At 37.8% G+C, this 72,089-nt stretch overlaps 6 protein-coding genes across 6 annotated transcripts in view; 3 read left to right on the top strand and 3 right to left on the bottom strand.

Annotated features, from left to right (window-relative positions):
• LOC130836209 (WASH complex subunit 1-like) overlaps positions 1-189 on the bottom strand; it is a 1,762-nt gene extending 1,573 nt beyond the window's left edge. The window contains 1 exon segment of the mRNA XM_057708282.1: positions 1-189. This exon segment is cut by the window's left edge and continues 1,573 nt beyond it. Coding sequence (XP_057564265.1) covers positions 1-176 — 176 coding nt within the window. The 5' untranslated portion in view covers positions 177-189.
• A 6,695-nt stretch (positions 190-6,884) lies between these two features.
• LOC130836208 (putative gustatory receptor clone PTE01) lies at positions 6,885-7,859 on the bottom strand. Its single transcript, XM_057708281.1, has one exon. It carries the CDS (start codon positions 7,857-7,859, stop codon positions 6,885-6,887), a length of 975 nt encoding a protein of 324 aa, XP_057564264.1.
• A 26,870-nt stretch (positions 7,860-34,729) lies between these two features.
• Positions 34,730-35,668, top strand: LOC130836207 (olfactory receptor 7D4-like). The gene has a single exon (XM_057708280.1). The coding sequence runs from the start codon at positions 34,730-34,732 to the stop codon at positions 35,666-35,668; it is 939 nt and encodes a 312-aa protein (XP_057564263.1).
• Positions 35,669-41,953: 6,285 nt separating this feature from the next.
• LOC130836832 (olfactory receptor 18-like) lies at positions 41,954-42,883 on the bottom strand. Its single transcript, XM_057709419.1, has one exon. It carries the CDS (start codon positions 42,881-42,883, stop codon positions 41,954-41,956), a length of 930 nt encoding a protein of 309 aa, XP_057565402.1.
• A 9,502-nt stretch (positions 42,884-52,385) lies between these two features.
• Positions 52,386-53,342, top strand: LOC130836847 (olfactory receptor 7G2-like). The gene has a single exon (XM_057709453.1). It carries the CDS (start codon positions 52,404-52,406, stop codon positions 53,340-53,342), a length of 939 nt encoding a protein of 312 aa, XP_057565436.1. The 5' UTR covers positions 52,386-52,403.
• Positions 53,343-58,263: 4,921 nt separating this feature from the next.
• On the top strand, positions 58,264-70,411 carry LOC130836206 (olfactory receptor 7G1-like). Its single transcript, XM_057708278.1, has 2 exons — positions 58,264-58,322; positions 69,460-70,411. The coding sequence occupies exons 1-2, from the start codon at positions 58,264-58,266 to the stop codon at positions 70,409-70,411; spliced, it is 1,011 nt and encodes a 336-aa protein (XP_057564261.1).
• The last annotated feature ends 1,678 nt before the right edge of the window (positions 70,412-72,089 follow it).

Genomic DNA, 72,089 nt, shown 5'->3' with positions numbered 1-72,089 from the left:
CGGCTGAGCTCCACTCGCTGGGAGATCCTGCTAAAGATGTCTCCGGAGACCTTCTGTAGGTATTGCAGGGCATCCGCCACCTGCGGGATGGCCTCCTCTTGCTGCAGGTCTGGCTGTATGAGGGGCACTGCATAGGTCTGGCTGGCCAACGAATGCTGGGTCCCTGTGGGGGTCATGGTACCTGCGCGACTCCCGACCCTTCTGCTCCACCTCCCCAGCGCTTAGGGCCCTGAGCTCCGGCTCCGCCTCTAGCCACCAGTTCCACCCGCTGCTCGCAGCCTCTCAGGGCCCCAAAGTGACCGGCCCTCGTCACCTCAGGCCTAAGCATGCCGCCCACCCCTACACTGGCATATTGACGTGGTGAGTGTGATAGTATATTCTATCCTTGTTCTAATAACTACTTTTGGTTAACTTGTCTCAACAACCTTCTCAGGTAAGAACGTTTTTTTAATCAGTCTTCTACAGATGAGGAAGTTAAACAGAAAGATATTTTATACCATCCTCCAGATCACAGTTTCTCATATCAGGTAATTCATGAATTATGGGATTTTCACTTACAATTAAATGCATTGTCAGGAGGAGATGGCGGCATAGGAGGACCCTGAGCTCAACTCCCCCAATGGATCCATCAAAAATGCATCTACATGTAGAGTGATTCTCACTGATAACACACTGGAAACTCTCAAAAAGATGCTTCCACAAACAAGACTGTAAAAATTTCTGCTTGGAGTTGGCGAGGTAGGGGTGGGGGGCGGGGAGTGAGCAGGTCAAGATCCATGCCCTGGAAGGAGACATAGAAAAGAACAGGGCATATCATATGCTAGGATATCCTCCCTGGGGAGTGAGGGGTTCCAACCAAATATTGGGGATCCAGGCCTCAGGTCTGACACCAGGAAGACAAGTCCTTATCTCATACCTGTTAGACTGGCTATTATCAGAAAGAGAAGAGAGAATGCTGGCAAGGACGTGTAGAAAAGGGAATCCAGAAGCACTATTGATGGGAATGTATTGCCACCATGGACATAGCATACGAGTTCCTCAGATATTTTAAATAGAACTGCCACATGATACAGCAAGCCCACCTCTGGGTACGTGTCCAAAGGGGACAACATATCTACCTCAAGGGGATATCATTATTGCCATATTCATTGCAGCATCATCCACAACAGCAAGAGATGGAGACAATGTAGTGTCCATTGATGAATGAATGGATACAGAAATGTGATTCCTAATAGTTCATAGAGTGGAATATTATTCAGCCACTTGAAAGAAGGATATCTGCCATTGCCTACAATTCAGATGAAATGTGCTTATAATATGCTTATTGAAATTAGTCAGACAAAGACAACTAATATACAATGTACCTTGTATGTGGAATGTTGAAATACTGAACTCGTAGAAGCAGAGTAGAATGATGGTTGCCTGGAGCTGACAGCTGATAGAAATGAGGAGATGTTGGTTAGAGTTACAAGATGAATAAGTTCCAGTGATGTAATACACATCATGGTGACAATAGTCAATGCTTCTGTGTTAGGTATAATACGCTTCAGTCCTGCAGTGAATTATGATCTAGAGAGGATCCAAGAAACCCACCAGTCCCATTAAAGAAACATAAAAAGAAGCAATATTCAGGTTCTAAGCAAGGAGGGAAGTGACGGCCATAGACCTACAAAAATAATGTGGTGAGAGAGGGAGAATTTTCAGGTCTACAGGAATGGATTTACTGCATTTTTCAACCTACTCTCCAAATGGATGCCCCAGGTGCTGAGATTAGTTCGTTTTGCTGAGGAGACAACACATGGCCCTTTTGATGACCTTGTTCCTCAGACTGAAGATGAAGTGGTTCAGAATGGGGGTGACCACTGTGTACACCACTGAATCCACTTTATCCTTCCTGCGAGAACATGAGAGAGCTGAGCTGAGGTACACAAAAAGGCCTGTTCCATAAAATAAGCAAACAGCTGACAGGTGGGAGCCACAGGTAGAGACAGGTTTATATTTACCACCTGATGTGGGGACCCTAAGAAAATAATTTTGTAGTAAGAGAAAAAGATCCCAGAGAGAGGAAGAAAACCAGAGATGGCAAAAACAACATACACGACTATGTTACTGGTGAAAGTGTCAGAACAGGCAACTGTGAGGAGTTGAGAAGGGTCACAGAAGAAACTAAAAACATCTACATCCTTGAAGCAGGTAAGTTATAAAACAATCAAATTCTGCACCTGGGAGTCCAAAAAGATAACAAAAGATGACACCAAATCTAAGGAGCAACAGAGACGTGAGTTCATGACAACTGGGTAGTGCAGTGGGTGACAGATGGCAATGAACATGTCATAGGCCATCACTGTCAGAAGCATATGATCCATACACACAAAAAGGATAAAAATAGACACCTGAGTCAGGCAACCAGCATAGAAGATGACTCTGCTATGAGTTTGGATGTCCACAATAATCTTGAGGATGGTGGTGGGGATGAAGCCAATGTCATCCAAGGACAGGTTGGAGAGGAAGATGTGCATGGGGGTGTGGAGGTGGGGGTCAGAAGTGACATCCAGGATGATGAGCAGGTTCCCAAACATGGTGACTAGGTACATGGACAGGAACAGGATAAAGAGCACAGGCTGCAGTTCTGGGTCATCTGAGAGGCCCATGAAAAAGAATTCTGAGACACTCGTCACGTTTCCAGTTCTGTGTAGCTTGGACACCTTTAGAAAAAGAAAAGAGGCTGAGTCACAATGAGGTATCACTTCACATCAGGCAAAATTTCTATCATCAAAACTATAGAAACAATAAATGCTGGAGAGGGTGTGGAGAAAAGGGAACTCTCCTGCACTGTTGGTGGGAATGTAAGTTTGTACAGCCACTATGGAAAACAGTATGGAGGTTCCATAAAAAACTAAAAATAGAACTACCATATGACCCAGCAGTTACACTACTGAGCATAAATCCTGAGAAAACCATAATCCAAAAAGAAACACGTACCATAATGTTCATTGCAGCACTATTTACAATAGCCAGGACATGGAAGCAACCTAAATGTCCATCAGCAGATGAATGGATAAAGAAGATGTGGCACGTATATACAATGGAATATTACACAGCCATAAAAAGGAATGAAATTGAGTTATTTTTAGGGCAGAGAGTGCCTGGTGCTGATGGCTGCCATGTGGCCAAACTTCCCAGCCTTAAATGCAAGGCAGACAGGGCTGCCAACACATGCCCTGTCTAGCAAATGAAACTCAGGCTTTAGCAGATGGACCCGGGGTGAGGACTCAGTCCAGCTGTTTGGAAACAGCCTGAAGGGCCTGGAGTGTGATTCTAGGCCACCATTATTAGCAAGCACAGCTCTGCCATAAGAGTCACATTGTCATTGTACTCACAGGGGTCACAGCTCCAGCATAGAATTGGGCTTGTGAGCTCACACATAGCAGAGACAGGACTGACATTGAAGCCTATTATCACAGTGGAGGCAGGTCTGGGGCGGGTCCAAGAGGAGCAGGCTTTGTTGGTACACACCAGGTGGCTGGAGCATCACAGAATCACAGGTCCATGTCCTTTGAAGATAGTGCAGGGGAAGAATGCATAGTGGTTTCCAGTCCTACCAACCTCACACTGCAGCTTAGATCCAGATCTGGTGTGGTCGGGCCCTGGAAAAGCCCTGTAATACAAGCAGCTCAGGTCTCAGGGTTCAGTAAAAGCAACACAATTCTTGCAGCTACAACTCCCTGGCCCACAGTGCCAGCCTAGAACTAGTTCTGGGACAAATACAATGGAGAAAGAAACATGATCATGAGCTGCTTCTGGGCAGAAAGAAAAATGCCTGCGTGGGGCAGGTGCATAGATTTGCTGTGACCACTCAGGCCTCAGTTACTTCACTTCTCACCTCCTTGGGGACACAGCACACACTTCAGAGCAATGAAGTGTTATCAAAGCCAACCCTCAGGGCTTCTTCTTTAACAACTGGGAAGAAAATCCTCACCACAACAGGCAGCCACAGAGCAAATATACGGCCCCACCCAACATCCAGTGCAAGCTCTGGTCACAACACCAATCACACTATTTATCAAAGGGATAACAGCACACTCTGAATAAGACATGGCAGGCATCCATACCAAAAACTGCTCTTGAACCAAAAATACTGAACTCCCACAGTCTATACAGAAACATTCCCATGTAAAAATGGTGTCTCAAGACCATAGTAGATAATGGTTTCTTCTACATGCATAGAGACAGAGGGATTTAAATAAAATGAAAAATAAGAGGAATTATTCCCAATTGGAAGAAAAAGAAAAATCCCTGGAAAGAACAATAAAACAGACATCACTAGTTCATAAGACCCCAAGTTCAAACACACTGTAACAAGGAACTAGAAACTAAAAATGGAACCAATCAAAATCAGACAACTCAATTGCTGAGATAAAAACCAAGCTAAAAGCAATGAATAGAATAATAATTAATGCAGAAGAATTGATAAGTGGTCTGGAAGATAGAATAATGGAAATTGCTCAATCAGAACAGTAGACCGAAAGACAAATGACAAAAGAAAAAAAAAATGAAAACAATTGTGAGGTCTATGGGGTAATATAAAACTTGCCAACCTATGCATTCCAGGTGTTTCAGAAGGAGAAGATAGGGAAAAGAGGATAAAAAAATGTATTTGAAAATATTATGGCTGAAATCTTCCCAAACCTAACGAAGGAAACATATAACCAGGTACAGGAAGCTCAGAGGGTTCTAACAAGATGAACTTAAAGAGGACCACACGAACACATAATTAAAATGGGAAAAATTTAAGGTAAAGAGAAGATTCTAAAGTTAGCAAGAGAGAAACAAAGAGTCAGCTACAAGGAAACCTCCAAAAGGCTACCAGCTGATTTCTCACCAGAAACTTTGCAGGCCAGAAGGGAGTGGCATGAGGTATTCAAAGCCCTGAAAGGGAAAAACATGCAATCTAAGATACTCTACCCAGCAATATTATCATTTAGAAAAGAAGGAAAAACTAAGAATTTCTCAGACAAGCAAAAACTGAAAGAGTACAGCAATACTAACGTAACCGAGAAAAAATATTGAAATATTGAAAGGTCTTCTCTGAATAGAAGAGAAGAATCTATAGAAAAGAAAAAAAGAACACTGTTAGAAAAGCAAATACATGAAAGAATTAACAATCACTTAAAGAATCCAGTACATACATTAAAAAAAAATAAAATATTTGTAAAGTAGTTATAATTGCGGAAAAAGGATAAACATGAAGATGTAAAATACATCATGAAAATTACAAAATAAGGGGTAGGGGAGTAAAAAATGTGATCTTTTAGAATACGTTTGAATTTATATGTCTAAAGAAAGTACATATAATTATATGTTGACATACTTGAAAATCAGGGTAACCACAAATCAAACACAAGCAATTGATTCACAAAAACCAAAAAGGAAGGAACTCAAGCATAATACAAAAGAAAGAAACCATCAAAACATGAAAGGCTAAAGAAAAAGAAGAGTGGAACAAAGAAGAACTGCAAAACCAACTGGGAAACAAGCTTTAAAATAGCAATAAATACATATTTATCAGTAATCACTTTAAATGTCAACTGCTCCAATAAAAGACAGAGAGTGGCAGATTGGATTAAAAATTAAGAACCTAGATATTGCTGCCTAAAGAGACACACAATAGTGGAAAAGACACCCATAGATTGAACATGAGTGGACAGAAAAAGAGATTTCATGCAAATGGAAAAGACAAGAAAGTGGGGGTAACAATACTCATGTCAGACAAAATGGGCTTTAAAACAAAGTCCACAAAGAAAGACATTATACAATGATCAATACAAGAAGAGGATATTACACTCATTAACTTATAGGCACCCAATACTATGTATACATAGTATTTTCAATATATATAATATAGATAACTAATGAGAACCTACTGTACAGCTCAGGGAACTCTACTTTGTGCTCTGTGTTGACCTAAATGGGAAGGAAGTCCAAAAAAATGGGATACATGTTTACATATAGCTGATTCACTTTGCTGTAATCTAGAAAGTAACACTACATTGTAATACAACTACACTCAATAAAAATTAATAATAAAACATAAAATAAAAGCTAACATACATAAAGGGAGAAATTGAGAGGAATACAATACTACTAGGAGATTGTAATGCCTGACGGACATCAAATAACAGGTCTCCCAGAAAGAAAATCTCTATGGCAGCAAGATTTAAAAAAACACAATAGATTGTTTGGACTTAATTGATATCTACAGAACACTACACTTTGAAAAAAGTACACATTCTTTTTAACCACATATGGAACATTCTGTACAATTGACAATATACTAGGACACAAGCAATAATGTCAGTCAGGTATCCAACATAAAGCACTAATGGTGTTTAATTCATTTATTGGGCATATACCCACCTCAGAGTAAATGAAAAGAAGGAAATCTCCATTTACTGCTTTCTTATCATGTGCATACATTATCTGTTTACTCCTAGAATGCTTAAAGTCCTATGTGATTAGAAATGAAGAATTAGAATGGATGGGAGTTAAAAAAACACTGGTCCACAAACCTAAAAATACACAACAGTTGTGAAAAAGATTTACATTTTAAATATATTAAAAAGAGTTTTTCATCTTCCAGGATCCTTGGGCTATCAATGATAAGCTATAATATCCCAATTTACAAGGTAAGATTTACTCATGCAGAGATTAAGATGTACAAAGTATCCTTGAACTATTGCCTAGTCCCATTAAAGAAATACCAGAGAAGAAATATTCAGTTGTTATGCAAGGAGAGGTGTGAAGGGCATAAGAGCTACAAAAACAATGTGATGCAAGAGGTTGGAATTCATGTTTAAATGTTTAGTTTTGCTGCATTTTCCAACCTACAGTCCAGATGTGTGGCACAGATATGAAGATGAGATTGTTTTGCTAAGGACACTCCACATGGCCCTTTTCATATCTCTGTTCCTCAGACTGTAGATGAAGGGGTTCAGCATGGGCATGATCACAGTGTACATCACTGAGGCCACTGCATCATTCGTGGGAGATTGTGAGACAGTTGAACTCAGGTACACACCAAGGCATGTTCCATAAGATAAGCAAACAACTGACAGGTGAGAGCCACAGGTGGAGAAGGCTTTATGCTTCCCATCTGATGAGGGGCCTCTGAGAATGGAGGAAAGAATTTTATAGTAAGAGGAAAAGATCACTGAGAAAGGGAGAAAACCAAAGATGGTACCAACAAAGTACATGACTATGTTATTGTTGAAAGTTTCAGAACAAGCAAGTTTGAGGAGCAGAGAAGAGTCACAGAAGAAATTAGAAATGTTCACATCCTTGAAGCAGGTAAATTGTAACACAATCAAATTATGCACCTGGGAGTCCAAAAGGCTAACCAAAAAAGACACCAAAACTAAACAGCAACAGAGGCGTGGGTTCATGATGACCTGGTAGTTCAGTGGGTGACAGATGGCCACAAACCTGTCATAGGCCATCACAGTCAGAAGCATATCATCCATTATTCCAAAAAGAATAAAAAGAGACATCTGTGTCAGGCAGCTGCCATAGGAGATGACTCTGCTTTGAGTTTGGATGTTCACAATCATCTTGGGGACAGTGGTGGAGATGAAACCAATGTCAGCCAAGGACAGGTTGCAGAGGAAGAAGTACATGGGGGTGTGGAGGTGGGCATCAGAGGCGACAGCCAGGATGATGAGCAGGTTTCCCAACATGGTGACCAGGTACATGGACAGGAACAGGCTAAAGAGCACAGGCTGCAATTCTGCATCATCTGAGAGGCCCAGGAGGAAGAATTCTGAGACCCTTGTTAGATTTCCAGTTCTGTGTAGTTTGGACATCTTTGCAAATGGAAAATAGTGCTGGAAACAAAGCATAAAAGTAAATGAACATTCAGCACTGTGTCCATATTTTGGAATTAAAGTAATTCATTTCTATTATTATACACTGCAAGTCTTTCAGCAGTATTTCTCAGTGTGACAAATTCTATCTTAGAACTTTTTCTTCATTGGTTTCTGTGTTATTCACCTCTGTCTATTCATTCTTACTGTATAAAATTTCACTGAAAAATGAAAGGGAACAAGATCATTAGAGGTAATAGATCCATGATTTCAGTTAAATATAACCTAATTTATTTTAGAAATAACACAGTATGAGACTTTCCCTTCTCCCTTTAAGAAAAAATATAACCCAAAATGTAAAGAAATTATGCCTTAGATATATAAATCCTATTTTATTCAAATGCAATTCTAGATATGTCCTTCACTGAGAATATTTATAAATCTCTAAGAAATGCAGGACTGTGTCATGTGTACTCTAAACTTAGAATGAATGTTCATAATCAGAACATATTTTTATATGATATGCAGACTTTTATCATTCTTTGTTTTTATCATAAATCGGTGTTGAATTTTGCCAAAAGCTTTTTCTGCATCTAATGAGATGATCATATGGTTTTTATTCTTCAATTTTTTAATATACTGTATCACATTGAGTGATTTGCATATATTGAAGAATCCCTGCATTCCTGGGATAAATCCCACTCGATTATGGTTCATGGTCCTTTTAAAGTGTTGTTGGACTCTCTTTCCTGGTATATTGTTGAGGATTTTTGCATCTATATTCACCAGTGGTATTAGTCTATAATTTTCTTTTTTTGTAGTATGTTTGTCTGGTTTTGGCATCAGGGTGATGGTGGCCTCATAGAATGAGTTTGGGAGTATTCCTTCCTCTGTTAGTTTTTGAAAGAGTTGGGTGTTAGCTCTTCTCTAAATATTTGATAGTATTCACCTGTGAAGCCATTTGGTCCTAGACTTTTGTTTGTTGGAAGACTTTAAATCACAGTTTCAATTTCATTACTTGTGATTGGTCTGTTTGTATTTTCCATTTCTTTCTGATTCAGTATTGGAAGGGTATATCTTTCTAGTAATTTTCCATTTCTTCCAGGTTGTCCATTTTGTTGATATATAGTTGCTTGTAGTAGTCTATTATGATGCTTTGTATTTGTGCAGTGTCCATTGTTACATCATCCTTTTCATTTCTAATTTTTTTTTTCTGGTATATTTTTGTCATTTCAGTTATTGTAGTGCTCACCTCCATTTGTTGGTGTTTTTAATAATTCTAGGTCTTTGTTAAACATCTCTTGCATCTTCTTGATCTTTCCTTCCATTCTTTTTCTGAGGTCCTGGGTCATCCTCACTGTCATTATTCTAAATTCTTTTTCTGGAAGATTGCCTATCTCCATTTCATTTAGTTGTTTTTCTGGAGTTTTATCATGTTTCTTCATCTGGTAAATAGTCTTCTGCCTTTTCATTTTGTCTATATCTTTGTGATTGTGGTTTTTGTTCTGCAGGCTGCAGGATTGTAGTTCTTCTTTCTTCTGCTCTCTGCCAACCACTTTACTTTTTTTGAATCTATTCTCTAGTGTCAGGACAGTACTACTTCATTCTTTTTCTTTTCTTTTCTTTTTTTGTTTCTGTTCATTGAAGGGATTGAGAAAATTGCATATATTTGCGTTGTGCTATGTGAAGTTTTTTAATGATGTAAAAATGATGATTTAATACACATAGACATTGGGAATGGTTACCATAGTCAAGTTAATTAACATATCTGTCATCTCACATAGTTTCTTTGTGTGTGTGTGTGTGTTTCTATGTAGTAACAATTAAGAAGACCTCTCTTAGCAGATTTCAAAATCACAAAACAAAATTATTAGCTGTAGTCACCAAGCATATATTAGATTCTTAGAACTTACTCATTTTATCTGAAAATTGTACCCTTTGACCAACATCCCTTTGTACCTCACTTTCTCCACCACCTACTCCTCACAACTACAGTTCTGATCTATGGTTCTAAGAGTTTGATCTTCTTAGCTTCCATACAGAAGTGGGATCATATGCTATTTGACTTTCTATGTCTGGTGTATGTATTTCAATATGTGTAATATTCTCCAGGTCCATCTATGTTGTTGCAAATGACAGGATTTCCTTCTTTTTATGGCTGAATTATATCCCATTATTTGTATATATACACCAAATTTTCTTCACTTCTTCATCTGTCAACTGACACATCTATATTTTCACTATTTCAAATAATATCACAATGATCTGGGAGTGCAGATCTCTTCAAAGTTGTGATTTCATTTCTTTGGCATATAGCCTGAAGTGGGGTGGCTGGATCCTAGGTAGTTATATTTCAATTCATTGCAGCTTTTAATTTTTTTTAGGAACCTCCATTAAGTTTTCTATAATGACTGTATGAATATTTAGTCCCACCAACCAAATACAAAGGTTCCCTTACCCCCACATTCTCACAAACATTTTTTTGTGTTTTTTTTTCCCTTTATTATAGCCAACCTATCAGATGTGAGGTGATATTTGATTTAGGTTTGGACTTGCATTTCCTTATGTAAACTGATGTTGAGTGTGTTTTCATATATCTGATGGTCTTGTTCGCCTCATCATAAAAACTCTTATTTACAGTTGAGGAGTTTAGCACAAGAGAAGGTCCCAGGGCCAGGTCAGGACCCACCCATTTATGTCTAGTTAACAGATTTTCATGTCAATCCTTCCTGATACAGGGATTACTATTATAACGTACTATATTTAAAGGTAATTTGGTTCATTCTTTTGGCATTTCAAACTATGACTTATTTGTGAGAAAAATCATGACAGAATAATGCAAATATACCTGGGTGGGACCTTATCTATGAAATTATGTTAATAATTTAACCTAGCTAATAGAAATACCCAAGAAAGATTTTAAGTGATTAATATTACTTATACTAGTGGCTTTCAATTCCAATTGATTATTTACATGTGCTTATTTTAAATTACACAGCAACCACAGTCTCATCCTAGAACCAATATCAGGACCTCTACATGGGAGTTTCTTGGTCTCCCTTCATTGAAGCTGGGCTTGATAAACACGGCCCTAAAATATTGCCCAAAACTTATAAAAAGCTCAATGCATATTATATATTAATACTATCATGAATACCCCACTTATTTTATTTATTTTTATTTTTTATTTTTTAAAGTGTATATTTTGGTATATATTTTTTCTTATTAGTAATGTATATATGGCAATCACAATCTTCCAATTCATCCCACCTCAACCTTCCCCACTTTCCCGACTTGGTGTCCCTATATTTGTTCTCTACATCTCTGTCTCTGTTAATGCCTTGCAAACTTGTTGATTACTATACAATATTTGTTTTTCTCTTTCTGACTCACTTCACTCTGTATGACAGTCTCTAGGTCCATCCATGTCTCTACAAATTTCCTAATTTTGTTCCTTTTTACAGCTGAGTAATATTCTATAGTATATATGTACCACATTTTCTTTATCCATTCATTTGTTGATGGACATTGAGGTTGCTTCCATGAACTGGCTGTTGTAAATAGTGCTGCAACGTACACAGGGATACATGTGTCTTTTTGAATTATGATTTTCTCTGTGTATATGCCCAGTACTGGGATTCCTAGGTCATATGGCAATTCTATTTTTAGTTTTTCAAGGAACCTCCATATGGTTCTCCTTAGTACCTGTATGAATTTACATTCCCACCAACAGTGCAAGCGGGTTCACTTTTCTCCACACCCTTTTCAGCATTTATTGCTTGCAGATTTTCTGATGATACCCATTAGAGCAGGTGTGAGGTGGTACCTCCTTGTAGTTTGGACTTGCATTTCTCTAATAATTAGTGATGTTGAGCAGCTTTTCATGTGCCTCTTGGCCATCTGTATGTCTTATGTGGAGAAATGACTCTTTAGGTCTTCTGCCCATTTTTTGATTGGGTTGTTTGTTTGTTTGTTTGTTTTTTGTTTTTTTGCTATTCACCTACATGAACTGTTTATATTTTTGGTGATTAATCCTTTGTTGATTCATTGGCAAATATTTTCGCCCATTCTGAGAGTTGTCTTTTCATCTTGCTTATAGTTTCCTTTGCTGTGCAAAAGCTTTTAAGTTTCATTAGATCCCATTTGTTTATTTCTGTTTTTACTTCCTTTACTATAGGAGGTGGGTCAAAAAACATCTTGCTGTGATTTATGTCAAAGAGTGTTCTTCCTATGTTTTCTTCTAAGAGATTTATAGTGTCTGGCCTTACATTTAGGTCTTTAATCCATTTTAAGTTTATTTTTGTGCAGGGTGTTGGAGAGTGTTCTAGTTTCATTCTTTTACATGTCGCTGTCCAGTTTTCCCAGCATCAGTTATTGAAGAGGCTGTCTTTTTTCCACTGTATATCCTTGCCTCCTTTGTCGTAGATTAATTGACCATAGTTTATCTCTGGTCTTTCTCCCTTGTTCCCTTGATCAATATTTCTGTGTTTGTGCCAGTACCACATTGTCTTGAGTACTGTAGCTTTGTTGTATAGTTTGAAGGCAGGGAGTCTGATTCCTCTAGCTCTGTTTTTTTCCCTCAAGATTGCTTTGGCTATTCAGGGTCTTTTGTGTCCCCATACAAATTTAAGGATTTTTTTGTTCTAGTTCTGTGAAAAATGTCTTTGGTAATTTGATAGGGACTGCATTAAATCTGTAGATTCCTTTGGGTAGTATAGTCATTTCCACAATGCTGATTCTTCCAGTGCAAGAACATGGCATATCTTCCCATCTGTTTGTGTCATCTTTGATTTCTTTCATTACTGTCTTATAGTTTTCTGAGTACAGGTCTTTTACCTCCTTATTTAGGATTACTCATGGATATTTTGTTCTTTTTGTTGCAATGGTGAATGAGATTGCTTCCTTAATTTCTCTTTCTAATTTTTCATTGTTAGTGTATAGGAATGTAAGCGATTTCTGTGCATTAATTCTATATCCAACAACTTTACCAAATTCATTGATTACCTCAAGTAGTTATCTGGTGGCATCTTTAGGATTTTCTATGTATACTATCATGTCATCTGCAAGCAGTGACAGTTTTACTTCTTCCTTTCCAGGTTGGATTCCTTTGATTTCTTTCTCTTCTCTGATTGCTGTGGCAAGGACTTCCAAAACTATTTTGAATAGTAGTGGTGAGAGTGGACATCCTTGTCTTGTTTCGGATCTTAGAGAGAATGCTGTCAGGTTTTTTACCATTGAGAAGAAGGTTTGCTGTGGGTTTGTCACATATGGGCTTTGTTATGTTCAGGTAGATTCCCTCTATGCCTACCTTCTGGAGAGTTTTTATCACAAATGGGTGTTGAATTTTATTAAAGTTTTTTCTGCATCCGTTGAGGTGATCATGTGGTTCTTATCCTTCAATTTGTTAATATGATGTATCACATTGATTGATTTGCATATATTGAAGAATCCTTACATTCCAGGGATATACCCCACTTGATCATGGTGCATGATCCTTTTAATGTGTTGTTGGATTCTATTTGCTAGTATTTGGTTGAGAATTTTTGTATCTAAATTCATCAGTGATATTGGTCTGTAATTTTCTTTTATTTTGTAGTATCTTTGTCTGGTTTTGGTATCAGGATGATGGTAGCCTCGTAGAATGAGTTTGGGAGTGTTCCTTCCTCTGCAATTTTTTTGGAAGAATTTTTGAAGGATGGGTGTTAATTCTTCTCTAAATATTTGATAGAATTCACCTGTGAAGCCATCTTGTCCTAGACTTTTGTTTGTTGGAAAATTTATAATCACAGTTTCAATTTCATTACTTGTGATTGGTCTGTTCATATTTTCTATTTCTTCCTGATTCAGTCTTGGAAGATTATACTTTTCTAAGCATTTGTCCATTTCTTCCAGGTTGTCCATTATATTGGCATATAGTTGCTTGTAGTAACCTCTTATGATGCTTTTTTATTTCTGCTACCCCACCTATTTTTAAAATGCAAACATTTAATAATATCTGCTTCACATCTTATATTTTATAGAGATTTGAAACACTAATGATAAAATTTAACTTTTCTTGGTATCTCAGCTCAATCTCATTCCTCTGCATGCATGTCCCCAAAAGCAAGTAGTATCATGAAATTGATGGGTATGTTTTCTTTTAAATGTTTCCATAATGTCAAAACTCATTTTTGCATCCATAGCCAGCTTTTAAAAATCTATGCTGAACAGAATACTATCCATATTGCTTCTCAATGCTCTTATTTACCACAATATTTTGGGTAAGTCTCATTTTGAATTATGTAGAACTATTGATACTTCAAACATTTTCTTGATGCACAAGATTACATCAGGAAGGACAAAGTTTTCTTCAGTTCACACATTTCTACTTGTATTAATTTATTTCAATTTAACAAATTTAAAATGTATCTTTCACATATGTTTTAAATGCAATAATGTACAATTTCATAAATTTCATTATACCGTAAATAAATATTTAATTTACATTACATATACTATTATATATTTTTATTTATACCAGGTTCTGCTTAAAACAACCCTATGAAAATTCTTGTACCTCTCTTTGTATCATACAAATGGGAATTTGTATAGAATATGTGAGTGGCAATTAGTTATGTTCAAGTTCGAACAATTGGTGCATAATCAGTTTTACTAATATTAATTGCCCATATTTGTGTCAATGCAAAAATCATTTTCAGTCAACTACATCCTCTTTTTTGAAGGTATATTTTGCAAAGAGCCTTGAAGTCTGTCTTGTGATAATTTCATAATAGCTACACATGACATGTTCATCTAATACATAAAATCTTTTCATTCTTAGTTTTCTAAAGTAAACTACAAAATGCAAGACTATCCTTTAAAAACCCTATAATTCTCCATGTTAAAGACACTATGGCCCTTGTAAACTGTGCCTCAGTCCCATAATTCACAGATACACTCACTGAACTAAGAGAGGATGAGGTAATTCCTCTATCTTCCTTTCACTTATGAGACCAAAGTAAGTGTGAAAAGAAATACTTATTAGCCATAGTGGAGGTGATAGAGAACTGGTGCAGGAACAAGCAGATCAACAATTGAGTCCTGGGTCTTTCACCCTCTATAAGTGGAGTGTGTGCAAATCTCTCAAACTCACTGTGCTTCTGTTCTTTCTTGGAAATAAAGAGTCTAACATCTCCCTCTAGAACATATGAGGCACTTAAGGGAAATGTGGAAGTTAATAAATATTTGGTCATTTTTATAAAGAATTTCAGTCATTTTCAATAGTATGTTTATTAATAAAATACAATTCATCCAAACTTAATGACCTTTCATGGACTATATGGCAGAGAGATCAGAGCCTTTCCTGTCTCAGAGCTGGAACAGGGATGACATGAAATCCTAAAATGTATCTCTACCCATGCATTAAGGTGTGCCACTCCCTTCTTTCCTAACTCTCCTTTTACCCATATTTATGAACATTTCTGCAATGGCTTTTCAATGATTGAATCCTGAAGGTGCTATTAAATGGAAAATAATAAGTCCCATAGAAAATCCATGACATAGACAGAAACAAGCACTATTTTATCTTATCTGTGTTGCTATGGAATAATCTGAATAGGATGAAAACACTGGCATGAGCAGTCCGCTGTGTGGAAACCATATTGCCCACACTTTGTTTGTATGAGATGTGGAAGGTTTTATTCAACTGTTAACTGGTTGATTTCCACCTTTGTGCCTTCTCTGTCCTGTCAGAGATGTAAGAAAACCATAACATCAGAGTACAGACATTTAAATCTGATAACATGAGGATTAGCCTTATCATTATTGGTAACTAAATATCAAAATGTATTTTGCCCTTTCTTTATGCATCCATCACATAGTTATTGCATACAGGGCAACCACTATTTGTTTAGTACTAATTTGGTGGGTTTATATCAATGAGGAATCACATCAATTGACAATCCTTTTCTAAGAAATTGCCCCATAACACACTAAGAATTAATGGAGCATACATGATTCAAAATTAAGTTTTTCTTCTAAGAATGTCATGCGCTAAATATCACTGTTTTCAGACTTTCTGAAAGTTTTAAGCAGAGGTGCAGTGGTCTAACCACAGATGCATCTCAGGTAGATTTTTTTTTACCTGTTTTCAGTTTCCTGAGTAGCAATGGACACCAAGACTCTGATTTTATGTTTCCTTTCTGATTGAGTCAGCTGATCATAAGTGCAGAGGAGAAAATGGACTGGTGAAGTGAAATTGAGGGACAGGGTCAACAGGGAGATTTACTCTGAAATATCAGGTGCCTATTATTACTACGGCCTCACCTGTGATCTCAGACATGCTTCCTATAGTTGATGCAGCAAGTGCTACTTACTTCCACCCACTGTGTCCTCCATAAAACTCCAAAGGGAAGAGCACAGTGAGCAGGAGTCTCTGCCAGGACTGACAGGGAGGTGACATAACTGTTTGGGTGGCAGGGAGAGCACTGCCCAGATGCTCTGTGTCTGCAGTCAGTCTGCCGAAACTGACTGACTTCAACACTTTCTAACTCATGACCTGATACATGTGACATAAAATGCTCTGCTTCTTTCCTCTTATTAAGATAATTATAATGTGTCTAATTACAGTCTGGGTGAGATTATGCAGATGTAAATATAAAAAAAAATAGGACAGATACCTCCGAGCCTGACAGTTAGGAAGCTTTAATAACAGCACATGAAGTTATAGGTAATGTCATCCGTCTCATCCACCTCATTACCACATTCATGGTTGTTTGAGGTGCTTCGGGGGACATTTACAGAGACCCATTTGCTGCTATGTTGGGAGGGATGTCAGCCAGAGCCAGAACCAGAATGAGAGATCTCATACCCCAAACAGAACGAAGAACATAAAGTTCAAAAGATTTGGCTTTATTCCAAAACTGTGTATATTCATGCCTTCCCCTTTCTTTGACAAGTATCATGTTTGTCCTCTTGAGAAGGAAATCCAAACCAGAACCTAGAGCAGAAATGTCATAGGGCTCTAATCTGAAATTTGTGTTTTGGTGGCCACTCATCTTTCTATCTGAAGTGTTATGTTTGTCTTGTTGAAGAAAAATCATGCTCCCAACCCTCCCCTCATCCCTCACTGTCTCCCTCAGCACTTACTGGGCTGGGCTGCATAGTTGCTGGATCATGACCAAGGAGCACAGAATCACTACTCCTCTCCTTTCTTGTGTGTGATAAAGTCTCTGTGTCCATCTTCAGGACTGGCAGGAAAGCAGACTCAGGCTGGACCTTCTGATGCAGGTTCCTACAGAGGACAGAGACACACATGTGGAGCCCAATATTAGAACTGGCAAATTAATGAGCTGGAGCCACTGGCCAATTATTTACAATGGCATGACTTAGGGCTCAATGCCCAAAGCTCATAATTAGCCAGTTGGTCCATGTTGTCCCAATCTCTGGGGACTTGCTAGTATTAACAGAACAGGAAAAGGAGCAAAGTGAATGTCCTGGGACAGGTCTGTGTCCCTCTTCTCCTCAGGAGGATGTTCTCCTGTACTCTTTGCTTCTTACTTCCAAGTTGCAAGATGTTAACATAAAATTCAGACTTTTTTTTCTCAATTTAACCACCCAATGTGGGATTTTGATATCTGTAAGTCTGTTTTGTTAATCGTGAAATCTATGCATATTTAGGTCTTCTATACCAAGTATGTGATACACTTTCCATTTTCTCAGTTAATATTTGTGTCTAAGAATAACATCTTATTTTCATTGCCTTAGTCCTTGCTTTGGATGGCATTTTACATTTTGGAAATTTACAGGGTTATTTTTGTTTGTTTTATTTTTTCTAATTTGAATGAGTCTTCACTTGTAAGTTTTTCTCTAGTGGCATTACATTACCATATTAGGAAACTCTTGATTTTTACTTATCATTTGGTAGCTGATATTTTGCTGAAGTGTTTCAGAGAGCCTCCCAGAAGGTTGAAATCAGGGTGCTGGTCAGTGCTGCAGGCATCTGAAGGCTTGATGAGCAGGGGATCACTTTCAAGCTCACTCATGGGGCTGTTGGGGGGATTCACATGTACCCAGGATATTATCCAGAGAATTCCCAAAGTTCCTTGACACACAGGTCCTGGGTGGAGCAGTGAACAACATGGAACTTGGATTCTATCAACCAAGAGAGAAAGAGAGAGGCAGCAAGAAGAAAGCCTAATTTTTTTTTTTTTTTTTTGGTCTTTCCTGAAGTGACTTCCCAACTTCTCTTCCATATTCTCATTGTTGTGATTGAGTCACGATCTATATATTTTAATCCGTATATGAGGCGTGAGAAGCAGGAGTAGGTATCATTGGGAGCATCTGAGATCCTGCCCTTCAAACAGGCCTCATCCTCTATAAGGACTCTGTACTCCAAACACTTCAAGACTCAGGCCTTGTTCATCTGTTTCCAGCATAGTCCTAAACTGATCTTGACACGATGATCTCAATAAAATATCGTGATTAAAATCTCACAAATGAGTAGAACTTCCCCTCCAGTGGGTATGTCTGCAGACCCCACTCTCCTGCTCTGGTTGTGCAGTCTCAAGTAGACCCCTGGTTTCTGATGCACTAGGAGAACCCCTCCCTCAACATCTGGACAGCCTGCAGCCATTCCATGGACAAATGTAACATATGTCCCCAAGTAAATCTGATTTCTGGTAACTAGAGAGGAACCCACTTAGTACAGAGGGTATTTTCTTTAGATTTCTTTATGTTCTCAGCTCTCAGCTCTCGAAGGCTTTAATAAAATGTGGTTTAGGCTTAATGTTTTTTTTCTGTATAAATTATGATATAGGCACAAAGTGGAGTGAGGTGACCTTCTAAATTCTATCCATGCAGCCTTCCTGACTCCAAGATCTCTCCAGTGAGGCATGTGGAGATTGGTGTTCATTAAGTGATATGAAGAAAATTTTAATTTATATAAAAATCAAATTGGAAATGTAAGGAAGGATGTTATTTCGTTGTGTGTGGCTAACTGACAGCAGGTATTTTTATGGGAGAGCACATGGCGGATATCTACAGTTGAACATGAGAGGGAGAGACCGAGTGTTGAGGCATTTATTTTTTTATTTATTTACTTATTTATTTTTCAGATCTTTATTGGAGTATAATTGCTTTATACTGTTGTGCTAGTTTCCGCTGTACAACAAAGTGAGTCATCTGTATTTATACATATATCCCTATATCCCCTCCCTCTTAAGCCTCCCTCCCTCCTCCCCTCCCTATCCCCCCCTCTAGGTCATCAACAATCATTAAGTTAATCTCCCTGTGTTATGCAGTTGCTTCCCCCTAGCTATCTATTTTACATTTGGTAGTGTATATATGTCATTGTTACTCTCTCACTTTGTCCCAGCTTCTCCTTCACTGCCCCCCCCCCACGTCCTCAAGTCTGTTCTCTACATTTGCATCTTTTTTCTTCCCCTGCCACTGAGTGCATCAGTACCATTTTTTCCTTTTTAGATTCCATATACATATGTGTGTGTGTGTGTGTGTGTGTGTGTGTGTGTGTGTGTGTGTAGCATAAGGTATTTGTTTTTCTCTTTCTGATTTACTTCACTCTGTATGACAGACTCTAGGTCCATTCACCTCACTACAAATAATGCCATTCCTTTCTTCTAGCTGAGAAATATTCCATTGTATGTATGTGAGACATTTATAATAATAAATTTAAAGCAAAAATATATTAAACAAGTTATTTCATAGTGAATAGAAGGAATAAGATACAATGGTCAGTGACACATAATTTCTAGGACATGGAATATGAAAACCAATGGTGGCCATGTGTATGCTGTAAACTGTGAAATATGGTTTGTTCTTTTCCCAACTCCCAATTCCCACAATGACTGTCCTTTACTAAGTGGAAAGTGTGGAGAGGTGGATTGGAGAAAAGTGGAGGTGAGTGTTGGGATCCTTTAAAATATTTGGACATTAACAAAAATAATATTTAACCAAGCCATGGCAGATTATGTAGAGGGAATTTGATATTAGGGTCATGCCAAAGGTGAGTGTACAGAACATGTTATACGAAAAACACAAATGTTGATGTGTATGTAGTAAAATTATGTTTAGCTTGTCCCACTTCCTCCTATATGATGAATATCTGTGAAGGAAATAGGAATATTTTCCCATTCACTGTTTGATTTGTAATTGAGAAAATTCTATGCTCATTTTTTTATCCTTTTATTATTCATAGAACTTTCCAAACCCCACCCTTTATTCCATGAGTCAATTTATGATTACTGTTAGAGGATAATAGATCCCATTGATTGTTCTACAGATAAACATGAGCAAACAATACATTTGTTTCTCTCTCGGGAGTTCTTAGAGATGTCTACAGAAGGCAAGGTTTACAGGGAAGAGGAAAATACTGGATGAATAAATGTTACATTTTCTTCACTTTTCCTTATAATATAGTGAATAATGTATTCAGTGTTACACAAAGTAGAGCTGTGCAAACCTCTACCTGCACTGTGCTGCCTTCTACTATATAAATGACTCATATCCAGTCCCTGCCCTTGACCTGGTCAAGGTCTCCTTGTGTAAATGAAACACGTCAGAGCCAGTCAGGCATCCAGGATAAACTAATGGTATTCAATAGTTAACTTGAAATATGTCAACCTCAGAGTAGATGACAGGAAGGATACTGACATTAATTTATTTCTTACCATGTGCATATATTACCACTTTAACCCTAGAGTGTGTTAAGCTCTGTATTATTAAAAAGTAAGAATTAGAATGCATGAGAGTAAAAAAAGTACTGTTCCACAAGGTTAAAAATTTATAAAACCTGATGCGAATGTAAAATATTCTGCCTAAAAAGCACATTTGTTGAAACAGTACACTGGCCTATGAGCATGGTGAATATGATAGTGTACAATTACTGATCCATTACTGTGTCCTAACATGTTCTAATAAGTTCTTTGGTTACCTCCTCTCCACCACCCACTCAGTTAAGAATTTTGTTAACACTATTCTACAGCTGAGGAAGTTAAACAGAAAGATATTCTGTATTATACTCAAGGTCACAGTTTGCGACATCAGGTAACTTATGGATTATGAATGCTCACTTAAAATTAACTTCATTATGAGGAAGAGATCAAGATGGTAGAGCAAGAGGAGGCTGAAGGCAGCTCCCCTCATGAACACATCAAAAATACGTCTGCATGTACAGATATTCTCACTGAAAACAAACTGGAAACTGTCAGAAACAGTCTTCTGCAAACAACAGTAGCAACAACTGTAGAGAAAGATGCACACGAGAGTTGGGTAGGAAGGGAGGGGAAGTGATTTGGTCAGGACCTATGCCCCTAGGACGGGACACACAAGAGGAGGGGATATATCACAGGCTGGGGTAATCTCCCTAGGCAGGGAGGGATTGAAACCACATATTAGGCACCTCGGTGTGGTATCTGACACCTTGAAGACAATTCCCCCACCTTACACCTGTTAGACTGGCTATTATCAAAAAGACAAGAGAAAATCAATGCTGGCAAGGATGTATAGAAAGGGAAATCCAGAGGCAATGTTGATAGGAATGTATTGTCACCATGGGCACCCCTATGGATGTTCCTCAAACATTTTATTTATTTATTTATTTTTATTTTAAACTTTTTTTCTTTTTTTTTTTTTTTTAAGTTCTTTATTGGAATATAATTGCTTCACACTCTTGTGCCAGTTTTTCAGGTACACCAAAGTGAATCAGCTGCATTTTTACATATATCCCCATATCCCCTCCCTCCCATGACTCCCTCCCACCCTCCCTATCCCACCCCTCTAAGTCATCACCCATCATTGAGTTGATCTCCCTATGTTATACAGCAAATTCCCACTAGCTATCTATTTTATATTTGGTACTGCATATATGTCAACATTGCTCTCTCACTTCATCCTAGCTTCCCCTTTGCCCCAACCCCATCCTGTGTCCTCAAGTTTGTTCTCTACATCTGCATCTTTATTCTTGTCCTGTCACTGGTTTCATCAGTACCACTTTTTTAGATTCCATATGTATGAGTTATCATATGGTATTTGTTTTTCTCTTTCTGGCTTACTTCACTCTGTATGACAATCTCTAGGTCTATCCACCTCATTACAAATAACTTAGTTTCATTCCTTTTTATGGCTGAGTAATATTCCATTGTATATATGTGTCACATCTTCTGTATCCATTCATTTGTTGATGGGCATTTAGGTTGCTTCCATGTCCTGGCTATTGTAAATATTGCTTCAGTGAATATTATGGTACATATTTCTTTTTGGTTTATGGTTTTCTCTGGGTATATGCCCAGTAGTGGGATTGCTGGGTCATATGGTAGCTCCATTTTTAGTTTATTAAGGAAACTCCATAATGTTTTCCATGGCGGCTGTACCAACTTACATTCCCACCAACAGTGCAGAAGGGTTCCCTTTTCTCCACACCCTCTCCAGCATTTATTGTTTGTAGATTTTTTGATGATGACCATTCTGACTGGTGTGATGTCATACCTAATTGTGGCTTTGACTTGCATTTCTCTAATGATAAGTGATATTGAGCAACTTTTCATGTGTTTGTTGGCCATGTGCACTTCTTCTTTGGAGAAATGTCTATTTAAGTCTTCTGCCCATTTGTGGATTGGGTTATTTTCTTTTTTGGTATTAAGCTGCATGAGTTGCTTTTATATTTTGGAGATTAATCCTTTGTCCGTTGCTTCGTTGACAAATATTTTCTCCCATTATGAGAGTTGTCTTCTTGTCTTGTTTATGGTTTCTTTGCTGTGCAAAAGGTTTGAAGTTTCATTAGATCCCATTTCTTTATTTTTTATTTTATTTTCATTATTCTAGGAGGTGGGTCAAAAAGGATCATGCTTTGACTTATGTCACAGAGTATTCTTCCTATATTTTCCTGTAGCAGTTTTATAGTGTCTGCCCTTACATTAAGGTCTGTAATCCATTTTGAGTTTATTTTTGTGTATGGTGTTAGAAAGTGTTCTAATTTCATTCTTTTACATGTGGCTGTCCAATTTTCCCAGCACGACTTATTGAAGAGGCTGTCTTTTTTCCATTGTATATTCTTGCCTCCTTTGTCAAAGATAAGGTGCCCATATGTGCTTGGGTTTACCTATGGGCTCTCTATTCTGTTCCATTGATCTACATTTCTGTTTTCGTGCCAGTAGCATGCCGTCTTGATCACTGTAGCCTTGTAGTATAGTTTGAAGTCAGGAAGCCTGATTCCACCAACTCCGTCTTTCCTCCTCACGTTTGCTTTGGCTATTCAGGGTCTTTTGCATTTCCATACAAATCATAAGATTTCTTGTTCTAGTTCTGTGAAAAATGCTGTTGGTAATTTGATAGGGATTGTATTGAATCTGTAATTTGCTTTGGGTAGTATTGTCATTTTCACAATGTTACTTATTCCAATCCAAGAACATGGTATGTCTCTCCATCTGTTTGTATCGTCTTTGATTTCTCTCATCAGTGCCTTATAGTTTTCTGCATATAGGTCTTTTGTCTCCTAAGGCAGGTTTATTCCTAGGTATTTTATTATTTTTGTTGCAATGGTAAATGAAAGTTTCCTTAATTTCTCTTTCTGCTCTTTTGTTGTTAGTGTATAGGAATGCAAGAGATTTCTGTGCATTAATTTTGTATCCCACTACTTTACTAAGTTCCTTGATTAGTGCTAGCAGTTTTCTGATATAATCTTTAGGGTTTTCTATATATAATATCATGTCATCTGCAAAGAGTGATAATTTTACTTCTTCTTTTCCAATTTCAATTCCTTTTATTTCATTTTCTTCTATGAATGCTGTGACTAAGGCTTCCAAAACTATGTTGAAAAATAATGGTGAGAGTGGGCACCCTTGTCTTGTTCCTGTTCTTAGAGGGAATGCTTTCAGTTTTTCACTATTTAGAATGATATTGGCTGTTGGTTTGTAATATATGGCTTTTATTATGCTGAGGTAATTTCCTTCTATGCCCATTTTCTGGAGAGTTGTTTTTTTTTTTTTTTAACATAAATGAATGTTGAATTTTGTCAAAAGCTTTTTCTGCATTTATTGAGATTATCATATAGATTTTACCCTTTAATTTGTTAGTATGATGTATCATATTGATTGCTTTGCATATATTGAATAATCCTTGCATTCCAGGGATAAACTCCACTTGATCATGGTGTATGATTTTTTTAATGTGCTGTTGGATTCTGTTAGCTAGTATTTTGTTGAGGATTTTTGCATCTATATTCATCAGTGATATTGGCTTGTAATGTTCTTTTTTTGTGACATCTTTGCCTGGTTTTGGTATCAGGGTGATGGTGGTCTCTTAGAATGAGTTTAGGAGTATTCTTGCTTCTGCTATATTTTGGAAGAGTTTAAGAAGCATAGGTGTTAGCTCTTCTCTAAATGCTTGATAGAATTTGCATGTGAAGTTGGCCCTGGGCTTTTGTTTTTTGGGAGATTTTTAATCACAGTCTCAATTTCAACACTTGTGATTGGTCTGTTCATATTTACTGTTTCTTCCTGATTCAGTCTTGGAAGATTGTACTTTTCTAAGAATTTATCCATTTCTTCCAGGCTATCCAATTTGTTGCCATATAATTACTTGCAGTGGTCTCTTATGATCATTAGTATTTCTGTGGTGTCAGTTGTTACTTCTTTTTCCTTTCTAATTCTGTTGATATGCATCTTCTCCCTTTTTTTCCTGCTGAGTCTGCCTAATGGTTTATCAATTTTGTTTATCTTCTCAAGGAACTAGCTTTCAGTTTTATTGATCTTTGCTATTGTTTCCTTCATCCTCAAACATTTTAAATAGAACTGACACATGATACAGCAATTCCACTCCTGGGTTGGTGTCCAGAAGAGTTGATATAACTATTTCAAAGAGATAACTTCATTGCCATGATCATTGCAGCATCATCCACAACAGAAAAAGATGGCAACAACCCAGTGTCCATTGATGAATGAAGGGATAAAGAAATGTGATATACTACTAGTACTTATGATGGAATAGTATTCAGCCATGATAAAGAAGGAAATTCTGCCATTTACTACAATGCGGACAAAACTTGAAGATGTTATACTAAATGACATAATTTAGAGAGACCAACACTCTGGGATCTCTCTTATATGTGGAATCTAAAAATACTGAACTTACAGAAACAGAGAGTGGATAGAAGTTGCCTGGGGCTGAGGGGTGATGGGAATGCAGAGAGCTCGGTTGGAGTTTTAAGATGAAATAAATTCCAGTGATGTAATGTCCATCATGGTGACAATAGGTAACATTATGGTGTTGTGTCCTTAAAAATTCCTGTGGAAGTAAATTTAGTGTTCAGCTCCTAGCAAAAACAACAAAATGCTAGTTATGTGAGGTGAAGTATGTGGTAACTGCCTTATTTTGGTAAACATGTTATAACATATACATATATCAAACATCATATTGTACACCTTAAAGTTACACAATATTGTATGTCAATTATGTCTTAATAACACTGGAAACAATGCTCTATTTTGGCGGGGAATCAGGTGCGTCTACCTCAGGAAAAATATCTGTTGTTCTGTTCACCACTGTCCTAGAAGAATTGATCGAATGAAATTGCAGCCAGAAAAGAGGACAATGAAAAGTTTTGGAGAGAAAAAGCTGTCTTGAATGACAAAGTGAAATCTAAATCTAAATAATCCCATTTGCTAGCCATTTGGGAACATTTTTAAGCTAAAATATTTTCATTGTTTTTCAATCCTTCGATTTTACCCAGTCTTGTCTTGCAAGTGTATTTACTCCCATTTTACCAATAGTGAACACTATGGAAAGACATTTCATGGATGTTGTAGAAAATCTGATGAATACTCAGGTGTGTATATTCTATTTTAATATTTTCAGATTTAAAAATTCCTATATTAATTTATCTTCAGAATTTTAAGATGGAGCAATGTGAAAATAGGAGCTAGTAGATTTAATGGATCATACAAGAAAATAAACCATGCACACACAAAAAACAACATTCCTTTGGCCCTTTCCAAGTTTCCTTGGCTATCATTTCAGCTGGCATAAATGGATGAAAATTTAATATTTTAGAAATATTAATAATGTAATGAACAATATATTTTCCCACTAAATAATATGAATTAATTTCTGTCACATGAATTCCCTTCTTTAATATCTAAGATTCTCATCAATGCAGTTGATAGTTGTTTATCTTTAATTGGAAAATGAAAAGCAAATTAAACCAGTTATGGACAGCTTTCAGAAACCCAAGGTAACTACCAGATAAATGATGTGTGATATCTCCAAGGAGTGTTGGAAATCCATCTTGTAGAAAACACAAGGAGTCCAAAGACTGAGTTATCCTGACTGAACACAAGGAAGCGTGGTGAAGTGCTCACCAGGCTGTTACTAGTTAAAGGAAAGAGCTCCCTTTTCTGACAACACGGTGCTTTGCAATCCTACAGTAATGTAAAAGAAGATAAATTTATTGTGATGGCTTGGGTAATTTAATGATCTGCAGGCATCATTAGAGCCACAGTGCAATTGGAAAAATAATATCATCACCTATTTTCCAGTTGCATGCCCATGACTAAGACATATTATTGACAACCACCCTTCTTACCTGTGCACATTTTGTAATCATGCAATTGCAGTCACCACACAACATGATTTTACACCTTATGCTACAATATCAGTCAAGGTTCAGTCAAAAAAAATAAACCAATTGCTTATTTTAATGATGAACATTTAATATAGAGAGTTGGTTAAAGCAGTATTGAAAGACTGAAAGGCAAGAAAGAAAAAATTGATAACACTGCAATCATAACTGAAGGAAGAAGCTACTCCACCGAGAGATTGAGGGGTATAAAAGGATCAGTTGAGCTTTTAGGGCAAAGAGACTTTTATAGGACCACTGTTGAAAGTATGTACAATGACCACAGAATGGAACACAGAGCAGTGATCTCAAGTGTCCCATCCTGCAGCCCGTGTTTATGATGTAGAGATACTAAGTGAAAAAAAAAATTAGCAGAAATAATGGGGAAAACACACTGCCTGTTACCACACCAGGCTCTTCATATCTTCCACCTTAGACCTCTGACCTCTTTCAGATCTTGGGCACTTGTCCACGAGCAGTTGGGACTCCCAGTGTAGAGTTCACCTTTGAGTGAAAGGTCTGACTTGTGTCAGCATCTCTCAGCCTTGGCCGCACACTGGAACCACCTGAGAGCTTTTTAGAATCCTCATGTTCAGACCGCACTGAAGTCCAGTTAGATCAGAATACCTGGTGTGAGAACCAGTGGTCACCATTTTCAAGCTTCCCAGATGATTTCGATAAAAGCCGAGGTTGAGAAGTAGTCACATGCATCCTCACACACAACTGGAAGCACAGATTTAAAAAATAGAGTTTACTATGGAAAATACATAATAGCTGCAGAAGACTTGTACATTTTCAATATATTAAAGTGGAGTTATTCATCTTTTGAGGATGGTGGGGCGACCAAAGATAAACTATAGAATCTCCATTGATATAATAATATTCAGACAAGGGGTGATCATGATACACAAAGGATCCTAGAACTCTTCCCCAGTCATATGAAACCATAAAAGAGAAGCAATATCTACGTGTTAAGCAAGGAGGGGCATGAAGGCCATAAGAGCTACAAAAATGATGTGATGAGAGAGGCAGAATTTTCAGGTCTAGATGTTCATTCTGGTGCATTTTCCAACCCAGACCCCAAATGGATGACACGGGTACTAAGATTAGAATATTTTTCTGAGGAACCTTCACATGGCCCTCTTGACTGTAGATGAAGGGGCTCAGCATGGGGGTGACCACTGTGTACACCACCAAGGTGAGTGCATCCTTCCTGGGAGATTGTGATACCGCAGAGCTGAAGTACACACCAAGGCCTGTTCCGTAAAATAAGCAAACAACTGCCAGGGGAGAACCACAGGTGGAGAAGGCTTTATACATCCCACCTGATGAGGGGGCTCTGAGAATGGAAGAAAGAATTTTATAGTAAGAGAAACAGATCCCTGAGAAAGGGATAGAAACAAAGATGGCACCCACAAAATACACGACTATGTTATTGATGAGAGTGTCAGAACAGGCAAGCTTGAGGACTTGAGAAGGGTCACAGAAGAAACTAAAAATTTCCACATCCTTGAAGCAAGTAAGTTTTAACACAATCAAATACATATATGTAAAATTATATATAATATATATATTTGCATATAATATATTATATATAGAATTATATATATATATAATATATATGTAATTTAGCCATGATAAATAAGTAAATCCTGCCATTTGTGACAGCATGAATGGAACTTCAGGGCATTATGCTAAGTAAATGTCAGACAGAGAAGGAAAAATCCTGTATGATCTCACCTTATGTGGCATTTTTAAAAAAAGCTCACAGATACAGGGAGCAGACTGGTGGTTGCCAGGAGCCGGGGGTGGAGCAGGCCTGAAATGGGTAAAGGTGGTCTATATGTTCAAACTTCCAGTTATAAAATAAATAGATCCTGGGGATGAGGCTGTAGTTAATAATATTGTATTGTATATTTGAAAGTTGCTAAGAGAGTAGATCTTAAAAGTCCTCATTAGAAGAAAAACAATTTCCACCAAGTATGATAATGGATGTTAACAAGACATACGGTGGTGATCATTTTTAAAATTGAAGTATAGTTGATTTACAATATTATATTACAATAACAATATATCAGAACATAGTGATTCAATATGTTTATACATGATACTCCTTTTAAAGTTATTATAAAACATTGGCTATATTCCTTGTAGCTTATTTAGTTTATACATAGTAGTTTGTGCCTCTTAATCCCCTACACCTCTCTTGCCCCTGCCCCCTTTCCTCTATGCACTGATAACCACTAGTTTGATGTCTATATCTGTGAGTTTGTTTCCTTTTTCTTACATCTATTCTTTATATTTTAGATCCCACATATAAGTGATAACATACAGTATTTGTCTTTCTCTGTTTGACTTATTTCATGAAGCGTAGTAACCTCTAGGTCATTCCTGTTGTTGCAAAGGGCAGAATTTATCCTTTTTATGCCTGAGTAATGTTATACACTTTGTGATCACTTTAAAATGTATACATATGTTGAATCATCATTTTGTACACGTGAAACTAATATAACGTTACATGTCAATTATATGTCAATTTTTTGAAAAGTTGACCCAAATGTCCCAAGGATGGACTGTAATGAATGCTGTGCTTTGTTGTCTAGATTCTCCTTCAGGATTAATGTCTTATTCCTCCAGGTGCAGGGAGTACAGCCATATGACAGCCCTCAACTTTCAGAGCTCTAGGAGAATTGTCCTCGGCTAAAGGAAGCTGCCTCACCCAAGGTCATGCCACTCAGATCTCTTGCTGTGGGAGCATAACTGACCAACAGCAAACTGTGTTTGCACTGGAGTTGCTGCTGGGCCGCTCCCAGCCATAGACTGAGCACAGCCAGGTACCAGTGCATGCCCATTGCCCTGGTCACCCAATGACACTGATGACCAGGGTCAGTTACGCCTGCCCGGAAGGTGACTCTTCCTCTTGGCATGATGGAACTAAAGTGCCAGGGAGCAGCATAGCTTGAGTTCAATGGAATGTTTGCCATAACTCTGAAAGTGTTACCCCTTTACAGAGTCAAGATCTCCAAACCTGCAGAAGCCAGAGCTGAGATCTGAAGCATAAACTCCCAATGTGGCTCCCTGGGAGGGATGTTCCATAGGCCTGTTTCCACACCACAAGCTTCATTTGTGGACCCATGTAATCTATGAACTGGAGATGCAGCACATTATAATCATCACTGATTTAGAGTTTATACTGCATTCTGCAAATTATGTAGGCAAAGCACTCTGTGTATTCAAATGCCTTCATAAAACATGATCATTCTCCTTGAAATTAAATCTCTTCCTATATTGTCTGTCAACTTTTTTTTTTAAATCTCCCATATTTATACTCCCTTTAGGCTATGCTTTACTCTTTTTTGTTTCTTTGTTTGTTAAATGATCTCAAATACTTGGCAGAGTGCATTTCTCCCAACTTATTTTTTAATTAATTAATTATTATTATTATTTATGTCTGTGCCACATGGCTTGTGGGATCTTCCCTTGGCAGTGAAAGTGCAAAGTCCAAACCACAGGGAATTCCCAGCTATGCTTTATTTCTGTCCCTCTCTTTATACATAACTAATGGAGCCCTCCCTAATATCAACAAAGGTCTCCATGGCACCAGTAAATGCCAAGGGATACTTTTCAGTCCTCATTTTGAGTCCTTTCAAGAAAGCCAAAACTATCAACCACTTTGTTTTTCTTCAGAAAGGAATTTGTCTCCATGACATTGTGGATACCAAGTGATCCATGAAACCTCCCAAGAATCTTCAAGGGAAGAGCATTACAGAAAATTGGTTCCTGTAGAAATTAAACTTTCTCTGGGGAACACCTTGTAATTTTTATGTCAAACCAAAGAAAGAATTTCTCCTTGGAGGAAATAAATTCATCTACCTCCAAGGCTGCTTGCACAGACACAGCAGTGGCTGAAAATTTTCCTTTCTCTTATATTTGTACCCCAAGGGAGCTGAATTGTTTGGAGAGTGGAAAGACAGTGAAACAGTTTATTTAATGAGGAGCTGTGACAATCCAACCCTTGAGATGCTGGAAACTTTAAAAAACATTCCCGTTGCCCCTTTCTTCTAATTTTCTGAGCCGAGCCAAGTAAAAACACAACTGGGCTTCCCAAGGGCAGACCGTGGAGAACAGAAAGCTTCAGTGGTAACCATGGGAGAGTGTGTCCCTCAGTAAGTGCTGGTGGAGTAAGAAGGAAAAGAGGGGAGAAAAAAGAGGGTACTGGGCTTTAGGTCTAGAATAGTGAGACTGGGACGGTCCCATGTTTATTTATCCTATGACGTTGAAGTCCATGTACGTTGAGGGTGCTTTCAAAGTCCCTGTACTTTGAAGGTGCTTTCGTTTCAAATGAAATCAGTCTTTTCTAGCTCTTGCTGTTTCCTTCCCTCTCCTCTTGGAATCTTGAAGCTCTTTCCAGGAAGAGTATTTTCCTGGAGAGTCTCCACCTCTTCCCTACTTTCCCACAACTGTAGGCTTCTGTGTGATTTCTCAGCCCGGTCATTTATTCACCAACTCTTTCCCTGGAGATTCATTATACACAAAGTATTGTCTAATTTATTCTTCTTGTGATTGGATTTTTCTATTATATTCAGTTAACTATGAGGTGAGTCAAAAATTATCACACTCCGTTTATATTAGAACTTCTGTAAATTGTACAGCCAGAGTGTGGATACTTTTTGACTTACCCTTGTATTTCATAGTACTGTTAGCACTTAATAGTTCTGTGTTGATTATTGTCGTTTCACTTTAGTGTCCACAATATCATCTACAAATAACGTGATTATTTCTGACATTCTCTACTCAGGCTGTTTTCTTATTCTCATCTTACCAATCTCTTTAAATGTTCAGGAAAGCGTTGAAATACTGAAGTTGGAATAGACTGCCTTGTCCTCTTCATAAATTTCATATAAACAGTTTAATGTTTTAATGTAGAATATCCTTTTGGACATTATTTTTAAAATATTTTTTACTGGGTTAAGAAATTGTCCCTGATTTCTTCAGTTAGTGAGAGGCTCTGTCCTGGCTGCTAACCACGCTGCTAAATGTAATGGCTGTTATATTTTCTTAAATGCATTTTCTATTGTAATTATGGTTATGATTCCTCCTCATTGACCCATTTTTGTGATGAACTATGTTAACAAACATCATAGTATTAAATCAGCTCTCCATTCTCAGAATAGTTATTACTTATTCATGATATATTATTCTCTTAAAATAGATACGAATGCATTTTACCTAACTCTAATATTCAATTGTTTCTATATTCAAACATATGAGCTTGAAGTTCTCTTGTTTTGTGTTATAGTTTATGCTTTTCTTCTCAATATTTATTACATATCTATCATTTGCATGTGTTGAGCACCTACTATGTGCCAGGCAGCTCATAGGTCCCTGGAAGGACAATGATGGGAACAAGTGGTCATGACTTCTGACCCACAAATAAACATAAAATCACCAACATGAGAGGCACGTCAAGGATAGCATAGGATGCTCAACTTGTGGGCCTCACACTCTGTCCTCCTGACCCTCACTCTCTTCTCCATCTCACTGGCCTCTCACATCCCTTTCTTTACCAAGTTCATTGAGGTACAGAGCAACCATGAATTCTGTTCTCTCAGCCCAAATGCTTGCTCTTTCCTTATTTCCTTTGATTAACAATAACCCATCCTTCTACTCACAGCTCAATATTCATACATCAGAGAGGTCTTTTCTACACACCTCCCCAGAGCAAATTGGTCCGAAGTGATTTTTTTTTTCTCTCTGAAATAAATTGCATTCTCTAGGTATTAATAATGACAACCTTTTTTTCTACTATGGAGAACGTAAACACTTATTTTCATTTTAAATTTGCCTTTCAATTTTCAGGATGATCTAATGTATAGAAGCTGTGAATATTTTTTGTCAAATCTTTCAAAAAAATTTTTTTTTCAATTAACTCCACTTGTTGTCAAAAAAAACCTTGGCTTCCTGTGCACCTATGCCAAATAGAAATACAGAGACAGAGATTTGGAGGAAAAGAAATAGAGAGGCTTTTAGTTCTCTGCCAGGCAAAGGAAAGACACAGCAGGTTGGCACCTCAAGAACTGTGTCCCCCCTTCCTGGGGAATTACAGGGATTCTTATAGGAGGAGTTTGCAGTCCAAAGTGAGTGATAAGGATGAAAATGGTGAAGGTATTGCATTTTTCTTCTCGTATTGTTTCAAAACGGTCACCACTGGTGTCAGGAAGCCTGGTAATTAGGTCCAGGAGCCCAGTAATTAGGTTTTTTGGTCACTGGGTTATCAGTGTGCAACCTCCTTTCTCAAATGCAAACAGCCACAAGGGGTGATTTGCTACAAGAGATTACTGGGAGTAAATAGCAGGTGCAGGATGTAAATTATACAGACAATGGTGACAGGTTAGCTTTGTGAAGGACAAATCTAGTTTCAGACACTACAGGTTAATAACAGTTAAAATAAAACTAGGACTGATTATCCATTTCAGGCCAGTTTATCTTTCTTCTCTAGCCTGTTCACTTTCCCCTTTACTTTCCTTGTTCTCAGGAAAGGAAAAACTTCATCTCTATGTTTCTTGCAGAAAATTCCCCACTACTAGTTCATTCCCTCCATGTCAACGGAGGAAGGAAAATGGGTGTTGTTCTTATCTGACTGAGGACAGAACTTCAGTTTTGCTCCACTTGACAAACACCAGCTGTCTGGCCCAGGGGCCCATCTATCTCCTGCTTTGCACTGATTTTTTTCATAAAACACACCCCCACTTGTGAGCATGAACACAGGAGCTCACGCTCTCACACATGGTTTGTGTTTTATAATAATTATTTTTTAATCTTTCCCCCCCTCTTAATTATGTAGTTTTTTTGCTTTTCTTCTTGGGAACATCCACCTGGCAGGCAGCTTGTGAAAGAGGAAGCCATAGGACCATCATTAACTAGAAGTGCTGCAGGGCAGTCAATAGAGGTAACAGACCTGTGTGTTTATATGGTCAGAATTCCATCTCTGAGGGCTGCCCCTGTTTAAAGGGAGTAGTGATCAATGATAGTCATGTAAGACACATTTATTGTTCTATTAACAAGCTCACGTTTATCAAGGGTCTCTTGCATATGTCACAAGGACCACACTAGAAAAATTACATCATCTCATTTTATTCACTCATCAGTCTTACAGTGTATGGAATACTTATTTATACCATTGTAGAGGTGAGGTATCTGAACCTAAGAGAGATTAAAGAACTTTGTTAAGGTCATGCAGATAGTACATTCTTGGACCAAAATTCCCTTCTAGGAATTCTGACTCAAGATCCCATTTTCTATATCACAACTCTATGCTGTACTTTGGGAGAGTTATGTATCAAAAATTATTTTCATAGAAAACAGAGTAATAATAATAAGAAGAATAATGGCTATCATTCATTGAGATCCCATTGTGCACAGAGGTATTTTCAAACCTCACAAAGAATGTAATAAATGTAACCACAATTTTAAGAAGAAAAAAATTAAGGTGCATGAGAGTTAACTCTGACATCAATTCAAGTCACAGAATTAAGGTTGTTGGAATTGAAATCCCATGTCTTAATCATATTAAGAGTTACCAGAATGAAAGAAGTATGGAGATAATCAAAGAAAAGACCTTAAATATCTTCAATTATTTTGGAAGAGTCTTATCAAAGAAGACATTGGTTTATATTCATAGATTTGAATAGGAGAATTAGAGGGTGAGTGGGAGATAAAAGGAGAGAGGAATTTCTGCTAAATTAAAGAAAGTCTGAGGGACTTCCCTAGTGGTCCAATGACTAAGACTCCGAGCTTCCAATTCAGGGGGTTCAGATTCGATCCCTGGTCAGGGAACTAGATTCCACATTCCACAAATAAAAAGATCCCATGTGCCAAAACAAAGACCTGGTGCAGCCAAATAAATACATAATATTTTTTTGGGGGGGGGGCACATGGGCTTTAGTTGCTCTGTGGCATGTGGGATCTTCCTGGAGCTAGGATCGAACCCGTGACCTCTGTATTGGCAGGCGGACTCTTAACCACTGCGCCACCTAGGAAGCCCCCTACATAATATTTTTTTAAAGAAAGTATGAATAATTACACACATTTAAAACAGAAATGGGCTACCACCTGAATGAGTGAATCACTGGCATTGGAAGGAATAAGTGGTAAAGGATTTCCATGAACACGTGGAATCAAAATGTGATGACTAGCTGAGGTGCCAGTTCGCTCTTCATTGAATGTTGCTTCTGCCTCCATCCCCAGCAGACACAACAGCTACATGGGAGCAGGAAACCTTACAGGAGCATCACAATTCCTCCTCCTGGGCCTCTCAGGCGATCCTGAACAGCAGCCCCTCCTCTTTGGACTGTTCCTGTCCATGTACCTGATCACCGTGCTCGGGAACCTGCTCATCATCCTGGCCATCAGCTCTGACCCCCACCTTCACACACCTATGTACTTCTTCCTCGCCAACCTGTCCTTTGTTGACATCTGTTTTGTCTCCACTACTGTCCCAAAGATGCTAGTGAACATCCAGGCACAGAGCAAAGACATCTCCTATGTAGGATGCCTCACTCAGGTGTACTTTTTTATGGTTTTTGCTGGAATGGATGACTTCCTCCTGACTGTGATGGCCTATGACCGGTTTGTGGCCATCTGCCATCCCCTGCACTACATGGTCATCATGAACCCTCGCCTCTGTGCCTTCCTGGTTCTGATGTGTTGGTTCATCATTTTATCCGTCTCCCTGTTTCATATTCTACTGATGATGCGGCTGACCTTCTGTATCGGCACTGAAATTCCACACTTCTTCTGTGAACTGGCTCAAATTCTCAAGGCAGCCTGCTCGGACACCCTCATCAATGACATCTGTTTGTATGTGGCCACTGCCCTGCTGTGTATGTTTCCTCTCACTGGGATCCTCTTTTCTTACTCTCAGATTGTCTCCTCCTTAACAAAGATGGCCTCCACTGAGGGCAAGTACAAAGCATTTTCCACCTGTGGGTCTCACCTCTCTGTGGTTTCCCTGTTCTATGGGACAAGCCTGGGAGTCTATCTCACTTCTGCTGTGACCCATTCTTCCCAGAGAAGTTCCGTTGCCTCAGTGATGTACACTGTGGTCACCCCTATGCTGAACCCCTTCATCTACAGCCTGAGGAACAAGGATGTGAAGGGGGCCCTCGGAAGGCTCCCCCTTCGAGTTGCCCCTCCTCTGTGATGGACCACTGGCCTCAGAACAAAGTGGACATTGAGGCCCAAGGGCAAATATTGTGAATTTAAATATCTTGGTTCTTTCCATCCTCTAAAAGACATGCTTTATGTCTTCTAGTTATAAAACATATGTGACTTGACTTTTATTTGTTTTGTATTGGTTTTTACTCAATAACCTCCGCAGTAATTCCCTTTTGACATTTCTTCTTCATATTCTGTCCATAAAGTTATATGTTTTGTCATCAATTTTGCAGCCATTCTTAAGGTTTTTAATTTTAGATTGAAAGCACTTATCAAGGACGTCCTAGGTGACACAGAGGTTAAGAATCCACCTGCCAATGGAGGGGACACGGGTTCAATCCCTGCTCCAGGAATATTCTACATACCCATGAGCCACAACTATTGAGCCCATGTGCCACAACTACTGAAGCTCAAGTGCCTAGAGCCCATGCTCTGCAACAAGGGAAGGCACAGCAATGAGGAGCCAGCGCATCAAAATAAAGAGTAGCCCCTGCTCATCACAACTAGAAAAAGCCCATGTGCAGCAGCAAAGACCCAACACAGACAATAAATAAATACATAAGTAAATAAATAAAGTTATAAAAACAAAAAAAAAATAAAGTCTTTATCAAGTGCTAACTTGGTTGCCCCAAAATAATCCTCTGAAACATTGGTGTTCTTCACCTTCATTTGGTTTGTGTGCTTATTTTCCTCAGAAGAAATGGATGAAAGCATACAGTAGTCATAATAAAATGCTTCCCATATCAGGCCTGTGCTTGTTTCTCCATGTGTGACTTTATATCATTTTGAAAACATTTCTTTGAGATATTTTCTTATGCACCCCACTTTTCAAAAGAAGAGACTGAGATAGACATAGACTATACCCTGACTGACTGACACTGACTCTGCCATCCTACTTTTCATAGGAACAGTGATATGATTCTCAACCTCAAGGTAGGAATCTAGATTTGAAAGCTGATTGGTTGAGATGATTCATAGTTATACTGCCTAGGGAAACTTTGAGATGATGCTTTCTATTTTGCAATCCTTCCTTCTATTCCTTTAAAATTTGATCTGTATTTTACATCATGGTAATTTTAAGATATACCTTCTAAGGACCCAAAGCACATAATAATGAATACAATAGAATAAGAAATGTTTTCTCACATGTTTGAACTTTTTTTCTGAGACTCTCTGGATATGCCATTGGGAATGGTAGTAAAGCATCTGTGGAACATGTTTTCAGTGAAAGATGGAGTAGTAGATGCTGTCAACATTCCTCCCACACTCCCTGGGATCCTCTCACCATCTCCATTGCATGACCACCAATGCCCAGCATCAGCTGAAATGGACTTTACCCCAATATGTGGTTGGAGAAGTGACAGGGGATTATGCCCCATCAGAGACAGCCCTTGATGGAGTGGTGTAGGGTATACCATATATTTCACCTTTTAGCTGGGGTAATTCTGAGGTTTGGATTTTGTACCATTTTGCGGAATTCCCCACAGGATGAAAACTGTGCTTATTCACTGTGGAAGCTGACTTAACGCGAGCTTTATTTGGTGTATTTCCTTCCTGTGTTCATTTCTCCTCTCTCTCATCCATGCTCCTTGCCCTTTCCAATAAAGTGTTTGCACATGAATCCCTGCCTCAGTATCTGCTTCTGCAGGAACCAGACCTAACCAGGTGATAAAGACGGGTTTATCAAGACAATATCATGAATGGAAGGAAGGACTTTTGGGGAAATAAATTAATTATTGGAGATACAGTAAGGACTGCAAAGGTACTCTAAAACATTGTTAGAGAGGAAAGACTTCTTTGATGTGGCTTCAATTCACTTTGATTCCATCAAGTTTAATCCAATGTGCATTTATTGTCAACTGCATACACATTGAGGAGGGGACCAGAGAGGCACAAATGATTGCAATACAGAGTGGTGAGCATAAATTACTTGGTGTGTAGTAGATCCTGCTGAAAACAAAGTTAAATGTCTTCAACTCACTTTGAGTAATTCCAGGAAAACTCTTCAAAAATTTACTTTTTTAACATTTTTATGAACTGTAATTTACATGCATGAAATTTACCCATTTATAATATAAATCCAACAATTTCAGTAAATTTATAGTTATGTGATCACCACCACAATCAAGTTTTAGAATATTTCTATCACTTCAAAAAGTACCCTTGTGCCCATTTGCAGTTAATTCACCCTCCCACCTCAGCCCTAGGAAACCACTTATCACTTTTGTTTCTATACATTTGTCTTTTCTAGATACTTTATATAAATGGAATCATGCAATATGTGGTTTTTTTTTTTAATATGGCTTCCCCTACTTTGCATTATGTTTGTGAGGGTCATCCATGTGGAAGTGTGGCTCAATATTTTATTTCTTTTAATTGCAGAGTAATATGCTACTGTACGTCCATATCATTTTTTACTTATCCATTTACCTATGGATACACATTTGAATATTCTCAGTTTAGGGTTATTATGAATAATGCTACTATGAACATCTTTGCCTGTGTCTTTGGGCTGACACCCATTTTCATTTCCCTTGGAGTGCAATTACTAAGTCATATGGTAAATTTATGTTTAACTTCTTAAGACACTGCCAAACACTTTTCTAAAGTGGCTGCTCCAATTTACATCCCCACCAGAAATGCATAAAAGTTCCAGTGTTTCCACATCTTCTCCAAAACTTGGTATTTAAGAAAATGGGATAATATGCTTGAATGTTGAATAAACTTTAATGAGTAGAAATTTCTAAAGTTCATTAAAACAGATTATAGAGGTTTTGTTTATAAAGCAGCCTTACCCTTTGGAGTTTTCACTTTTTAAACATGAGCTATTCTCAGGCACTGATCTGTGTCTATACTGAACTAATTTCAGAAACAATGAGCTGCTTGCAGCCCCTCTGAGACACATTGGAGGAGCTGCAAAAAGTAATGAATAGAAATTTAACTGGAGAACATGTTTGGGTGACATTCAAGAGCAAGACATACCGGAAAGCTATATGGGACCTATGGCTGAGTTATTAGAAATAAGGCTGGATACATAGGAGGACAGATCATCGAGAGTCTAATTTGACATACTAAGTATTTTAGAAGCAAATGAGAAACCAGCTCCATGCTGTAATCATAAGTATAATATGAAGACTTCAGGATTGTCCTGATGAGAGAAACTGGAAGAATAGGGAAAGTTAGGAGGCTGTGAAAATAGTCCATTGGAGAGAAGATGGGGAGCCGACCTAAGCCAGTGGCAAGGAGATGCATAGATTTTGGAAGAAAGTTACACTCATTACTTATTGCTGAAGTAAGAAATTGCCGTAAGTCTAGTGGCTTAAAATGACACAAGTTTATTATCATAATTCTGGAGGTCAGAAATGTAACACATGTCAGCAGAGATGCTTTCCTTCTGGAGGTTCTAGAAGGGGAATCTGTTTCTTTGTTTTTTCCAAGTTTTAGAGGCCCCCTGGGTTCACTGACTTGTGGCCGCTTCCTACATCTTCAAAATCAGCAATATAGTATCTTCAAATCTCTCTCTAGCCTTCCTGCCTTCCCCTTATCAGGAAGTTTGTGCTTATATTGAACCCACCCAGATGATACAGGATAATCTGCTCATCTCAAGAGCCTTAACTTAAGGCTGCAAAGTGCCTCTTCCCTTCTGTGGTAACACAGAGGTCATCCCCATATTCAATGTCTTCAAACTCTAGTGAATGGAAGAACTGGAGGGTCTTGGTCAAATTTGTAGCAAAATCAGGAATGGGGGAGTGGGGAGTGCCTAGGGTTTGACCACTGACTCTAGAAACTTGATGAGAAGAAATATCTGGAAGATGACAGAAGCCAAATAAATTATTATTTATTCTTAAGTCATATTTTATTTCTACTTTGGAGTTCAACATTTTTAATACACATTTTTAAAGCTTTTTAATACACATGCAGATATGTATGTTACCTTACTATTTCAAAATCTGCAGTCTCTATAAAAGTGAGTTTGGATTTCCAGATTCATTAAAATTTTGTACGGGGACTTCCTTGCTGCCCAAAGAAGTCTATTATTCATCAGCTCTTCTTAAATTTTGCCATCACTGAGCACAGCATTGGGTTTGTAATTCACAGAACATCATTAACTATTCAAAGAACTACTTTGGAACGGTTTTTATGACCTTCTCAAATTAATTTTACTAGTAACAAGGTGTCCCAAGTTGAGTTTCTTGGGAAGCAGACTGATACAGTGATTAGCATGCAGGACGTTTACCAGGCAATGCTCTGGAATCAACACTTATGGAAGGCATACATGTAGTGAGGCATTTGGCCTTACTTAAAGAAAAATATGGCCTTTGTCCCAGCTCCTGGGAGGTAATCTTTAAACTTGTGAAATTTCCTTAGTGACAGGAGTGATTTGTTATTCATGGTGGGCCCTGTGGACCATGCCTAATAGCTTATGCTAATGAGATGACATGCCAAAAAGTCAAAGCATTAGAGGGTTAGGGGTTTGGGCAAAGTGACATCAACCCAAACTCTGGGGATGGAGGCTGGAAATTGAGTTCAACCATGGGGGCAACAATTCAACTTATCACGTTTGTGCAATGAAGTCTCAATAAAAATGCTAGACACTGAAGCTCAGGTGAGCCACCTAGTTGGCAATATTTTTATTTAGTTGTCCTTGTCATCAGGAGGAGGTAATGGGTCTGGACTCCACGGAGAGAAGACAACAAGAAACTTCACCTATGGGACGGTCCAGCTCTTGCCTTATGTGTATCTTCCCTTGTCTGGTTCTAATTTGCATTCTTTTTCTATAATAGAATGATAATCATAAGTATAGAACTTTCCTGAGTTCTGTGAGTCAATCTAGTGCATTATTGAACCTAAGGTATTCCTCTTAGTTTAAATATTCTAGAAAATTATTGAATATGAGGCAATACCCGAATTTTAGCCAACTTGCCTGAAATGAGGTTGGCCCTGGGAACCCCTGAACTTATAGCTGGTATATAAAATGAGGCAGTCTTGTAAGGACTGTTCCCTTGGACTTTGTGGTTTGGCAAACTCTTTGGAGCAAGCAAGGACAGAGGAAAAAAACCAAGCCAAGGTGAAGCCCATTAAAAGCCTCTGAAAACCACCAGGGAGCCATGGAGCTAGGATGAGCCCTTAGAGTTGGCTGGAGTTGGGGCAAAAGAGCCAAATGCTTACACCTCCCCCCCTTCATACAGTCATAGGATGTGGGCTGCCTGGCGGTCTCTGTAGCTGGGCAGATTCCAGGAGGAGTTGATTGTTGAGGGATGAGTAACACACAACATTGGAGCATATGTCCCTCACTCCTGACAGGAGATTTTTTTTTTTTTATTGTGGAAAAAGAACATAACATAAAACTTACCCTCTTAACCATTTTTAAATGTACAGCTCAGTGGCATTAAGCACATTCACCTTGTTTTGCAACCATCACTGCCATCCATCTCCAGATCTTTTTCATCTTCCCCAAGTGAAACTCTCTTCCCATTAAACATTAAATCCCCTCTTCTCCACCCAAAGCCTCTGACAACCACCATTCTACTCTCTTTTTATACAAATTTGGAATCATTCATTTTTTGTTCTTTATGTCTGGATATGTAATATGATTGGGGAGAAACTAGATGGAATGGGAAGGAGAATTATCAGAAAATTCAGGCATCAACTTTGCTCTTGTAGGTACTCTCCCATCTACTCCTTGGTAAGCATACATCCCAGTTTTCCTAGGGAAGTTCCAGTTGATAACTGTTTATTCGAACTCATTATTAGTAGTGTCCTATTTCAATTTCAAAATACTATGGTTAAGAAGTGAAATTAAATAGCCATCCTATTTGCTCAAAAATCATTAAGGAACAAAAATATAATATATTAGATGTCTTGGTCATTATATAGGGTTTAGATCCACCTACCACACAGGGGACAAATCATTGGAAAATATAGAAACAATAAATAACAGGAAAGAGAGAGCTGTGTTTATTTTGCAGCAGTAGAATCAATATTGCTCATGAGCAAGGGTCCTGGACAACATACAAGGAAAGTGAGAAGTGTATAGTGATGTGCTATGCAAAATCCTGGAAGGGCCATGATTCACATTGGGCATCCAAATAATCTCCCAATTCCATTAGAACAATTCTAAGAGGGAAAATTGTGTAAATAGCTAGCAGAAAGACACATAGATACGTATACACTATAGGACTGCAGATTTAGAATCACTTTTCACACATATTTAACTTTATTGTTTCTCCAGTCTTATGAACCAAAGAAAAAAAATACACAGGCATTAAAATTAGGCTATCCTGATGATGGTCCTCCACAAGGCACTCTTGATGTCCCTGTTCCTCAGGCTGTAGATGAAGGGGTTCAGCATAGGGGTGACCACAGTGTACATCACCGAGGCCACTGCATTCTTCCTGGGGGAAGATGAGGCAGTTGAACTGAGGTACACCCCAAGACCTGTTCCATAAAATAAGCAAACAACTGACAGGTGAGAGCCACAAGTGGAGAAGGCTTTATACTTCCCATTTGATGAGGTCACTCTTATAATGGAAGATATAATTCGACTATAAGAGTAAAGGATCCCTAAGAGTGGAACTCCACCCAAGGTTGTACCAATGAAATAGATTAATAGGTTATTGATGGAGGTGTCAGAACAGGCAAGGTTGACGAGTTGAGGAAGGTCACAAAAGAAATGAGGGATTTCCACATCTGCACAGAAAGTAAGCTGTGCCATCATCAAGTAGTGCAGCAGGGAGGTCAAAAGGCTAATGGAAAATGATACCAGGACCAATAAGCCACAGGTGCGGGGATTCATGATGACCAGGTAGTGTAGGGGGTGACAAATGGCCAGTAACCGGTCATAGGCCATCACTGTCAGAAGTAGACTCTCCAAAAATGCAAAAAGAGAAAAAAAGATAACCTGAGCTAGGCAGCCTGCATAGGTGATGGATTTGCTGTGTGTCTGGAGGTTCACTAGCATCTTGGGGATGGTGATGGTGCTGAAACTGATGTCAGCCAAGGACAGATTGGAGAGGAAGAAGTACATAGGGGTGTGGAGGTGGGGGTCAGAGGTGACAGCCAGGGTGATGAGCAGGTTCCCAAGCACCGTGACCAGGTATATGGCCAGGAAAAGCCCAAAGAGAAGGGACTGCAGGTCTGGATTGTCTGAGAGACCCAGGAGGAGGAATTCTGAGATATGTGTAAGATTCTGTAGTCCCATGTAGATATGCACCTTTTGAAAAAGAAGAGAGTGTTGAATACAGAAAACAATTGCAGAGACACCCAGATATATATCTATACATTGGATTTAAGCAATTCGCAAATAAAGTATTCCCTCTTAGGGACCACTCTCCCATACACCTTCAGCAATATTTCTCAGTTGTGAACACATCTTTAATGATGCCCCAAATATCACTTGTTTCTTTATACACCTATTTTAGAGGCATCAGGCCTAATAATATGAGAGAAGTAAAGGCATTCTGAAATATAGAATCTAAGAACACAATAAGATATCTGTCGCCTACTTTTGAAGGAAACATATCGAATAAAAAGTATTCTCTATTTTAAAAAATTATTCTAATTAAAGGACACTAAAAACCACTCAAATGTACTGCATCTTATCCAAATGCATTGCAAGAAACTCCTTTGATTTGCAATGTCTTCCTAAAGAGATTAAAACCACACTCGATGGATTCTAAATTGATAGCAAATGTTGACAATCAGATAGCATTTCTACATGACAATTATCTTTAAGGGTTTTTCATCTTTATTTGGTTTCATGATATCCATCTTATGGAGATAAGTGCTCACTCAAATGTGTGGCTTGTCTGGTCAAATCTCTTCACATATAACTGCATTATAAATATTTGGCCTTGATGAACTTCACATTTTAATAAATATATTTTTGTTAAAAGCGTAAAATCGTACAGCACTGCTGATCCTGAAGGTACCATTAATATATTATGCACCAGTGATTAAATGATCATTAAATTTTAATAAATACTCTGAACTTGTTTTTCATTTTTGCTGAGTGTTTTCTCAGTGCTCTCCACTCTCAGAGAAGTGAGTGTGCTTTCTGCTGTTTTTGTTTGTAGTGGCTAGGTAAAACTCCTTAAATATGTTTCTCCTCCTAAACATTCGTGAAGGGTTGATTTCTCATGTAATCCAACCTCTTATGAATAGTCAAAAAGTTTAAGACCAAAGCCAGGTCTCAAATGCTACATTGGTCTTCTGGTGCCAGCTGAAGAGATTTTCAAACCAATTATTCCTTAGGCAGAGATTGCATTTCTCCTCAATTCAGCTTTGTGAATGCAGATTGCGTTGACAGATGAGAATACTGTCTAGGCGCCTTGTGAATGGAGCTTCACTGATGTCTACCAGAAGCCCTGATTGATATTACATTAAAATACTGTGTTCTGATCCTCAAGTGTAAAATGATAATAATACATGTTGCTCTCTTTTTGGGGTGGTAATGCAGATAAAAGGAAATAAGCCACATAAAAATCTAGTTCTGAACCTGCCACTCAAATTCCTAGATAAGGTTTTGGGATACTGTGGTTACTGTCACCATTTTTAACACCATCACCTTCATGACCATTTGGAGCCCTTTAGGGGACATTTTAGTGGGACCTATTACCTGTTCAGGTAAAAAAAAATGCCTACAGTAGATAGAATATTTATGGGAGGAGAAAATGCATTTAAATAAGAGTTCTAGTGTTCCTCACCAGTACCAACAACATCAACTTCATAGACCTCTGAGCTGAATTTTTGCATTTTGGTGCCCCACCCCCTGCCACTGGTTATCCCACTGTCCCACTGCTTTAGTGATGAGCAGACAAGGATCCCCCAATCCCTCCTGCATCCAGTGTCCCCCACTGCATTTGGCACTCACTGGGCTGGGCTGCATCTCTGATGGAGCAGGACTGAGGGATGCAGATCACCTGCCCCTCGCATACCTGGTATTGCATGAGGGCTGATGCTTTGTCTTCAGGACTTCCAGGAAGACAGACTCAGGTATGGGCCTCCTGGTGCAGACAATAACTCTGGGAGGATGAGACACACAAATATGGGACACATTGGCCTGAAATGGCTAGCTGAAGGGCTGGGAAGCACAGGCTGATTATTTACAGTGGTGCAGGCTTGAGACTTCAATGCATGTAGCAGATAATTAGCCAAATTGGTCCATGGTCTCTCAGTCTCCGAGGATTTCCTAATTAACGGAGGAGGAAAAGAAGAAAAGTGAATGTATTAGGAAGGAGGCTGACCTCTACTCTTCACTTCTGACTCCAAGTTGTATATCTCATCATAGAATCCAAAAACATTTTTTTTTTCAATGAGGGAAAGCAATATATGACTCTTATATCTGCAAATCACTTAACTAGTCATTTAATTTAGAGACATTTAGGTCTTCTTCACCAATATTCTGATAGTATTTCTATTTTCTTAGTTAAGATGCATGTCTCTGAGAGCTTCCTACTGTTCTTTGGGGTTGTATGGTTCTTGCTATTTTGAATGGCAGTCCCAATTCTAGTTAATTGTATCGGAATTTAAAAATTTTAATCTAATTAGTTTAAAATTCCAGCCCCACTTTTTCTGCTCAGTTGATGTATATTATTACATTACAAACTGTTTATTTTGAAATGTTTAGCTGGTAACTTGCTACTTTGCTTAAATATTTTAAGGGGATTTAAAGATGTCTGCGTTCAAAATGTGAGCCAGGGCTGCAGTCTTGTCAAGTCTTGACCAGAAGAGTATCTGAATCCAAGCTCACTTACATGGCTGTTGATATGATTGAATTCTTTGAGGGCCAGAGGATTCCCTTGGATTCTTATCATATGGGCCTCTGAGAACATGGCATCTGGCTTCCATCAGAGCAAGGTGGTGAGATGGCAAAAGGGGGCTGGCAAGAAGAAATCTGAACCCTGGGGATACAGTGTAGGTGAAGGATGGATTGAGAGTTCGGGATTAGCAGATGCAAACTATTAAATATAGAATGGATAAACAACAAGGTCCTATTGTATAGCAAAGGGAACTATATTCAATATCCTGTAATAAATGATAATGGAAAAGAAAAAATAAAAAGAATGATCAGCCTTTGTACACATTAAGGTTGGAAGGGACAGCCCAATATATTTCCAAAGTCTATTCATTGGAAGCAAGTCACTGTGTCCAGTCCATAGGAGGCAGAGTTACTTGGGAGTATCTTTGAAGCAACCCACACAGGTCTCACTGTTTTGTAGATAGTTGACTGAGAAGAATAAGACTATAGAGATATTTCTCTATTTTCCAGCCTCATCTCCAACCAACCACCACATCATCTTTTCAAACAAAATTCCTTGGAGAAAAAACTGACACATGGAAGAATTTGCATGTTTGGGGTACTTCTGAAGATCTCATCGTGCTGTTACTGGCTATACCGTCAGAAATACATCTAGGTTCTCTTACACCCATCAATCCCCTCTACTGATTTCAGAGAAAGCCGCAGACATTCAGTGCCTGGCTCAAGAAACACCTGACTCAGTTAGTGTGGGAGGGGTTCCTCAAAATGGAAGAAGAGTAGGAGGAGGTGGATTTCATCTGTCTTCACAAATGCATCAAGAATATATCTACAAAGGGGACATCCCTGGTGGTCCAGTAGTTAATAATCTGCTTCCAATGCAGGGGACATGGGTTAGATCTCTGGTCAGGGAACTAAGATCTCACATGCTGTGGGGCAACTAAGCTCACGTGCCACAACTACTGAGCCTGTGTGTCTCAATTACAGAGCTCTCACACTCCAGATCCCGTGTGCCACAACTAGAGAGAAGCCCGTGAGCTGCAACTAAGACCCGGCACAGCTGTAAATAAATAAGTAAATAAATAAATATTAAAAAAAGAATAAATTTACAAATGGAACACTTGTAACAAAACACCTGCTGAACACCAGCACAGGCCCTCAGACACATAAAAGGACAAGAAAGAACCCCATATAACTGAGTAGAATAAAAGAAGAAGGGAATTGACAGGAAGCAGGATGGGACCTGTGACCCTGGTGGGGAGGTGAAGGAGAGAGAGGTTCCCCCATCCAGGGAAACCCCTTCACTGGCCTGGAGATCAGCAGGGACAGAAGGGGAGGTTATGGAGCTTGGAGGAGAGGGCAGCAATGGGTCTGTGGCAAGCAGGACAGAGAGAGACCTACACAGAAGCTAGGTGCCACAGTCCTGCGTGCCCCAGCCTGTGACATGAGTCCCCAGTATGGATGGGTGCTGGGTGCTGGAATGTGGGGTTTGAAGAGGAGACCGAGGGAAGCGGACTGTTGTTGGCTGCAAGGAGATAGCCTGAGGGGATGGGAATGAGGACCTCCACAACCAGGAATCTTCCTGGAGGAAGCCCAGACTACCATAGAAGTGAAGTGCCCTTGTTGAGTGAGCTGCAATGGGCGGGGGCCACCCTTGCAGCCTCTCTCCTCAGGCGCTAGCTCCTGCTTCCACGGGCACTAGGGAGATCTTCCACTGGAGCTGGCTTGTGCACCCCTGCCATTGGGATTAGTCCCCAAAATATACAAACACTCATGCAGCTCAATATAAAAAAAGAATAAATAAATAAATAATAAGTAAGCAAACAAACAAGCAACAAAATGGGCGGAAGACATAAATAGACATTTCACCAAAGAAGACATACAGATGGCCAAATAACACATGTAAATATGTTTAACATCACTAATTATTAGAGAAATGCAAATCAAAACTACAATGAGGTACCACTTCACACCGGTTAGAATGGGCATCATCAGAAAATCTACAAACAGTAAATGCTGGAGAGGGTGTGGAGAAAAGGGAACCTTCTTGCACTGTTGGTGGGAATGTAAATTGACACAGCCACAATGGAGAACAGTATGGAGGTTCCTTAAAAAAACTAAAAATAGAATTACCATATGACCCAGCAATCCCACTCCTGGGCATATACCCAGAGGAAGCCATAATTCAAAAAGGCACATGTAAGCCAGTATTCACTGCAGCACTGTTTATAATATCCAGGTCATGGAAGCAACCTAAATGTCCATCAACAGATGGATGGGTAAAGAAGATGTGGTACATATATACGATGTAATATTACTCAGCCACAAAATGGAATGGAATTGGGTAGAGATGTAGATGGACCTAAAGACTTATAGAGAGTGAAGTAAGTTAGAGAGAGAAAAATATCATATATTAACACACATATGTGGAATCTAGAAAAACGGTACAGATGAACCTGTTTTCAAGGCAGAAGTAGAGACACAGATGTAGAGAACAAACGTATGGACAACAATGGGGGGGAAACTGTGGGTGGGATGAATTGGGAGATTGGGATTGATATATATATACACCAATGTGTATAAAATAGATAACTAATGAGAATCTGCTCTATAGCACAGGGAACTACAGTTCGCTATACGGTAGAAACTAACAGAACATTGTAGAACAAATATACCCCAATTTTAAAAAATTACAAAAAATAGTATACTGTATAAAAAGTTAAAAATTTAAAATTAAAAAAGAAAATTCATATAGAAAGACTTAAAATGAAAATAAATTGATGAACAACTGAAAACTAAAGTTCCTAAAGAAAAATGTTTTTAAGTGAGTATTGAATGGAACATCATTCACGTCTTAAATAATGGATGAAATCTCATGTGATCTAATAGATAAAGGGCAAAACTGCACACTAGTGCCTTTCTGTGACATTGTTTTTGATCACAACACAATTGGAAATGAACTACAATTCAATTAAAGTCCCCTAATGTGAAGGAAAATGTTACATTGAGTCTATTGTGTGAAACTTGGAAAAGGTGGTTATTAAAGTCTAAAAAGAGATTGTGACGTCTGTATATATTGATTACAGTCACAACTGATCACAAAGAACAGATCAGATTTTGCGGGGTAAAATATAGACAACAAAAATTAAGATAACATTAGTGTACCTGAAAATGAAATACCTCTAATTGTTTGAATTTTATATCTTAACTATATTTTAAAACACATTATTTTAGCTAATACATAAAACAGGTTTCCACACATAAGATTGACATCAGGCTTTCTGATATTATTAATTAGACAGAGGATGCCTCTGCTTGTTACTTTAATAAGGGATTGATTGGGAGTTTGGGATTGACAAGTACTAACTGCTATATTTAAAATAAAATGCCTTTCAATAAAAAAGTAAATAGATAAAATAAAATTATACGCTAATCCCTCCAATAATAATAAGGAAGCCTGAAATTAATTAGAAAATGAATGTTGATATGTGAAACTCAGGTGTATATGAACAGATGGATAGAATACATGGCATACACTTGGTCTAACAGGGTCAGGGGTTATCCGTCACGAAATTCTCTCTTCTACTGTCTTGATCTTTAAGCATTTGCACAGCCCAGGGATCAGAATGGCACTAAAAATATTTGTCTAATGAGGAGCTTTGGATACTGACTCCCAGGGGATATAGGTACTGTGAGCTGTCAGCCCATGATGACCTCATAAACAGCCCTTGCCTACCTAGGAAAGACATGCTTGAAACTCCTGTCAGAGGTGAATCCTTCTTGACCAGGAATCGTTGTCTCACTTGATCTTCCTGACCTTCTTGAGGACAGATCTTCTGTTTCCAGTATCAAGGTGACATGTCAAGCATCATTCCACACTGATGCCAATCAGGTAACTTAGAGTCCTTAATTAACGTTTTGTTTTGTTTTGTAATGGAAACAGGTGTTTTACTACAAAGTCAGCTATGGGAAGCAATAAGCAGAGTACATGCATGAAATGAGCAGAACGAAGTGTCCCATGGGAATGCTCACTGGGTTCTGAATTTGCTGATTTCCTATTTTCTCTAAAAATGGAAGAACTCATTATCCTCCAAAGCAGAAATCTTCCCCTTCTCAAAACAATGACTCATAAAACTTTCTGACATTTGCTGGAATGCTGTGGTAGTTGTGGAGAAGAGGTTTGATTAGCATTTCCTTTATTTCCATTTCTGGTACTTCAAATACCACTGCACAGTTTATTTCATTGCTGTCTTTGGGCTGTGAAGACACAGGGAAGAAGTGGAGACACAGGGAGGCTTAGCTGGCTGTCTTCCCAGCACATCAAATATATAAAATTACCAAGTATTTAAAACAAGAACAGCAGAGATAGTATAATAAGTTTTTTTTTTTAAATTTGAGAATCCTTAAACTCCTTTCAAACTTTAAAATGCTTACATTCTCCTATCAACTTCAGATTTAATTATAATGTAATAAAATAATACACATACAAAAGGCCTCTGTTTTGTATCCTCCTGAGATCTTATTTCTCTCTTCCAAAAGACAAAATAATCTTGAATTTGATAATGTTTCCCCTTGCACTTTTTAAAATGTGTATAACTGTTCACAAACGTATGTAAGACAAAGACCTATCAGTTAGGGAATAGAGAAATAAAATATGAGGTAACAATAGAGTGGAGTACTGTATGATAATCAAAATTAATGGAGAGGGATTAAATATATGAACAATATGGAAAAGATGAATTATACAAAAACACCAACTGTAAATTACATATGCTACATGGTCCTGATTATATAAAGTTTTCAAAATGCAATAGAATGCAATTGTCCATGGAACAATAACACTGATTACAGTAAAAACTGTAGAGAATGAACTACATGTAATTCATTTAGTGGTTCCCCTGGGGAAAGAAAAGAATCAAGATTGTGCCAGCATGTGATGCAGGGCTCCATATATATCTGTACTATTTATTGCAGTAAAAACACATAGAATGAGGACATCGAAGTGTGTGAATCTCATACTGTCGATAGGATGAGAACCCTGCCTGTACTTAACTCTCTGTTTTATTTGTTGTTGTTTTTTTTTTGCTTGAATAACCCTACAGTTTATTTTTGTTGTGGATTATTACCTGTAAGGGTTCAATACATAGCTTCAATTTTCTAATGCTGTAGACTTTATGTCATTTAAAACTTTTCTCTTACAGTTTTCATAGTTTGTACTGATTTCTTATCAGAATTATTTTATCTTTTATTTCATTTTAATTGCTATATATTTCATCATGGGTCCATGGCTAGTGAACATTAATACTATTGATGTTTCCTTCATAATTTTTTCTATGTGTCAATGGTTTCCAGCTGGAGTTTCAGCTCATAAGCACATGCCTGAAATTTGCAGTTGCCATGTGAAGAATATTCCCTTTCTATTATCTTTCTTCAACCATCCGTACCGCTGCTTTCTTCTGAGGAGTGAAATATGTCAGCTGTCTTTGCTCATGAAGAAAATTAAAAAAAATAGGAAAATCAGAACAAGGGTCTCATATGCTGAGTACTACGGTTCATTTCTCATCATTGCAATATACCATAATATTTTATAATAGTTCCCATTATACAAATGAGGACATTGAAATTTCTCATATAGTTGAACAATTTTCCAGTTCTCAGAGAGAAGGCTGGTCCTGGATTAAGTTCATAGGGTTTGAGTCTAAATAATATACCAAATAGTAAGGGCTGACCTAGCCACTTCTGTCTCCCCCAGCTGGGGAGGAACACTACTTTGCCGTATGGTCCTGTAGGATGCCTGAATATTTTTTAAGTATCATGTCTGTTTTATCTTGTAATTTCCTATCTTCCAAGGACGAAAAAAATGTTGCTATTTTCATCTATTTTTAGAAGCCTATGCATTTTATCCTCTCTCTCATTTAAATTTTTTCTTTTAAATGATATTTCACCTATCACCTTAGGGGAAGAAATCTCATTAGGATACAACAGAGAATATGATCAGTATTTGCCTAGCTTCTCTTAGAATTTATTGCTAATGCAGATGAATTGCATCTCATGAGGACATCTACATGACATTTTGTAATCTTTGCTCAGGTGCAGTGTATGTACTTGGATGGATGCCATGACCTGCTACACAATGCTTCATGGGTAGAGATGGACATATGTTGTAGGCAGAGAAAACATTTGGAGCATTTTCAAGATGAAAATATTCAAGTGTTAAAGGGAAATTATAAAATCTGAGTGTTGGTTTGGGAATGATAATTCTGTGGTATCCAAAGTCAACTCAGTTGCGAGAGGATCTGATCTCAGACCTAATTTTTTCACCCACTGTGTACTTCATGACCTTCATGTAACCTCAACTTACCTAAGTATCCCCATGGATGATTAGAATGGTATAATGATAACTCATCTGTAATTTGATAAACACCTCAGGTGATTTTTGAGGCTGCCAAGTTTGGTGCATCATATTCCACAAGACAGATTGGATAAATTCATTCTCATTTTTCTGCTTGTTTGAAGCAAGAAGGAATTCTGAAGGAAATGTCATGTCTTATTCTTTATTTCAGTCTCAGCACTTGGCACAAGGCGTGAAAGAGAGTTGGTGAGCAATAAAAATAAGGGCCAATGAAGGGAAGGGAAAGAAGAAGAAGTGTGAGATATGATGATGGGGGGAAGAAATTAGCAAAGGGACTTAAATATTCTCTTGGGTTCATAATATATGTAGAATTTGATTTCTTTATATTTATGCACTGTTTCTGGAACTTTATCATATATCAAATTCATCTAGAGGATTTGTTAAAACTTGGACTTCTGGTCATTACCCCCAGAGTTTATCAGCAGTTAATCTAGAGTGATACCAAGAATTTGCATTTCTAATAAGTTCTCAGGTGTTGCTGCAGCTGCTTATCTGGAGACCATTAATTTTATTGTATTTTCACCCCATTTTTCCTTCAGATTCATCAACAATATGGAAAACAGAAATCAAACAGATGTTTCTGAATTTTTTCTCCTGGGATTGACAGATGATCCAGAACTACAGTTCCACATCTTCTTCCTGTTCTTGTCCATGTACCTGATCACTATCTTAGGAAACCTGCTTATTACCCTGGCTGTCAGCTGTGACTCCCACCTCCACACTCCCATGTACTTCTTCCTCCTCAACCTGTCCTTAACTGACATCTGTATGAGCACAACTACAATCCCAAAGATGCTGGTAAACATCCAAGCACAGAGTCAGAGCATCACTTATGCAGGATGTCTCACCCAGATGTGCTTTGTCATGGTTTTTGCCTTTTTGGAAAATTTTCTCCTAACAGTAATGGCTTATGACCGCTACGTGGCCATTTGTCACCCCTTAAGGTACTCAGTTATTATGAACCCCCAACACTGTGGCCTGCTGATTATATTCTCACTGTTCCTTAGCATTGTGAATGCCCTGCTCCTTAGTCTGGCCGCATTGCGCCTGTCCTTCTGCAAGGACCTGGAAATCCCTCATTTCTTCTGTGAACTTGCTCAGGTCATCAATCTAGCATGTTCTGATACCCTCATCAATGACATTTTGTTATATTTTGTGGGTAGCCTATTTGGTGTTGTTCCTCTCTCCGGTATCATTTTCTCTTATACTCAAATTGTCTTCTCTGTTTTGAGAATGTCATCAGCAGGTGCAAAGCTTAAGGCTTTTTCCACCTGTGGGTCTCATTTGACAGTTGTTTCCTTATTCTATGGGACAGGTTTTGGAGTTTACATAAGTTCTATAGTTACTGACTCATCCAGGAAGACTGCAATGGCTTCAGTTATGTACATCGTGGTTTCTCAAATGGTGAACCCATTTATCTACAGCTTGAGAAACAGGGACATGAAAGCAGCCTTAAGAAAACTCATCAATGAGATACCTTCTTTTCTGTGATTGTGCCGTATACTTTGGAGTTGTGCTTGTAGAATGAGGCAAGATGATAGAAATACTGGGTGAGCCATAAGGCCTGATTCCTTCATCATCAAATTCTTATAAAGTAGCCAGACCACTGAAAGGCCAAGTTAACTTTAACTTGGGGTTGAAACCTGGCTTTTCTTTTTGTTTAGCCCTAAAACGTTTGACATTTGATTTTGGTTCTCTAAATTTAATTTCTTTGCCCAGGATCCATAGAAATAGAGCCTGAGGCAAGGGTTCTAGTTTTAGTGATTGTTTTTTGGGTCACTCTCCAAAGAAGTAATATTTCAGAAAGTATGTAAGTCAGGTGAAGTACTGAAGTAAGGCTGTGGTCATATGTACAGACTAGCTTCCACCTGATCCATAGCAGGACTATGTCAGTTGCATCCCAGAGTTAGGCCAATAGTGATAGATATGACCTTTCACTCACCTATTTGGTAATGAATTAGATTGGTCACTGGCAAATTGTATCCTTCTGAGGAACATTAGCATTATCATACTCAGCTTCTTTATCTGTGAAATTGGCATAATTAGATTATATTAGTGCTTTTAGACAACTGTGAGATATTTAAATTTACCAGAGAGGAAGGCTTCTGTACTTATAGGAAAAAGAATCTCTAACACCAATATGCACAAACAGTAGAGTCATCTTTTATTACAAGGCCTTAGATGAAAAAAAATGCATAGAAATGAGGGAGTAGGGATTCACTCAGTCCTGCATACATTGTCTTATCCTATGCTTGGTTCTTCTCAGGGGCACCTTGTGGTGGCACCAAATGGAAATTTCATATATGGACATATATATTTCCCAGAGACAGAACCTTGGCTGTCCAATTTAGGCAAAATTTAGGTGACAGAGGAACATGTTCCAAATGAAAGAATAAGATAAAACCCCAATAGAAAAACTTAGTGACGTGAACATAGGCAATCAACCCAATAAAAAGTTTAAGGTAATAATCATAACGATGATCAAAGAACTCAGAACAAGAATAGAGGAACACAGAAACTGAACACAGCTGGAAGCTATAAAGAAGAATCAAACAGAACTGAAGAATACAATAGGTGAAATAAAAAATACACTGGAAAGAATCAAAGTAGATTAGAAGATAGAGAGAAAAGAATCAGTGAGCTGGAACACAGAGTAATGGAAATCACTGAAGTTAAACAGAAAAAAGGAAAAATAGAAATGAGAACAGTTTAAGAGAACTCTTAGACAACATCAAGCTTACTAACATTCACATTATAGGATCCCACAAAGAGAAGAGATAAAGGGGAAAAGAAAATATTTGAATACATAATAGTGAAAATTTTCCCTTATCTTGGAAAGGAAACAGACATGCAGGTCCAGGAATCAGAAAAAGCCCCAAACAGGATCAAACTGAAGAGAATCACACTGAGACAAATTGTAATTAAAATGGCAAAAACTGAAGATAAAGAAAGACTATTAAAAACAGCAAGGGAAAAGCAACAAGTTATGTAAAAGGGAACTCCCATAAGGCTATCAGCTGAATTTTCAGCAGAAACTCTGCAGGCCAGAAAGGTAGAGGCACAACATATTTAAAGTGATAAAATGGAAAAACCTGCAACCAAGATTATTCTACCTGGCAAGGTTTTCATTCAAATTTGATGGAGATATGAAAACTTCTATATACAAGCAAAAGCTCAAAGAGGTTAGCATAACGAAAGCAGCTTTACAAAAAATGTTAAAAAAAATTCTCTAAGAAAAAAAAAAGAGTTTGGAACATTAAAATTACAAAAACAAACAAACAAAAAACTAAAAAAAGCCCCTCAACTCATGGGTAAGGGCAAATACACAATAAAGGTAATAAATCTACCACATACCAAGTCAATAGAAAGATAAAAAGTGAAAGGGGTAAAAATTATCTACATCTATAATAAATAGTTAAAAATACACAAGAGAAGATGTAAAATATGACATCAAAAAAAAACAGTAATAGAAGAAGAGGAGTAAAAATGTAGAGTTGTTAAAATCCATTTGAACTTAAGGTTAGAAACATAAATTAATCATATATATATGTTTATATACACATATATGGTTATATATGTATATATATATATAATCCTCAGGGTAACAAAAACCCAAAAATTTAGAATTGATACACACACACAAAAAGAGAAAGGAATTCTAACATAACACTAAAAATAACTTAAAAAGGAAAAGGACAAAGAAGAAAGGAACAACAAGAACAACACCAAAAAACCTACAAAAACAAACCCAAAACAGTTAACAAAATGGAAGTAAATACATACTTATCAATATTTACTTTAAATGTTAATGGAGTAAATACTCCAATCCAAAGACATATAGATACAAAAATAAGACCCATATATATGCTGCCTATAAGAAACTCATTTCATCTATAGAGACACAACCTGAAAGTGAAGGGATGGAAAAATTATTCCATGGAAGTGAAAAAGAAAAGAAAGCTGGGGTAGTAATACTTAGAGCAGACAAAATAGACTTTAAATTAAGGGCTAAAAAGACAGAGAAGGACATTACATAATGATCAAGGGATCAATCCAAGAAGAAGGTAAACAATTATAAATATATACACACTTAGGATAGGAGGACCTAAATGTATAAAGCAAATATTAATGACATAAAGGGAGAAGTTGACAGGAACTCAATAATAATATAGAATGTTAAGACCCAACTTATATCAATGGATGATCATCCAGACATGAAATCAGTAATGAAACACTAGCCTTAACTGACACATTAGACTGAACAAGTTAATAGATATATGTAGAACATTCCATTCATAAGCAGCAGAATATACATTCTTTTCAAGTGCACATGGACATTCTCCAGTATAGATTGCATGTTATCCCACACAAAAAGTACCAGTAAATTTAAGAAAATTGAAATCACATCAAGTCTCTTTTCTCATCACAATCCCATGAGACCATAAATCAACTACAAGTAAAAAAGAAGCAAACAAACAAACAAAAAAACTTCAGAAACACAAATGTGGAGGCTAAATAGTATGCAACTAAGCAATCAATGGATCACTGAAGAAATCAAAAAGGAAATTAAAAAAATCTAGAAACAATTGAAAACAAAAATACAATGTTTCAAAGTCTGTGATGGAGCAAAATCAGTTCTAGGAAGGAAGTTTATAATGATAAAAGCCCACCTCAGGAAACAAGAAAAAGCTCAAATAAGCAACCTAACTTTACACCTATAGGAACTAGAAAAAAATAAAACTGAAAGTTAAAAGAAGGAGAGATGCCATAAGGATCAGACCAGAAATAAATGAAATAATTTTTTTTTTAAATAGAAAAGAATCCATGAAAATAAGACCTGTTTCTTTAAACAGATAAACAAAATTGATAAATTTTTCTAGACTAATTAAGAAAAGAGAGAGAGGATCCAAATCAATAAAATTATAAATGAAAAAGGAGAACTTACAACTGATAACACAAAAATACAAAGGATTATAAGGTATTCCTACAAACAATTTTACAGCACTAAAATGGACAACCTGCAAGAAATGGACAAATCCTAGAAAAGTGCAAGACTGAACAACTAAGGAACAGAAAATAGGAATGGACCAATTACCAGCAATGAAATTAAAACTATAATAAGATACTCCCAACAAACAAAAGTTCAGGGCCAGATGGCTTCACAGGTAAATCCTACCAAACATTTAGAGAAGAGTTAACATCTACCCTTATTAAATTATTCCAAAATAATTGCAGAGGCAGGAATGTTTCCATACTCATTCTACAGGCTAGCATCATCTTGTTACCAAAATTGGACAAATATCACACACACACACAGAAAATTAGAACCCAATGTACTGATGAACACATATGCAAAAATTCTCAACAAAATATTAGCAAGCCAAATTCAACAATACATTAAAAAAATCATATACCATTTTCAAGTGGAATTTATCCCAGGGATGCAAGAATGATTAAATATCTCTAAATCAGTCAATGTGACACAGCACATAAAAAATTGAAGAATAAAAATAATACAATCATCTCAATAGATTCAGAAAAAGCTTTTGACAAAGTTCAACATCCATTTATGAGAAAAATCTATCCACAAAATGGGTATGGAGGGAATATACCTCAACATAATAAAGGCCATATATGATAACCCAACAGCTAATATCATACTCAATGATGAAAGCTGAAAGCATTTCCTCTAAGAGTAGAAACAAGACAAGGATGCCCACTTTCAGTACTTTTATTTAACAAAGTATTGGATGCCCTAGTCACAGCAATCAGACAATAAAAGGAAATAAAAGGAACCTAAATTGAAAATGCCTAAGGAGGTAAAAGACCTATACTTGTAAAATGATAAGACACTGATGAAAGAAACTGAAGATGACACAAACAGGTTAGGATTAGGAGAATTAACACTGTTAAAATTAAAGGACTTCCCAAGGCGATCTATATATTCAGTACAATTTGTATTCAAATGTCAATGGTATTTTCCACAGAAATAGAACAAATAATTCTAAAATTTGTAAGTAGCCTAAGCAATCTTGAGACAGAAGAACAGAGCTGGAGGTATCATGCTGCCTGATTTAATGCCATACTAAGGTGTAAACAGCCTGGGGGGCAGGTGTGCCACAGCTAGATGGGAGGGAGTTTTTGGAAAAGCCTGGGACTGAGAGAGAGGCAGGAGACCTTTCTTTCGGGGTGCTTGAGAGGAGCTTGCTGCTCCGTGAAATCATAAGCTGCAGAGCAGCACCTGTGCTAGCACCACTGGTGACACTGACCCGTGAGGCTGCTAAATTGAAACACAGAGACTGCCACTACTGCCGCCACTACTGCTGCCACCACCGCCACCACTAACGGTCCTGTGTATAAATATAAGGCAGGTCATTGGCAACATCCTCCCGGCAGCAAGTGCAGCACGCCAATGCTGAGGGTCCTGCGTTCAGGACCAAGGTCCCTGGGAGAATGCATGGCACACCTCAGGTTAGTGCCAACCTCTGGTGCTGCAAGCACTCCCGCAAATTTCAATTAGACTGCCACATCCCTCCCTCCCCCGACCTGAATTTGCAAATGGGCCCCAATCACCCTCTTTTGCCCCCTCTTGCTTGGTTGGGGAACTGACTCCTGAGAGCAGCCCACACAGAAAGAAGGGGCCAAAATCAAAACTGATCCCCGAGAACTGCAGGACCAAAGAAGAGAATAGAAATCCGCTGCAGCAGGAGTAGATTGTATACCCACAATAGGCTCGATAGCCCTGCATCTGGGGATCACCTGAATAGACGACTGTTTCTACCATAGAGGCTGTAGACTTAGGGGGCAACTGTGGACTGTGGGGGCAAATACACAAATGACTAATATCAGATCACAGTCAGAGATCTCCACAGTCCTCCCCACAGCAGGTGCAGAGAGCTGCCTAGAAGTATTGGAGGAATTCCTGGTAGGTTTGACTTGTTCCTGGTTTTATGTATTTGTTAGTTTAATCTTTGCTATATATATTTGTATGTGGGTTTGTTTGTTTATTGGTTTGATCACTCCCTTCTTTGTTTTCTTTGTTCTCTCTCTTTCTATTTTATTTGTTTCTCTTCTCATTCTCTTTTTGCAAGTGCAAGCGTGCATGTCTCCTTGTGTGATTTTGACTGATTAGATTTGCTTTTACTACCAGTCTCAGGGATTTGTCTGACCTTTCTCTTTCTTCCTTTTTTTTCCCCCATTTTTTTCCTTTCTCACCTTTTACCTCCGTTTTCTCCATGCTGTGCAGCTTCCAGGGTTTTGGTGCCCCAGCTAGGGGTCAAACCTGGACCTCTGAAGCAGAAGAGCTGAGTCCAGGAGGTTGGACCACCAGAGAGCTCCTGACCCTATGGAATATTAATCAGCAAGTGCTCTCCCAGAGGTCCCATTCTCAACAATAAGATCCAGATCCAACCAAAGGCCAGCAAGCTCCAGTGCTAGATACCTCAAGCCAAAGGGAACAGAGACAGGAGGAATTACTACTATGCAGCATAGGGAAAGGAGACAGCAAATGTTATAAATTAGACAAAATGAGAAAAAGAGCAAACACAAACATTCTTCAGGATAAATCACATCTTGGGTCACAAATCAAGCCATAGTAAATTCAAGAAAATCGAAATTGTATCAAGCATCTTCTCCAACCACAACACCATAATACTGGATATCAATTACAGGAAAAAATTGTAAAAAAAATAGAAACACATGGAGGCTAAGGAATACGTTATTAAACTACAAAGAAATCACTGAAGACATCAGAGGAAATGAAACCATACCTAGAAAGAAATGACAATGACAACATGATGACCCAAAACATTTGGGATGCAGCAAAAGCAGTTCTAAGAGGGAAGTTTATAGCAATACAGTCCTACCTCAAGAAACAAGAAAAATCTCAAATCAACAACCTAATCTTATGCCTAAAACAATTAGAGAAAGAAGAACAAAAAGAAACCCAAAGTGACAAGAAGGAACGAAATCATAGAGATCAGATCAGAAATAAATGAAAAAGAAATGAAGGAAACAATAGCAAAGATCAATAAAACTAAAAGCTGGTTCTTTGTGAAGGTAAATAAAATTGATAAACTATTAGCCAGGCTCATCAGGAAAAAAAAAAAAAGGGAGAAGATGCAAATCGACAGAATTAGAAATGAAAAAGTAGTAACAACCAACACCACAGAAATATAAAAGATCATCAGAGACTACTACAAGCAACTATCTGCCAATAAATTGGATAACCTGGAAGAAAAGGATACATTCTCAGAAAAGTATAATCTTCCAAGACTGAACCAGGAAGAAAGAGAAAATATGAACACACCAATCACAAGTACTGAAATTGAGACCGTGATTAAAAATCTAGCAACCAACAAAAGTCCAGGGCCAGATGGCTTCACAGGCGAATTCTATCAAACATTTAGAGAAGAGCTAACACCTATCCTTTTCAAACTCTTCCAAAATATAGCAGAAGGAGGAACACTCTCAAACTCATTCCATGAGGCCACTATCACCCTGATACCAAAACCAGACAAAGATATCACATAAAAGAGAATTACAGGCCAATATCACTGATGAATATAGATGCACAAATCCTCAACAAAATACTAGCAAACAGAATCCAACAGTGTATTAAAAAAATCATTCACCATGATAAAGTGGGGTTTATTCTTGAAATGGAAGGATTCTTCAATAAATGCAAATCAATCAATGTGATACATCATATCAAGAAATTGAAGGATAAAACCATATGCTAATCTCAATAAATACAGAAAGGTTTTGATAAAATTCAACATCTAATTATGATAAAAACTCTCCAGAAAGTGGGCAAAGAAGGAAATTACATCAACATAATAAAAGCCATATATGACAAACCAACAGCCAAAATCATTCTAAATGGTGAAAAACTGAAAGCATTCCTTCTAAGGACAGGAACAAGACAAGGGTGCCCACTCTCACCACTATTATTCAACATAGTTTTGGAAGTCCTTGCTGCAGCAATCAGGGAAGAAAAAGAAATAAAAGGAATCCAAATTGGAAAAGAGGAAGTAAAATTGTCACTCTTTGCAGATGACATGATATTATACATAGGAAACCCTAAAGATTGTACCAGAAAACTGCTAGCACTTATTGATGAATTTAGTAAAGTAGCAGGATAGAATATTAATGCACAGAAATCCCTTGCATTCCTATACACTAACAATGAAAGTTCAGAAGGAGAAATTGAGGAAACACTCCCATTTACCATTGCAACAAAAACAATAAAATAGCTAGAAATAAACCTGCCTAATGAGGTAAAAGAACTGTATGGAGGAAACTATAAGACACTGATGAAAGAAATCAAAGGTGATGCAAACAGGTGGAGGCACATACCATGTTCTTGGATGAGAAGAATCAACATTGTGAAAATGACTATGCTACCCAAAGCAATTTGCATATTCAATGCAATCCTATCAACTTACCAATGGCATTTTTCACAAAACTAGAACAAGAAATCTTATGATTTGTATGGAAATGCTAAAGACCCAGAATAACTAAAGCAATCTTGAGAAGGAAAGATGGAGCTGGAGGAATCAGGCTCCCTGACTTCAAACTATACTGTGAGGTTACAGTGATCCAGACAGTATCATATTGGCACAAAAACAGAAATATAGATCAATGGAACAGAATAGAGAGCCCAGAGATAAACTGAAGCACATATCTTTGACAACGGAGGCAAGAATATACAGTGGAAAAAAAGACAGTCTCTTCAATAAATGGAGCTTGGGAAATTGGACAGCTACATGTAAAAGAATGAAATTAGAACACTTCCTAACACCATTCACAAAAATAAGCTAAAATGGATTAAAGAGTAAGGCCATACAGTATAAAACTCTTAGAGGAAAACATAGGCAGAACAATCTATGACATAAATCAAAGCAAGATCCTTTTTGACCCACCTCCTAGAATAATGGGAATAAAATGAAAAATAAACAAATGGGACTTAGTGAAACTTAAAAGCTTTTGCACAGCAAAAGAAACCAGAAACAAGACAAGAAGATAACCCTCAGAATGGGAGAAAATACTTGCCAACGAAGCAAATGACAAAGGATTAATCTCCAAAATATACAAGCAGCTCATGCAGCTCAATATCAAAAAAGCAAATAATCCCAACCACAAATGGTCAGAAGACCTAAACAGACATTTCTCCAAGGAAGGCATGCAGATGGCCAACAAACATGAAAAGATGCTCAACATCACTAATCATTAGAGAAATGCAAGTTAAAGCCACAAGGAGGTATCACCTCACACTGCTCATCAAAAAATCTAGAAACAATAAATGCTAGAGAGGGTGCGGAGAAAAGGGAAAGCTCCTGCACTGTTGGTGGGAATGTAAATTGGTACAGCCATTATGGAAAACAATTTGGAGGTTCCTTAAAAAACTAAAAATAGAACTACCATATGACCCAGCAATCCCAATCCTGGGCATATACCCTGAGAAAATCATAATCCAAAAAAACATGCACCATAATGTTCATTGCAGCACAATTTACAATAGCCAGGACATGCAAGCAACCTAAATACCCATCAACTGATGAATGGATAATGAAGATGTAGCACATATATACAATGCAATATTACTCAGCCATAACAAGGAATGAAATTGAGTTATTTGTAGTGAGGTGAATGGACCTAGAGTCTGTCATAGAGAGTGAAATAAGCCAGAAAGAAAAAAACAAATACTGTATGTTAACTCATATATATGGATTCTTAAAAAAAAAAAAAAAAAAAAAAAAGGTACTGATGAACCCAGTGATAGGGCAAGAATAAAGATGCAAATGTAGAGAACGGACTTGAGGACACAGGGTGGGAAGTAATGGGGAAGCTGGAAAGAAGTGAGACAGTAATATTGACATGTTCTCTAGCAAATATAAAATAGATAGCTAGTGGGGAGCTTCTGAATAACACAAGGCAATCAACTCTATGATGCGTAATGACTTAGAAGGCTGGGATGGAGGGTGTGGAAGGGAGTTGTGGGAGGGGTGGGATATGGGGATATATGTATGCATGCAGCTTATTCACTTTGTTGTACAGCAAAAACTGGCACAGCAGTGTAAGGCAACTATATTCCAATACGGAACAGCAACAAAAAATAAAGGTACTGGCATGAAAATAGAAATAGATCAATGCAACCAAATAGCCAAGAAATAAACCAACATACTTATTATTAATTGATCTACAACAAAGAAGGCAAGAATATACAATGGGGAAATCCATATATACAATGGAATATTACTCAGCCATCAAAAGAAATGAGATTTTGCCATTTGCTACAACATGAATGGATCTGGAAGGTACTATGCTTAGTAAAATTAGTCACAGAGAGAGACAAATAATGTATATTATCACTTACATTTGGAATATAAAAATATAAAAGAAGTGAATGAATGTGACATAATTGAAACAGACTCATGGATATTGAGCCAAGCAATGATTACCAGTGGGGATAAGAAGGTGGGAAGAGCAAGAAATTGGTAGAGGATTAAGAGGTACAAACTACTATGTATATAATAAATTAGCTACAAGGATACATTGTACAGGACTGGAAATATAAGTAATATTTTACAATAACTTTAAATGGATCATAATTTATAAAATTTGAATTTTGTACACCTGGAACTAGTATAATAATGTAAATCAACTGCACCTCAAAGAAAGATAAATAAGCACTAGGGGTGTAATGTGCAACATGATGACACTAGTTAACATTGACGTATGATATCTAGGAAAGTTACGAGAGTAAATCCTAAAAGTTCTCATCACAAGGAGAAATTTTTTTCTTTCTTTTTTTCTGTCTTTTCTTTTTATTGTATCTCTTGATCATGGATGTTATCTGAAACTATTTTGAAAATCATATCACAATATATGTAAATCAAGCCTGCTGTGTACCTCAGACTTATACAATGATGTAAGTTAATTATTTGTCAATAAACTAAAAAAAGAAAATGTACAATGAAACTTGTGGCAAAGTTGGAAAAAGTGGATATGAACTCTAAAAAGGAATTAACTATATTGATTGAAGTCAGAATTGATCAAGGATAAATTAGAATCTATTGTGTAATATAGAGAGAACATAAATTGAAGTTCAGGAAGCTGTCAATGCCTCTTAGTAAGAAACACTCCTTAGTGTTTGCATTTTTACAACATCTTCTGTATATTTATAAATATATTATTTATACCTATATACATAAAATATGATTTTCCACCTAAAAATGGAATCAATCTTCTTGATACCATTAATTAGATAGAGACGTTTTACTCTGTAACTTTAAAAAAAAGAAGCCTGGAATTTATTAGGAAGATTGTGTACACATGTGTGTGAAACAGAGGTCTTCAAAGACAGGTGGAGAGAAGTACATGGTTGTACACCTGGCCTCAGAGGCACAGATGTTGGCCGTCATAAACTCATCTTTTCTAAAAGTCTTGGTCTTTAAGGATTTTCACAACCCAAGAACCATCATGACACTAAAATAGCTTGTCTAATGAGGAGCTCTGGATATTGAGTCCCCAGGGATATAGAGATTGCAACGAGTCTGCCTGTGACCACCTCACTCAACAGTCCTTGCTCAGTAAGGAGGCAGCACGTCAGAGCATCATTCCAGAGATGATTTTTCTTGACTTGGAGCCCATTGCCTCAATCAGTTTGTCTAGTCCTCATGAGGACAGTTCTTCTGTCTTCAAGATCCATGGGAGATATCAAGTACCATTCCTCAGTGAAGTCAGCCAGGTAACACAAAGTCTCTGATTTTTTTTTTTAAAACTCTTTATTGGAATATATTTGCTTTACACCCTTGTACCAGTTTTTGAGGTACACCAAAGTGAATCAGCTGTATTTATACATATATATGTGTGTGTGTGTGTGTGTATATATATATATATAATTTGAGAATGTTATAGTATAATTTCATCCAGGAAAAACAGTGAGGAGAGTCATAAGATTAGAAACAAGACCCCCATGACCCCTGATAAACTCCTACTTTCTTTCTGACATGTTCACATATATGTTTGTATCACTTCTCAGCTGGTACTTATTCCACTGGGATCCTACACTCTCTCCACAATGGCAGGGCCCATCTTCCTCTTGAGTAGAAATCTCCCCCTTCTCAAACATGGGTGTTATACAATTTTCAGACGTTTGCTTGAGTTCTTGTGGTGGTGTGGTGGTTTGTACAGTGTATTGGTTTGCTTGTGCTGCCATAACAAAGTAGCACTGACTGGGTGGTTTAATAATAGGCATTTATTGTCTCACACTTCTGGAGATTGAAAGCCAGAGATCAAGGTGTTGGCAGGGTTGGTTTTTTCTGAGGGCATTCTCCTCGGCTTGTAGCTGGCCGTCTTCTCCATATTTTTTCATGTGGCCTTGCTGTATGTGTGTCTGTGTCCTAATCTCCTCTTCTTGTCAGGACCCCAGTCAAATTGAATTAGGGCTCACCCTGATGACCTCCTTTTAAAGACCCTATCTCAAATACAGTCATATTCTGAGGCTTAGGATAGGACTCCAACATATGAATGGGGCAGGGCAGGGGTGGGGGGTATACTTCATCTCATAACAATCAGCTTTACTTTTTATTGCTATTCCTGGTCCTTAATATTCTAATATATAGAAGAGCTTTTGTTTTATCATTGTTTCTGGGCCTTGAGGACCCTGGAGAAAAAAAGTGGTGACCAGAGAGAATTATCCAGCTGCCTTCCTAGTACCTTCCTCTTTAAAAACTACTAGATATTTTATGTAAGAGAAGCAGAGCTAGTGTAACAAATTAAAAACATAACTCCTTCTCACCTCATTCCAAGATCAACAAATATTACCATTCTGCAATATCTCATCAGTTATTTTTATAAAATATCAAAATAATATATACATGCAGAAGGTATTCCCTTCTTCTTGCCTCCTCAGAATACTCCAAAATATGCAGGATAAAAGGCAATAATCATAATATCTATCAGTTAGGATATAGAGAAATACACCGGGCTGCAACAACAGTGTGGAATACTCTATGGTAGTTAAGAATAATGAAGCAGGACTAACTATGTCAATATTAATCAAAACAAGCAAACAAACAAGAAAGCCAATTGTAAATGGCATGTACAGTGTGATTTTGTTTATGCAAAGTATTTAAAATACAAAACAATGCAATAGTTTGTGAAAGAAGAATACCAAATAAAAATGAAAGGTTTGGGGGAAATAATGTTTATCAATATCAAGCTACTGTAGTGGTCCCTTTGGCGAAGGAAAAAAAAATCAAGGGTGTATAAGTACATGATATGGGAGCCTTCAAATATACCTAAGTTATTTATTGCAGTGAAAACACCTATAATGAAGGAGGAGGATGAAGTGTGTCAATTTGATAGTGTTGACCAGTGTGTGCCCAGATCTTGCTTGTTAGTTATGTTCATTATTAAAAAAAAAGACTATTTTTTTTAAAGAACTTTTATTGAGATACAGTTAAAGACGATAAACAGCATAGGTTTAGAGTGTAAAATTTGGTGTCCCAATCTCCCAATTCATTTCCCCCCAACCCTCCCACTTTCCCCACTTGGTGTCCATGTGTTTGTTCTCTACACCTGTGTCTCTGTTTCTGTCTTGCATTTCCTCTTTCATAGTTGTTAGCATTTGCCTTATGTATTGAGGTGCTCCTATATTGGGTTCATAAATATTTATAATTTTTATCACCTCTTCTTGGATTGATCTCTTGATCTTTATGTAATATCCTTTCTTGTCTCTTGTAACATTTTTTATTTTAAAGTCTATTTTATCTCATATGAGTATTGCTACTCCAGCTTTCTTTTGATTTCCATTTGCATGGACTATCTTTTTCCATCCCCTCACTTTCCGTCTGTATGTGTCCCTAGGTCTGAAGTGGGTCTCTTCGAGACAGCATATATATGGGTCTTGTTTTTGTATCCATTCAGCCAGTCGGTGTCTTCTGGTTGGTGCATTTAGTCCATTTACATTCAAGGTAATTATCGATATGTATATTCCTATTACCATTTTCTTAATTGCTTTGTTTTTGTTTTTGTAGGTCCTTCTCTTCTCTTATGTTTCCTGCTTAGAGAAGTTCCTTTAGCATTTGTTGTAGGGCTAGTTTGGTGGTGCTGAATTCTCTTAGCTGTTGCTTGTCTGTAAAGCTTTTGATTTCTCCGTTGAATCTGAATAAGATCCTTGCTGGGCAGAGTATTCTTGGTTGTAGGGTCTTCCCTTTCATCACTTGAAATATATCATGTCACTCCCTTCTGGCTTGCAGAGTTTCTGCTGAGAAATCAGCTGTTAACCTTATGGGAGTTCCCTTGTATGTTATTTGTCATTTTTCCCTTGTTGCTTTTAATAACATTTCTCTGTCTTTAATTTTTGTCAGTTTGACTACTATATGTCTTGGTGTGTTTCTCCTTGGATTTTTCCTGCCTGGGACTCTCTGCACTTCCTGGATTTGGGGAACTATTTCCTTTCCCATGTGAGGGAAGTTTTCAATCTCTTCCAATATTTTCTCAGGTCCTTTCTCTCTCTCTTCTCCTTCTGGGACCCCTATAATGCGAATGTTGGTGCATTTAACATTGCTCCAGAGGTATCTTAGGCTGTCTTCAGTTCTTTTCATTCTTTTTTCTTTATTCTTTTCTGCATTAGTGATTATCACCATTCTGTCTTCCAGGTCACTTATTTGCCCTTCTGCCTCAGTTAATCTGCTATTGGTTCCTTCTAGTGTATTTTTCATTTCAGTGATTGTATTGCATATCTCTGTTTGTTTGTTCTTTAATTCTTCTAGGTCTTTGGTAAACTTTTTGATCTTTGCCTCCAGTCTTTGTTCAAAGTCCTGGATCATCTTCACTATCATTATTCTGAATTCTTTTTCTGGAAGGGTGCCTATCTCCTGTTCACTTAGTTGTTTTTCTGGGGCTTTATTCTGTCCCTTCATCTGGTACAAAGTCCTCTGCTTTTTCATTTTCTCTGTCTTTCTGTGGCTGTGGTTTTCAGTTCCACAGGATGAAATACTGCTGATACTGCTTGATCCTGCTGTCTGCCCTCTTGTGGAGAAAGCTATCTAGGAGCCTCCTGTGTGCTTCCTCATGGGAGGGACTGATGGTGGGTAGGGCTGGGTGGGTGGAGCTCATTAAGACTTTAATCCGATTTGGTGGGCAGAGCTCAGTCAAAACAGACTATTTTTTTTTAAAACAGTTTAAGTTCATGGCAAAATTGAGGAAAAGATAGCCTTCCAAGATATATCTTACCTCCACATATGAATAGCCTCCCTATTATCAACATCCTCAGTACATTTTCACACTTGCATAATATATAATAAAATATATATACCTATTAAGTCTAAAAATGTTTAAAAATTTCTCACGCTCTAGACTTTATATCCTAAAAAAATTTTTCTCTTGTTATCATTGCTTGTATTGATTCTATACCTAATTTATTTTATTATTTCATTTTAATTGATGTATGTCCATGCTGGACAAATACTGATATAATTGATTACTCCTTCCTTTCTGTTCTACATGACCAAGATTCTCAGAGGCAGTTTCAGCACATAAATGCTCCCCTAACATCTGCAGTTATCATGCATAGGGTGTTCTCTCTTTCTTTGATCTTTTCTCAACTTTCCCTATCCTATCACTTTTTACCAGAGCAGAAATATACCAGTTGTCATTGTTCATGGCAGGAAAATCACTAGAGAAAATATCACTAGTGGGTCTCACTTGTCCAGCACTGTGGTGGCTATGTTTGTCTTATTTATTTCTCATCATTGCAACATCCCCATGAACTTTTATGAGAGTTCCCATTACACAATGAGGACACCAGGCTACTCAAAGAGCTGAAGAAGTTTACCCTTTCACAAAGCAAGTGCTGGAGGCTGATTCACTTCAGAGTTCTGAGTCTAAGAACTATCCCATGTGATAAGTGCTGTCAAGACCACTTTTGACCTAGAAGAGGAAGAACCACTGCTCTATAGGGATACTCCTGCTAGGATGTTTGATATTAGTATTACCTTGTAAAACTCTCTCTTCTGAAGACCAACAAATTATTGCTATTTTCATCTGTATGTTTAGAATCCTATGTATTTGTGTTTTTTCCCTCCCATTCATATTCAGCTTTGAAAACAATATGCCACTTATCACCGTAAGGGATGAAATTCCTTGAGGATGACACAGAGTTCATAATTTTATTCTTATATTTCTCTTTGAAGCTGTGAAATGATTCAAAAGGAATACAGCAATGTCTTGTTTATTTTATTCTCATCACTTGCCACAATGTGTGAGATTATCCGTGCTCAATAAAAAATGATTGATAGTAAGTGGAGGGAGAAATAAGCAGAGGAAGATTCAAAGATTCAAATATTCACCTGGGTACATAATATAGATGAGTGTTTCTATGGAGCACTGGCTTTCAAACTTGGTTTTATGGCAGAATCATCTGGAGAACTTATTAAAACATAGATTGTTAGTTGTCATGCCTCAAGCTTATCATTAGTGAGTTATGAGTGGGACCCAAGGTTGGGTATTTCTAAAATGTTCCCAGGTAATTTTGATACTGCACCTTGTCCAAGGATTATAAAATTTTATTGTTTCTCCACCCAACATTTTCCATCAGATTCATCCATAACAGGAAATCAGGAAACCAAACAGATGTTTCAGATTTCCTTCTCCTGGGATTGTCAGAAGATCCAGAACTCCAGCTTCTCCTCTTCATCCTGTTCCTGTCCATATACATCATCACTGTTCTTGGAAACATGCTTGTCATTCTGGCTGTCAGCTCCGACTCCCACCTCTACACTCCCATGTATTACTTTCTCTCAAATCTGTCCTTTGCTGACATCTGTTTAAGCACAACCACGATCCCAAAGATGCTGGTAAACATCCAAACACAGAATCAGAGCATCACTTATGCAAGCTGCCTCACCCAGATCTGCTTTGTCCTGTTTTTCACCTGTTTGGAAAATTTTCTCCTTGCTGTTATGGCCTATGATCGCTATGTGGCCATTTGTCACCCCCTGCGGTACATGATTATCATGAACCCTCATCTCTGTGTTCTGCTGGTTCTACTCTCTCTGTTCTTTAGCATTGTGAATGCCCTGCTTCACAGTCTGATGGCATTAAGGCTGTCCTTCTGCAGAGGCCTGGAAATCCCTCACTCATTCTGTGAACTTGCTCAGGTCATCAAGCTGGCCTGTTCTGATACCCTCATCAACAACATCCTGATATATTTTGTGGGTAGCTTATTTGGGAGTGTTTCTGTTTCTGGGATCATTTTCTCATATACTCAAATCATCTCCTCTGTTTTGAGAATGCGATCAATGAGTAGCAAGTATAAATCTTTTTCCACTTGTGGATCTCACCTCTCAGTTGTGTCCTTATTCTACGGGACAGCTCTTGGGGTTTACATTAGCTCTGCAGTTACTGAGTCTTCCAGAAAAATTGCAGCGGCCTCAATGATGTACACTGTGGTCCCTCAAATGGTGAACCCATTTATCTACAGCCTGAGAAACAGGGACATGAAGGAATCCTTGAGGAAACTCATCCAGAGGTTGGCTTTTTTTCTGTGATTGCATCATCTTTTGGGGACTTAGCTTTCTAGAGTCAGAATGATAGGAATTCTAGATGAATCAGAATGCTTGATTCTTCCATCAAACAATTCCTCTAAAATAAATAGATAAATCATGTTTAGATCATTGCAACTTGGGCTCAGAACTTGACTTTGCTTTTAGTCTAATTCTGTGATGTTTGATACAATATTTCAATTCTCTATAGTCTGTTTCTTTGCTCATGTCCTTTCTGAGCCAGGAATTCTACTTTTAGTGACTTTTTTTGTGATGACTCTAAGGAAAGGAAAGTTGTAAGAGGTGGATAGGAGAGGGAAAGGACTGAAGGAAGCTGTAGTCCTATATAGAGACTAGTTTCTGCCTGATTCCATGGATAGGGCTATGATAACTGCACTCCAAAGTTATCCCTCCAGTAGGGCAAGGGAAGTGAGCTCACACCACAAATTAGTAATTAGTAATACCAGTCACTAGTGAATAGTAGCCTTCTGAGGCACCATTAGCATCCACTATAATCAGTTTCATTATCTATAAAATTGTCATCACTGTTGGTGGTTGAGGTAATTATGACATATTTGAACTTTGTCAGTGTGGTGACTTTAGTTCTAATGACAAAAAGAAACCCTTACTCTAATATGATTAAACAATAAAGACAGTTCTCTTTCATTACAAAGACTTTAGAAGTAGTCAGGGACAGGTGAGTAGGTAGTCATTCACTTCTGCATCAGGTGTCTTTGTCCTAAGATTTGTTCTCCGCAGGGTCCACCTGTTGGTGGCAGCAAATGAAAGTGTCATACTCCCACATGATGCCCAGAGACAGACGACCAACTTTCCTTTTCTGAGTCAGTTTGTAACAAACCTTTTTGTGAAGTTCACAAGAACATCTCTGTAGTGAGTTTGAATAGTGGTCCTCAAAACTATATGTCCACATCCCAATCTTCCTATCTTGCGAATACTCATTTATATGATAACAGGATGAACTTTACTTATTTGGAAAAAGGGTCTTTGCAGTGAAGGAATTTATCCAAGATTATCTGCATTGCCTTTAAATGCAATCACATGTATCCTTGTAAGAGAGACAGAAGTAGAAAAGACACAGAGAAAAGGAACCAGAAATATCTCCATGGAAATAGAAATTGGGTTGATATGGCCAGTATTAGATTGCTTGTATTTGATCCATTTTGCGCTACAAAATTGTCATTTTCATTGGACTCTAATACATGTTGTTACCATCCCAATATGTGCTGCTATACACTTTTAAGTACATTTACTTATTTTTGAGCCTGTTAAAGTTTAAACTTAATAAATCAGTTTGTGTTCTGTGAAAGCCATTTTACTTTCTGCTTCTATGAGTTTGACCCTTAGATTTCACACATAAGTGAGATCATGAAGTGTTTAACGTTCTGTGTCTGGCTTAATTCACTTATCTTATGTCCTCTAGATCCACTCATGTTGTTACCAATGATGGAATGTGCTTCTTTTTTTTTAAGGCTGAATAATATTTCATTGTGTATGTGTACTACATTTTCTTTATCCATTCTTCCATTGACAGGCATTTAGGTTATTCCCATGAATTGGGCATTGTGTAAAGTCATTTCTTTAATCTTGAAGTTAATTTCCTTACCTACTTGAAAGAACTTGTCAATAGGACTGTTTAAAACTGGCGGTGTTTTGTGACAAGTTA

This window comes from Hippopotamus amphibius, chromosome 15, assembly GCF_030028045.1.
Source record: "Hippopotamus amphibius kiboko isolate mHipAmp2 chromosome 15, mHipAmp2.hap2, whole genome shotgun sequence".
NCBI classification, from domain to species: domain Eukaryota; kingdom Metazoa; phylum Chordata; class Mammalia; order Artiodactyla; family Hippopotamidae; genus Hippopotamus; species Hippopotamus amphibius.
This window is presented reverse-complemented; position numbering and strand designations above follow the sequence as displayed.

What these genes read in the sequence shown, in the direction of transcription:
- LOC130836847 (XM_057709453.1), top strand. Translation starts at nt 52,404, where the DNA reads ATGGAAAACAGAAATCAAACAGATGTTTCTGAATTTTTTCTCCTGGGA.
- LOC130836206 (XM_057708278.1), top strand. Translation starts at nt 58,264, where the DNA reads ATGCTGAGGGTCCTGCGTTCAGGACCAAGGTCCCTGGGAGAATGCATG. An exon ending in GAATGCATGGCACACCTCAG is followed by an intron (nt 58,323 to 69,459) that starts GTTAGTGCCAAC and finishes ATTTTCCATCAG; the next exon opens with ATTCATCCATAACAGGAAAT.
- LOC130836207 (XM_057708280.1), top strand. Translation starts at nt 34,730, where the DNA reads ATGGGAGCAGGAAACCTTACAGGAGCATCACAATTCCTCCTCCTGGGC.
- LOC130836832 (XM_057709419.1), bottom strand. Translation starts at nt 42,883, where the DNA reads ATGGGACTACAGAATCTTACACATATCTCAGAATTCCTCCTCCTGGGT.
- LOC130836208 (XM_057708281.1), bottom strand. Translation starts at nt 7,859, where the DNA reads ATGTCCAAACTACACAGAACTGGAAATCTAACAAGGGTCTCAGAATTC.